This window comes from Sabethes cyaneus, chromosome 3 (genome assembly GCF_943734655.1).
Source record: "Sabethes cyaneus chromosome 3, idSabCyanKW18_F2, whole genome shotgun sequence".
In the NCBI taxonomy this organism is placed as follows: domain Eukaryota; kingdom Metazoa; phylum Arthropoda; class Insecta; order Diptera; family Culicidae; genus Sabethes; species Sabethes cyaneus.
In genome coordinates this window covers 51,453,015-51,512,882 of record NC_071355.1, presented here as the reverse complement: position 1 = coordinate 51,512,882, position 59,868 = coordinate 51,453,015, and the positions used below count along the sequence as shown (strand labels likewise).

The 59,868-nt window shown below is 38.9% G+C and overlaps 2 protein-coding genes across 3 annotated transcripts; one reads left to right on the top strand and one right to left on the bottom strand.

Annotated features, from left to right (window-relative positions):
- Nucleotides 1-2,540: 2,540 nt before the first annotated feature.
- LOC128741216 (b(0,+)-type amino acid transporter 1) lies at nucleotides 2,541-43,911 on the top strand. Of its 2 annotated transcripts, XM_053836857.1 has the most exons (11): nucleotides 4,144-4,240; nucleotides 16,909-17,037; nucleotides 27,921-28,040; nucleotides 28,182-28,283; nucleotides 36,344-36,586; nucleotides 37,395-37,665; nucleotides 37,730-37,957; nucleotides 38,068-38,164; nucleotides 38,233-38,382; nucleotides 38,458-38,626; nucleotides 41,958-43,911. In XM_053836857.1, exons 1-11 carry the CDS (start codon nucleotides 4,144-4,146, stop codon nucleotides 42,026-42,028), a joined length of 1,677 nt encoding a protein of 558 aa, XP_053692832.1. In that variant the 3' UTR covers nucleotides 42,029-43,911. The 2 variants fall into 2 exon arrangements, with proteins under 2 accessions (XP_053692833.1, XP_053692832.1); XM_053836858.1 differs by lacking the exons at nucleotides 4,144-4,240; nucleotides 16,909-17,037 and adding an exon at nucleotides 2,541-2,807.
- Nucleotides 43,912-51,241: 7,330 nt separating this feature from the next.
- LOC128741822 (nucleolar complex protein 4 homolog A) lies at nucleotides 51,242-54,495 on the bottom strand. The gene is made up of 5 exons (XM_053837895.1): nucleotides 54,275-54,495; nucleotides 53,994-54,111; nucleotides 52,970-53,935; nucleotides 52,700-52,893; nucleotides 51,242-52,640 (listed from the first exon to the last, which is right to left on the bottom strand). The coding sequence occupies exons 1-5, from the start codon at nucleotides 54,413-54,415 to the stop codon at nucleotides 52,521-52,523; spliced, it is 1,539 nt and encodes a 512-aa protein (XP_053693870.1). The 5' UTR covers nucleotides 54,416-54,495; the 3' UTR covers nucleotides 51,242-52,520.
- Between the last annotated feature and the right edge of the window lie 5,373 nt (nucleotides 54,496-59,868).

The window sequence follows — 59,868 nt, the reverse complement described above, 5'->3', positions numbered from 1 at the left end:
CTGCTCAATCTACAAAAAGGGCGACAAGTTGGACTGTGAGAACTATCGAGCGATCACCGTTCTCAATGCCGCTTATAAAGTGCTGTCCCAAATCATTTTCCGCCGTCTATCACCAATTGCGAATAGATTTGTGGGAACTTATCAAGCCGGTTTCGTCGAAGGTCGGTCTACAACGGATCAAATATTTACTCTGCGGCAAATCCTCCAAAAGGGCCGAGAATACAGAGTTCCCACGCATCATTTATTCGTTGACTTCAAAGCCGCGTATGATACCATCGACCGGAAAGAGCTATGGAAAATCATGGACGAGAACAGCTTCCCCAGGAAGCTCATCAAACTGATTAAATCTACGATGGATGGTACACAGTGCTGTGTTCGGATTTCGGGTGGATTGTCAAGTTCATTCGAATCACACAGAGGGCTTCGTCAAGGTGATGGTCTTTCATGCCTGTTGTTCAATATAGCGCTACAAGGTGTTATGAACCGAGCGGATATCAACACGCGGGGCACGATATTCAACAAATCTAGTCAATTCATCTGCTTTGCCGATGACATGGATATTATCGGCAGAACATCTGTGGCGGTGGCTGAACAGTACACCAGACTAAAGCGCGAAGCAGAAAAGATTGGGTTAAAGGTAAATACGTCTAAAACAAAGTACATGCTGGCCAGCGGAACCGATGCCGAACGACACCGCTTGGGCAGTAGTATACTGATCGACGGCGATGAGTTTGAGGTAGTCGATGAATTTGTCTACCTTGGCTCACTGGTAACGGCGGACAATGATACCAGTCGTGAGATTCGGAGGCGTATTATCAGCGGAAGTCGTGCTTACTATAGGCTCCACAAGCAATTGCGGTCGAGCAGACTAAGTCCCCGTACAAAGTGCACCCTGTACAAGACGCTTATTAGACCGGTTGTTCTCTACGGGCATGAAACATGGACAATGCTCGAGGAGGACCTGCGAGTGCTCGGAGTTTTCGAGCGACGAGTGCTAAGAACGATCTTCGGCGGCGTACAGGAGAACGGAGTATGGAGGCGGAGGATGAACCATGAACTCGCACAGCTCTATGGCGAACCCAGTATCCAGAAGGTAGCTAAAGCTGGACGGATGCGATGGGCAGGGCATGTTGCAAGAATGCCGGACAACTACCCTGCAAAGATGGTGTTCGCCTCAAATCCGGTAGGAACAAGACGACCAGGTGCGCAGCGAGCAAGATGGTTAGACCAGGTGGAGCGAGATCTGGCGGAGAGTACTCGGTGTCCGAGGAATTGGAGAGCGGCAGCCCTCAACCGAGTTACATGGAGAAATTTTGTTCAACAGGCTTTGTCTTAGGACGGCAAGCCACCTAAGTAAGTAAGTAAGTAAGTAATAAACTTATGCCCATAAAATGTGAACAAATTGTCTTTCTTACTTTGACTACTAACCAGTGATACATCAAAAGCACATGTATTGAAGTGTTATAATGCATTTATCTGTTGTGACTTTTATGATCGATTATAATCGTACGTCAGTAATTTCTGCGTCAAATGCGATTATATAAAACCTGAGTTTACCACTGTAAACAAAAACAGTTTTTGATTGATATCCCAATGGCGCTCATTGTCTTCTGTAACTCTACTTAGCACTAATTCAAAATATTTTCAGGATATTTTTGAACGTTTGTCGGTGCATTTTTGCCACTTTCCTGTGGCGTCTCGAACATTCAACGTCAACGTCGCATTTTCGCAACACCTTGTTGAGCTAGCTCAGAAAATCTCCGACCAGTTGTTATTATTTCTTGACAGAGCAAATTCTTTGTGTCACTCTTCAAATCAATTGTTCGTTTGAGTGATATTTTTTCAACAAAAATATTTGGTTGCAGCTACACACAAATTTTAGATTTTTTTTTAAAAGAGAAAATGTAAAAACATGAACTGTAACAAATAATTGTAATGAAATTAGAAATTAGCTATACTTTCCTTGTGATTATACCAAGGCATGCGTTATCTTTAGTTCAAATTTGGGTCACCACTTAGTATAAAAATGCGTAAGCAAAAAGATATCGCGGTTTTCAAAATGGTTTCAAAACAATTTCAAAGAGTTTTTACGCGAGTCGGCGAATCAACATGTTTTCACTTAACTTTGCCACAACCATTACCGAGCCGGCGCAAAACCGACAGACATTTATTACAATGTGCAATTATTATGCATGAAAATTATTTGCTGACGAGACACATTATCGTTGCGTCAACCGGTCACGATTTTCGCACACCTTCGCAGGCATCAGGCAGAGCGAACCGGCGGCGCCCGATCATCTCACATGTCTTTTTCGAACGCTCGGACGACGAACAGGTTTACTTTACATCCGAAGGAGGGCTAACTAGCACGCGCAGACTCCGTCCGGTTTTTCGCACCCGATCGTCTTCTCATTCTATATAAGCTGATCTGGTGTGAAAATATTCTTTTCAGTACGCCCGTTAATCTTCACCGGTCAGTATCGTGAAATTCATCCGGTCGCCGGTGTGTCCTTGCTCCGTCGCGCTCGTCACATTTCGGCATTTCGGTTGGTGCGTTTAGTTAAGTGGTAGTGGTAGTAGTGATCGAGTCAAATAGTGCACTTGGCTTGGTTAATCGTCCGAACTAGGGGACCGTTTCGTTGCGCAGGAGAACTTCAACATTGCAGCTGAGCGGGTGCCGATCTCCGAAAGAGTCGATCGCAACTCGCATGCCATGCGCGATACACTTTCGCAGTTTCTCTCCTCAGCAGATACGGCATGCCATGACTGTCGGAAAAACAGTTCAGATTCCGATAACAGCTTCCCAGGTGATTATCCCGACGATTACCGGGGCCGATTTCGGTCGAACAAATAGAGAGGGGAGAGACAAAGAGAGAATGTGTGTGAGGTGGAATATGATGCTCTGATATTTAAGTAAAATACAGCAGCGAACGGGCGAACAAATTTGTGTTGGTTAATGATAGGAGGAAAGTAGAGCATCGAATGGAGACGCTTGGTTGTTGATAACAGTTTCACCTAAAATGCGTCTCCATTACATCTGGAAGGTCGCACGACGCATAGCAGCCGCGATCAACGATTCATTCTGCATTCCTCCTTAGAAAGTTGGAAACTTGAATGGTCTTCCACCACAAGTCGTTAAAAATGGAACTAATTTAGTTGGATAATGTAACCGAAGCAATATTTCAACAATTGTCAGGCTCGCTTATAAATTTATTCCGAATCTCTACAAATGATCTAAATACTGTAAATTTTTACATGTAAACTTGATCCGGAAAAAACGAAATATACTGTTAATATTAAATTCAAATATTAGATTAGTTTAAGATTACATTCAAAAACGAAAAATGTGAATTTTGTGACATAATCACACTTAAACAATATAAAAACTGTATTTATATTGCTGTCAGAATCGTTTTTAACTTGATTGCAACTTGATCATTAAGTACCTGTCAAAATAGCAAATATAATACCAAAAATGTTAAAACTGATAATTCGATTAATCTCTGAGCGAGGTTAGGGATCATGGAAAACTTTGTCACAAATTTTGTCAACAAAATTCAGCGTTGTAGTTGCCAGTTGAAAGAAAACTGGGGTTTGAGAAAACTAGCATAAACATCACTGATATATTACTTTCAATATTCATACACACATTGTTACATTATCACTGCTTTGGGTGGTCAAAATTTTTACTTATTACACACACCTTAGGACATGGGAAACACGTCCAAGTTACATGCTTTTTACATTAACACATACCTAAACGTGTACCTACTTTTCCGAACGCTTACGAATACTCACAAATTCTATCTGATTTACGGTGGCGATCGTCTTGCCATTTCAATATAAGACTGTTCGGCGCAAAGATATGCTTCTCAGTATATCCGTGGACTTCGTCAGCTAACATCGCAAAATCGCGATCAATTTACGAGAGTATTTCGAGGAAGTCCTTCGTGTTCAGTGCGGTTTCAAGTGGTATTAGTAGTGTTGAAAGATTCGACCATATCAACCATTCTTCGGAAAATTGTGCGCAACCGATACTGTTCAACCGTTACGCAGGAAAATTGCCGCGAAACTCGCTGGACTTTGTGTGGCTGAGCGGGTGCCGATCTCCGATTCCCGATTGCCGATCGCAACTCACATGCCATGCGCGATACAGTTTCGCATTACTTCTCTTCTTCAGCAGCTGCAGCGGGCCATGACTGTCGGAAAAGCAGTTCATCCTCCGATAACAGCTTCCCAGGTGAATACCACCGTGCAATGCAAACAGATGTCGAATTTGTTTATTCAATCCGGGTTGAAACTGGATGAATTTTATCTGTCAGGTAGGAGCAAATGAACACAAAAAGTTCATCCAGTTCTAATCCGGATTGAATAAACAAATTCGACAAGAGTGAGCGACCACATGGCACCCGGTGCAAGGGACATTCGTCACAAAATTATTATGGATTTTATTACTCATCTGGACAGTACAGGCCGAACCGATGAGTAACTGTGTATTAAATGGAGACGCATGGTTCGTGCAAAAATATCATGCATCCCATAAAGAACGTGTGATGCACTAAATGTTGCATAAAGTTACTTATTTAAATAAATTTAAAATTTAAAAAATTTGAAAGATTAAAAAAAAATTTAACTGATTTTCTGGATCAAATTTTACGATAATTCTACAAATGTAAATGTAAAAGTAAATGTAAATATGTAAATGTAAATGTTCATGTAAAAGTGTAGGAGATAGTAGTAGATCTGGTTTTTTCATGAAGATGATTGCCGGATGAAAGATCAACAGTTAAGGAAGGCATTCTTAAGTGAAAATTTGTATAGAGTGTACCACTACACAGTGTTTTGCATCGGGCAAAAAAAACAGACAGAAGTTCAGAAATTGTCAACAAGCTGATAGAAGTCAACTTGTGTGAAAAAAATCCGCGGAATCGCACGTTCCCAGTTACCTTCGGAAAGTTTAGCCTTCCAAGTCCGTCGCCGTATGTTCGATTCTGGTCTGGGAGCAACGGTTAGAGTCAATAGATTCATAGCCATTGTCTTGTACTTTAACAGCTCAAAGCGAAGTCTATCGATCAAAAACAGAAAATTTTTATTTGCACCTTTCTGTGAATCATTTCATTACGTGAGATAATTAAGCCAATGTCATTTTTTACGCCTTCTGGCACTCATGATTTCACGGTAGCCGCTACTTCTGACAGTTTTTGTTTCACTTGTGTGACTCTTGCAATACGGCGGAACTTACCTCACTTCTGTTTTACCGTGAAACGACTTCCGTAATCAGATCCAACTTTCATCAATCCACATTACCTAAACAATGATTAAATTAACCGCAAAAGCACAAGATAACAACGATCTGGCATAATCTGGACGTGTTTGAATTGAACCACCGCTGAAAATATTGACTGAAGTTTTTGGAGCGTCTTAGTAGAATACGATACATGGAAATTAAATAAAAAGAAAACATCCAGTTTAATTCTACTATGCATATTTTATTATTGACTGATATGTATTTCGCCTACGACTTGCAGGCTTCCGCAGTGTCTCAGTTTCAGTTCGAAAACAGACACGGAGAAAGCTTGCAAGTCGTAGGCGAAATACGTATCTGTCCAGAATAAAATATACACAGTAGAATTAAATTGCATAAGTTTTCTTTTTATTTAATTTCCAATTGAAAATAATGTTAAAAATGAGTTTCGCAAGAGAATTATCATTTTTTAGTTCTAATAACACTGCTAAGAACAAACTAACATTCTCAAAATAACTAAAACCCACAAAACAAAGCAAAACTTTTTGCCTCACATTTGAGTCACCTTTTACCATGCGGTAAACTGACGGCAGTGTTACAACGACAACAACGCTTGTTTATTTATTACTTTGACGGCAAGCACCATTATAGCGTTTCGTCACACCATAATCAAGCTCGGTTTCGGATTGATTCCATTTTTTTACTTTTTTTTCATTTTTATAACCAAACATACCTACAGCCTGCCAAAGCCGTTCACAACGCCTTCTTGGATGATTGCACATCATTGCTTTACCTTTGGGTGAAATTTAATGGTGCAGAAAAAAAGTGTTGTTTTTGTTTGTTTCAAACCATTGACTGTAAATTATTCAATTTTATTTTTATATTTTCACACGTGTGTTTTGATTTGGTTTTCAGATAGTTACGTTTCTCACTGAGCAGTAGATTTCTGTAAAGCTTAATTTACTTTGAAAAACTTATTTGTGAAAACAAAATCATTCATAGTTCATCAAGTAAAAATGTTCGAAATTTCTAATATACCATAAAACACAATCTAGTCTGTGACTGGTTTATATAGTCGCACACGTATTGTAGGCTTAACCCGAATCAGCCCTTAAATCAGTCCAATTTTCTTTTGCATCAATGTAAACAGGTCAAATACTTAACATAATATTTTTTGTTAAACTAAACTTTCTTCGAGAAAATTTTAAATAATGATGGAAATTCCAATTTGTTTTTATTTCAATGCGAGAGGTATAAAATGTGTCAAGAGATCCCATCTGGCATCATCGGGCTGATTCAAATTGACTCGTGAGCCAAGTAAGATACCCCGGGGCAAGTGGGAATACGGGGTAAGTGGGAACGGAGTTCATAACTCTCTTCAACCCCATTTTCTCCAACCGAACCTTCGTAGACATTTATAACAGGCATTCCAAACACCGAAATTAGACTTTAAATTTGAGCGTTATTTTCAATTTGCGTTGTAAGTTTGACGCACCTTTCTATAAATAATATTTTGGCCGCAGGCTTTACGTAAAAGTACATGTTTTTCTGATAGTAGGTAAACATAATGAGTGCATTAACAAATTACATTCGAAAACTAGTTGTTTAATTTGACAAACGGCATTAAAAAATGGGTCGAAATTAGGTCGGCACTTCAAAGCACCCGGGGCAAGTGGGACCTATTAAAAATAAAGTGTTTCAGCACAAAACTTAACCTGTCTTAATACATTTTTTAGATGTACTACCGAACATTTTCAGTTCAATACATAATATTTATATCAGTAAAGCTTTAGAATAAAACCGAAAAGGGCTAAACCAAAAGGCCCCAAAAAAGAAGTCCATTAGCGCAGCTTATGAGGGAACACATGAGGGAATTGAAAAAATAAAATGTTGTGATTATTATAGCGTAACTATCTCTAATGAGTAGCTCTACCGAATTGGGCATGGTAGAATAAACAGGTCATAATCGTATTTTCGAGCTATTAAACAATGGTTAATCGTAAATTACGTACCGCAAGAATTGGATACAACGACATATTCAACTACATTTCATTACTATAATTCTTTACTGCGTAATTGCTCACGATCTGTGTTTTATATAAATTATAAAGTCGCCCGTTGTGATCTGATTTTGTTACGCTATTTTTGAATGAGTCATTCGTACAAATATTGTTCTTGATAGCTTTTCGCAATGCTTGAACATTTCTGTATATTAAGTTACCCAATTTCTGTTACTTTCTGCTTTTCAATCAGATTTGAATATAGGTCCCACTTGCCCTGGTAAATGGGGCAAGTGCGACCTATCGCCATAATTTTGAAAATTCTCCAGATTCATGTAAATTGATAGGTCTTTTTTGTAATTAATCCTTCGAAGTGATACCACTGAAGAGTTTCCGTGCTGAAAGAATTTTGAAATAATCATAGGTATAGATAACACAATGGAATAAACCCAAACGATGCATTTTTTAGGTCCCACTTGCCCCGGGGTACCTTATAAGATTGTAGAAATAGTAGTTAAAGCAAAGGTGTTTCATAGTACCGCAAGGTTGGGATCAGATGTGAAGAGAAAAGAGCGGAAAACTAGATAAAATACTCATTGAAGTAACGCTTACTAGGTTCGTAGTTTGTTTAATTTTTTTATATTAAAGGTGGAGGAGCGCTTGGTGAGAAAGAACGGTAGACTGGATGATATTGCGAAACTTTCATATGGGGCCAAAAATAAATTGCGTAGTTCAATTACTGAGTGGGACTGTAACACACACTCTCTCGGTTTGCGCCCAAGTGTTTTGACAATTAAACTATCAGTACACGACAACCTATATTACATAATTTCACATCTAGTTTCGATCATTCCAGTCTAACCATTCATACGCACACGCCATACGCTCCACCCGTCGACGGTAATTATTTTTATATGATAGCCATTTCTGATTTTCTTGATTTATTCGGTGAAATATATTTATACAAAAGTGAACGGTGAATAACTGAAACAATAAATTGCCCTTTGTGCTTCTACCACTAAGAAGATATAAGATAAACTATTATCGACTGCATTGTAGTAGGCGCTTGGCAATCGGTGCCGATCGTCGAACAGCACGCTGGTCTCTTTTACCAGAAAAAAGTACGATTACGCCCTGATGAAATTCTTAATGAAACTACAAACTCTAAGAAACGGATAAAACTCAATGCTGTTATGTAGCTTTTGTGGGCATTGACCTATCGCACAATATTTCCCCAGATGTTACTCTGGCGTGATGTCCCTTTGAATTTCAGTTAGAAAACAATGTTCCGCAAGCATACTCGGTCTATCACTGTCCGTCTCTAATTTCTCGAGTGTCCCACACTTTCTAGATCTTGCTCTACTTGGTCCTACTTGGCTCTACTCGACGTCCACGTTTCGTGCCCGCAGATGACTACCGTTCTTATTAACGTTTTGTACATGATACATTTAGTACGGGTAAAAAGCTTATCAGACCTTAGGGTCTTGTAGAGTACGTAGTAAGTACGACTTTCGGCCAGAATATGTCTGTGTATTTCTCTATTCCTCCGGTTAACAGGTAATTAGTTTTAGACGTATTCACAACTAATCCAACCTTCTATGGTTAACCAACCTTCTATGGTTAACCAACCTTCTATGTTCTGCACACTATTCAGCAACCACCTGGAACCTCCTTTAGACAATGTCCCCGTCGTGAGTGAAACAGATAAATTGCCTGTATTTATTGAAGAAAGTGCCCCGCATGTTAAAACACGCACGTTTCATTACACCTTCTAGCGCAATGGTGAACAAGAGGCAAGAAATACCGTTACCTTATCAAAGTCCCTTGCGTGTTTCAAACGGGTTTGATACCGCCCCCGATATCCTCACACAGCACTATACACCGTCCGTAGTGGCCTTATTCAATCGTGTCAGCTTCCCGGGAAAGCTGTTTCCGTTCATTATTTTCGGCAGCTCTTCACGGTCAATCGTATCATACGCAGTAGGCCGTCCCTTATTTTTCAAAAATTGACCTAGCGATGAGCTCAACATCACAAAATGTTCGTTTTTTTATGCAGAATAAAATGACGTGTTATTAAGGTCCCTGCGATAACGTTAAGTGGTCCCGCAACGGACTTTTTGATAAAATTATGTGAATGACTGGATCCTCCACATAATGACAACTACGCCACTATAATGCGTACGCTTGGTCATCCGTTATTCATTTTAGTGATGAGTTCAACATCACAAAATTTTCGGTTGGCCGTGCAGAAGAAGATTATATGCTCTTAAGACCCCTATGATAACATTAGGTGGTCCCCCAACGCTCCGTAAGTAGTTTAATGAGCGACCTCCAACGTAATGACAAGCTCTTTACTGCAGTGAGCGTTCTAAAGGGTCTAGCAAGCAAAAAATCGAGGTAGTAATCGCATGTGTCATTTTCAAATCAATTCTCGATCCTACGATCCTACGATCCTACAAAGTTACGTAGGGATACCTTCTGTTTGTTTGGAAGTTTCTTCCGAAAATCCTCAATATTTAGCAGTAAGTTCTGAAAAGCCTTTTCTTTTTGGGTAACTTTTCTGTTCTAGTCTTGCATTAATTTTATTGGTTAATGTGATTTAGCAGATGATTTAGCTGGCAAGATTACTGGAGCAGAATCTGTGCTAACCTGTGCAGCGTCAAGAGCCTGTGTCAATTCAGGGGTCACAACATTCTGTGTTCCTCTGCGTTTTTCTTTGTGGAGATTCTGTCGATACACGATATTCGTCTCCATCGCTTGTATTCTCAGAGTCTTCATCTTCACTAGATGTGTAGAGAAGCACGGTATTGGCTGCAGTTTAAAAATGTTGTAATGTTGAATCTATTAAGATAGAGCGCTATTTTGGCAGTGGTCGATTTTCAGTTTATTTCCTTCGGCTTACCATGTGTTTCCAAAATGAATGCCGAAGAATATCTGCTGAAGAGAGCCAGTATCAAAATAGTCTGATACCCTAAATGTGCTTACGATGTTCTTCCAACAGCTTTTGTCTTTGTTTCTTACGCTCCTCTGCTTTCTGTTTCTCCTGGATTTTGCCAGCAAGAACTCCATCGACACCAGCAATAGTACATACACGACGACCTTCTTTCTGATCCTTCAGAAATTGTATATCCTCCAACAGAGCTTGCTTCACTATTGGATCCCTTTCCTTTTAAGCTTTTTGCTGCATATCCGTTATCGCCGTGCGTTTGGGTATATCGAAAAGATTGTCAAGCTTTTTGCAGAAGAGAGTCTCTCGATTATGTTGCGTTTTGCTCTCCTTTCGTGATATTTGCTTGCAGAGTGCTGATAATCGAGCATGGAGGGATACGATTCTCGCAATGCAATGTGCTTCCTGGATTATTGGTATTTTCGTTTTCTGCCAGTAGCACAACACTTACTTAACGGCGTTCTGCGCACTCACTTTAAGTGAAAGTTTTGCCGATCGGAGCTGGTAATAAAACGCAGCTAATACTTGTGTAGCGTTTAAGCTACATAGCTACACCGCTGTCACCATATGAAGCTATGTAGCTTAAACGCTACAGAGATGTAAAAAAAACACAAGATGAGTATGTAGAAATTTATTCCTAAAATCACTATCTACAATCCTAGCCCTACAACGTTTTCTAGCCCCACCGGGGGATCCACTCTCCACTTGAGGTTTTAAATTATCATTCTTTTCTCGTGGCGTTGCCGCCCGTATTTATAACAGCTTTTAATTGCTCGTAGCAAGAAGTACTAGAGCAGCTGCTGAGAAAAACAAAGAGAGAGTAGAGCGAAATTTAAGTTCTATGAGAGTTTCAGTTGGCGCGCGAAACCCCTCACACATGTACTAAGCTAACTCCCATCGCACGTTCGACGTACAATGTTTGATATTTTCCATGTGCAAACATTTGCGCTTGCCCCTGAGCCTGGCATAGAAATAAACCTTACAGCCGTACAGAAAGGTAAAACTTTCGCTGTCGCGCAGCTTCGGTCAATGGTAACCGTCGCGGCCACCGGTGGTCAATGTTACCCGTACTGGGCACTGACGCTGCACTTGGTGTATCGTGGGAAAACGCGCACCAGTTATAAATTCGCATTCTTACTAAGAAGTGACAGCATTGTGAAATTTGTTGGACCTCAATGATAACTAATTGATATAAATAAAACTAATTGATTTGAAAATGACACATGCGATAACTGCCTCGATTTTTTGCTTCTAGACCCTTTAGAACGCTCACTGCAGTAAAGAGCTTGTCATTACGTTGGAGGTCGCTCATTAAACTACTTACGGAGCGTTGGGGGACCACCTAATGTTATCATAGGGGTCTTAAGAGCATATAATCTTCTTCTGCACGGCCAACCGAAAATTTTGTGATGTTGAACTCATCACTAAAATGAATAACGGATGACCAAGCGTACGCATTATAGTGGCGTAGTTGTCATTATGTGGAGGATCCAGTCATTCACATAATTTTATCTAAAAGTCCGTTGCGGGACCACTTAACGTTATCGCAGGGACCTTAACAACACGTCATTTTATTCTGCATAAAAAAACGAACATTTTGTGATGTTGAGCTCATCGCTAGGTCAATTTTTGAAAAATAAGGGACGGCCTAATACGCAGCCTAGAAATCTACGAATAGATGGTGCATAGAGATGACGAATAGATGGTGCCTCCGCAGAACTTTTGGAGGATCTGTCGCAACATACAGATTTCGTCCGTTGTCGATCGCCTGTCCACAAAACTGGCTTGATAAATTCTACACAAATCTACCTGCTAGTGGTGGTTGACGGTGAAAGATAATCTTAGAAAGTATGTACTTAATAGGTGGGGTTGAGAATATTGAGTGATCGCTCGGTTCTCCTATTCCAGCTTGTCGCCTTTCTCGCATATTGTATATTGGGCATTTCACTCCTCTTCCAATCCTCCGGAAGCTGTTATGTTTCCCAGATCATGACCAGCAGCCGGTGCAGACAGGGGGTCAACTTAACTTCCAGCTGTTCCCCATTGGATTTATAACCGGACTGCGGGCTGACCACCATAATAGTTCAATTTTCCGGCTGTCGAACCTGTGGTTTGCACCTGAACTAGTATGATAAAAGAATGGTTTCCTTCTTTAAACACATATTGAAAATTTTATTTAAATCGCTTCTTTCAAATTTGTTATAGTGTAACAAATATAAAATTTGATAAATTTGCCACTAAATTCCTCTAATTCCAAATTGAATGTTGAATAAATCAAAATGAGCTATTTTTCAGGAATTAATCGACTAATAGGGCACAAAAAAACTGATAGGGACTAATAGGGCAATGATAAATATTTTTGAGCCACAAAATCTTTCTTTTTCCATTTGAAAATACTTAATACCTAGTTCTAAATCCATCCTAAAACCGGTGGGGGAAACGGAAAAGCAAGATTGAAAAATGATTTATGATTACTAAAAGGCAATAAAAATTCAATCGAATCCTGCAGCAATGGTCCGACTATTAACTACCATCATTATTACATGCCGAAACAGCTGTTCGAATCAAGAAGCTGACAGTTGAATGTTCGTTTGCAACTCGAATGTGCGCCGTGGCCATCTAAAATAAAATGTTGACATAAGAGGTGTTGATATACACGACGATTCGTGCATGGATGATTCGGTGGTACTGAGGAATGAGCAATTTCGATAGATTAGTATATCTTACTGGTCAATTTGTAAAATATCACAATTCATCACGGTCTGAAATAATATTCGACGTCTGCATTGGCGGATAAACCATTGAGTGTTTGTTTGAAGTGCAAATAGAGCGACCTGGTTAATGACAGTACAAAATCGCTCACGTCAGGTTTACAGATTGTTAATCGGTCGTGGCAGGGTATCAATTCGAAAGCGAAAGTTGATATTTTGCTGCCATGTATTTCGAGTAGCATGTTTGACTTATACTACTTAATTAGGTTGACAACTCAATAAAGGAACAACAATGTAAATAGGCTATGATATATCACATCAAACTAAAATTTTATTTCTATTTATTTATTCAAACAGCAAAAACAGAATATGATATTTTTCTGCGTTACTCTTCGGGTTGTTTTACTACTTGCTCGTAGACAGGATCAACGGTGGCGCCAGCAATGACGAATTGCTGTCAAAGATGATCGTTTGAAAAAAAAAAATACTTTAAGCTAGTGCAACACAAAGCTTCGGTAACGTGGCACACAGTCGGTTACTGTACTTGTGTAAATTCACTTGTACATGTCAGTGAAATTTAACCTCTCATCAAACACCCAGCAGGGAAAGATTTCGAGAAAAGCTGCGCTCGTTATGCGTGAGAATTAGAAATGTCTTACTTACGTGTAGCAGTGAGAGACCATTAGAACGGCATTTGTGTCGGTGGTCGGTCCGTCTGACTACTAACACTGGTTTGAATGACATAATTTTTCGCAACGTGGCTATTTCACACGCGACACATTTACGAATTCCGACCAGTTAGGTTTAACTACTTTTTACAGATTCTATGATGCAATATTTTACACAAAGAATCTTCCATTAATTTTAATGAAGAGGTTGCTTTATATCTTATTTGATAACTATATATTTATGATAGATGTCAAGCTTATGATGTTATCATAAAATATGCATTAATTTGCAGTTTCCGTTGTTAAACTGTCAGAATGTCAAACAACAGAAAAACTTATGCGAATGGAAAGTAGCAAGTGAGAAAAATCCCACCGACAGTTCATTGATTTATTGCCGAGCGCTTGGATGACGTCAGAGAGACGGCCACAGACAAGATGAAGCGCACACTGCATAGAAAGCTTACAACTGCATGTCGCGACATCGGTTTGATCGGAATTTAATTAGCACGAGACGGAGCGCAAAGGACGCACCGACTCGGGCAGTTCAAGCCATTTTCGTTGTTTGCAAATTTTGGTTGTCGCAGAATCGAGACGACTTACAATGATTCCATTGAAGCCGCTAAAGTTTCGTTTGTTTTCCGTTGCGTGTAACAAGATTTGCGCATGCTATAAAGGTAAGACCGCCGGTCTTGCAAATCGTCATACGTCCATAGTTCGACCGTGACGGATTTGTTGACAGTAGACTGCTTCTATACCAGACGGTAGTTTACATTCTTTCCTGTACAAAATTCACGCCTTGCATTGCTGACATTAGTTACGTTCCATTCGATTTGCTTTGAAAATAAACTTTACATCCAATAGTTTGAAAACTGTGCTCGTATTATGGAACGACACTACTCATTGTATGTATTGTATGTAAAGTAATAATAACAGCCTCCGGTAATTTGATGAATTACGGTACCAGAGTATATTCAATGAAATCTGAAACCAAATGCTGCTTGCAAATAGAACCCTACGGTAGTTTGCTACATCAGAAACTATTTATATCGTAAGCTCATCCGGCGCTGTCTGGGGTGTAGAGACGTATTTGAATAGCGCCAAGGGCTATTGTTATTCTAGGAACCTTCAGGTGTATTTTAGCGTGTATTCTCGCAAATTTTCAAGATTTTCGGCGGTTGTAAAACAAACCACTTAACAGATTGTTCATTCAGAAACTGAAATAGGTCGAAAAAAGTATAGTTTTTATGAGGCCAAAATTAATCACCACTTCCGAAACATACAGCGGTAAAATGGCAATATGTTGGCAAACTCTTCCCGACCCCCTTAATAGGCCGTAAATGGACCGCGTTACAAGCCGTATAATCTGTCCTCATTCATATCGAATTTCTGCAAAGAGAGCCAGAGTGTGTCACTTCGTCAGCGACAAATTGTACCTACCCATCTCACGACACACGTACGTACGCACCTCTTTCGTTTTTTTGCTCGACGGAACCGACGGGATCGCAAACGGGACCGATGATACCGAACAATGTGCGAGAAGAAAAAAATGACGCAAAACTGTGATTCGCATGGTGAACCCACAGCGACTCGTTGACATGGCAAATTGAACTGAAATTTTTTTTACTATCGATTTTCATTCCTCAATTTTCTTTAATTTTCCAAAGTACGCTTACGTAACCACGCAGCACACGCTGCTGGCGCTGTGTCGTGATTTTCCCAACAACGCATTAGTTTGCGTCTGCAAACGCACTCGGAAAGATTCCGGAACGGAAAGTGGACAGAAAAACAAAAAGTCACATGACCGCAGCTGCTGTTAGGGAGCTATTTGCACTGAGCAATGGAGTCACTTTGAAAATGTTGCTAAATTTTAAGATCCGTGTTTGGAATTTGACACGTTTCACAGAGAGAGGCGCCGAACAAACGAATCCAAATAACAAATCTAACAGCCGCCTCAGAAACACAATTTAATTTCACGCAGTTAAGTAATTGCATTATTGGATGACGCCAGACCAGACGTTGTACACGCGTGCATAAGCTTTGTTTGCCTTTATATATTTACAAACTTTGTGTGATTCTTCGCCAATCGTTCTTCCAGATTGAGCTTCGTTCAAGTATTCTAACCGTCGTTAGGGAAGATTTTCTTTCTTCACTTGATAAAGAATTTTTTTTTCATTGTTTGTGAAGCAAACACGAGAGTTTTTGTTTGCCATTAAAAAACGAACGGGTGTGCCTAGGCTGGGGTACTTTGAAGCACGTTCCTCACCTTCCGTTTAAGTTTTGATGTCGTATACACAGTCGTATTCACAGTTCAGTATGTTGATAGGATGATATAATATATGATTAATTATTTATAACGGTAGTCTTTTGAGTAGATGGAGGAAATGGTAGAGGAAAGTGATAAAACCAAAGGTGTTTTATAGTACTCCTAGAGTGGGGCAAGTCGTGAAAGGGAGCTACGCTGACTATAATAGACGGAAAGGAGACACTTTGTATTGGTGGCTTAAATAGCTCAGCTCCACTAGCAATGGTGGAGGCTGAAAGACGTCGCACACTTATATCAAGGTTATTATAGGTTATAGTGATTACCTTTTACCAGTCATCTATTGTTTAAAAGTTACCGGATACCGACGAATCACGCGAAATAAGGGAAAAATAGGGTTCGAATGAGCCTCGCTTATCAAATTTGCCGCTCTTTCCCTTTCACGTCTTGTCTCACCTTAGGGATCCTATAAATCACCTTTAGTTTCTGTATTTTCTTCTACCATTTCCTCCATCTATTGGAAAGATAATAAAAATTTAATAAAAATAATAATACCTGGCGTTAATAAAAATTTATAATACCTGGCTTTATTTATAAGTCCATACAAAAACATTAGGCTGAATCTACAATATGTACCTAAAAAAATGATTTTGAGTTCATAGCCTACGAGCTGGATACTACGTATATAACTGGGAATTTTTTGGGAATTATCGTACAGTTTGGGTCGAAGTTTCATGAAATTTATACACGGCCGTTGTTGATTCGATGTTTCAGTAATCGATATCAAAAATGGCATTCCCGTTTTATGAAATACAACATCTTGAGGGCTTTAAGGACGGCATACTTCAGTTGCATTAAAATACTCTGTCAATGCACTAAACTAATATTGCACTTAATAATTTTACTGCTGTCACCACCATCAACTGTTTAGGAATCATTGCAAGAATATCCTTCCCGAAGAACGAAATGATTTTCCAGCAATAGTTTTCAGCCAATTTATCTGTATACTTTGTTCTCTTTTTCTCCATTCTCTACTCTTCTTTGAAATGTCTGCCTTCTTCCTCAATATCCAAGCAGGACATAATGTGTCAATTAAAGACGTATCAAGTGGTGCAGACTGGAATTCCCAAATTGGGGACGGAGCCAAGGATCCCAACGGGAATAACGGGCGAGGGACGTCCGAAACGGCAGAGACCGACTCATCAGGTGAGTTCACGAATCGGGACGAACCTATTCCGGTTCCGGTTCTGGAAGGTTATCTGCTGGTAAAAAAATATTGGTAACTAGATGTTTGTAAAACAAAAAAAACAAAAGTAGTAACCCACTTTCTAAAATTTCTAAAATCTACTTTTTGTTACATTACCTGACTAATTCTAACGGACCCCAGAAATTATGTTTATGTGTGTGATTTGAGTTCTATTTCAACTTTTTCATACAAAACTTTTTACTTTTCATCTAAAAAGTTATTTTTCTCAAACATACTTCCTTCCCACATCTTTCGAATTGTTTCTTACCATTTTTTTACGATCTACCCGATCCTACGTCCGACTTCTTAAATTGATACATCTTCCTTCTTATCTAGGGTTCAATTACATTCCCTTTTCTTTATTACTCGAAACGTTTCCTTTTGCCACTTGTAAGCTGTCTAATCGAGTAAATTACCAAAAATCAATTTATTTGAGAAAAAAAACCGAGGCAAATCACTCCTCACGGTTGTGGCAAATGAATACCTGATTTATTGAGAACATATGTTTCTGACAGATGCAATAAGCGCACAATAACCATAATCCTTAGAAAACATTTATTACACTAATACTAACAAAACACATTGATTATATATATTAATTTCACCGTAAACATCATTATGTGTATACAAAAATAGATATGGTCATGCAACTTTACTTGTAATAATTTGGTTTTAAGCCAATCTAGATACTTATAAATAATAAGGACACGACATTAAACTCGCAACAACGTACCGGCCTAACTTGCTGTGCACGGCCGGAATATAAGAATGCACGTGGTTGATTCCCGTGAGCAGGGTTGTCTTGGCGCCAATGTAATTAAAAGATTGGCTGACTATTTCTGAACAAAAAATAGGGTATAATCTTGTCAGCTGTTTTTGAACTTACCTATTAGATACGGTTGATCCGATCGCGTTGATTTTTTGGTTTGTCAATTGAAGGTTAACGGTTAACGCCATTTTGATATTCCAGATTTGGGGCGAACCAACCACTGGTTGAAAGCCCCAATAAAAAAAAATAATAAATAAATTAATATTCCAGATGGCGGGTGGTTCCATACAGATCTCGACAATATAGACTGTTTTAGTTCGCGAATGGCTGTTAGAAGTCAAAAATAGCCATTTTGAAATTTAAAATTCGATTAAGTTATGGGGTCATTCAATAATGACGTCCATTGCTTATGGGGGGAGGGAGGTGTCAATTTTGTGACAGGTTGTGGCAAAGGGGGGGAGGGGGTCTAGGCAAATGTGACATCCGTCGAAAAAAATTGCATATTCATCAAAAGGCAGCAAAAATATGTTTCTCAGTCATTCATCACTCATTGATTTATTTCGATTTTCAAACTTATTGTTCCAGCTGACGGCGCTTGAAAGTCAGGCATAATTTGTCAATGTTAACCAGATAGACCACGCGTTACATTGAAGGATCAATTTACACATCAATTTCAGTTCATTTGCAATCAAAGTTTCTAGCTTTTTACTAAATATTGGATAGAAAAGTACAATGAACTCTAAAATTTATCATCACGATGTAGTAAAACCTGCTTCGCCGACGCAGATTGAAGCTTGTTTTGAAGCGGAGCCATGCTACTTCATACATTAACTCTTAAAAGGTTAAGCTAGTTTTATAAACCACTTTTCACTTTCAACATGCTTTTCATTTTTATTTTGAGTTTGTGTGACGTCCAAAGGGGGGGGGGGGGGGATGTTGAGTTTTGTGACACAATCGGACAGAGGGGGGAGGGAGGATCTAAAAAAGCAGAATTTCGGTGGACGCCATATTTGAATCGTCCCTATGATTGTGCTTTGAATTGTGACAGCGTTCTGAGAATTCTTCTTCTTCTTCAGCAGCATAGAGCCGGGGTGGCTCGTGCTGTTTCAAGCACTCGTCTCCATTCAACTCGGTCTTGGGCCACTCGTCGCCAATTTCCTAGTCGTCTCAGAAGTCGCAAATCGCTTTCGACCTGGTCGAGCCATCGTGCACGTTGGGCCCCCCTGTTCCTGGTGCCGGTGGGGTTGTTGAAGAGGACCGTTTTCGTCGCACTGTCGTCCGGCATCCTTACGACGTGTCCGGCCCACCGTAGCCTGCTAACTTTCGCTAGATGTACGATGGGAGTCTCCCCAAGCAGTGCCTGTAGCTCGTGATTCATACGCCTCCGCCACTCTCCGCTTTCAGTTTGTACTCCGCCAAATATCGTCCGCAGCACTTTCCGCTCAAACACGGCAAGGGCGCGTATGTCCTCCGTAAGCAGCGTCACGGCTTCAAGTCCATAAAGAACTACCGGTCTAATAATGGTTTTGTACATTGTTAGCTTCGTGCGGCGGCGTATGCTTCCTGATCGTAGCGTTTTACGAAGGGCAAAGTAGGCCCGATTTCCCGCTTGGATGCGCCGCTGGATCTCCTTACTAGTGTTGTTGTCCGCGGTCGCCGTGTGACCAGCGATCCCAAATACACGAACTCTTCTACCACTTCTAGTTCGTCGCCGTCAACGGTTACCGTCCGTGGGAGGCGCGCATTTGTTTCCTTTGAGCCTCTTCCTTTCATGTATTTGGTCTTCGACGCATTTATTTTTAGCCCAATTCTCCTAGACTCCGCTTTCAGTCTGGCGTAGATTGCCTCCGCCGTCGCAAAGTTCCTGGCTATGATATCGAAGTCATCTGCAAAGCCTAGAAGTTGGCTACTCTTGGTAAAAATCGTGCCTCTCGTTTCAATGCCCGCTCGTCGGATCACCCCCTCAAGAGCGATGTTGAACAGCATGCAGGATAGACCGTCACCTTGTCTCAACCCTCGTCGCGTCTCGAAGGGACTCGAGAGTGTCCCAGAGATGCGTACGAAACACATCACTCGATCCAATGTAGCTCTGATCAGTCGCGTCAGTTTGTCCGGAAAACCGTATTCGTGCATTATCTGCCATAGCTTGTCTCGATCGACTGTGTCGTATGCTGCTTTGAAATCGATAAAGATGTGATGCGTGGGCACGTTGTACTCCCGACATTTCTGCAAGATCTGTCGGATAGTAAATATTTGGTCCGTAGTTGCGCGAGCCCCCATGAAACCCGCCTGATAATTCCCTACGAAACCTTGTGCTATCGGTGACAGCCGGCGTAACAGGATCTGGGAGAGTACCTTGTAGGCGGCGTTTACCAACGTAATACCACGATAGTTGCAGCAGTCTAGCCGATCACCCTTTTTGTAGATGGGACAAACCACTCCTTCCATCCATTCCTCCGGTAGCTTTTCCTCCTCCCAAATCCTCGAAATAACCCAGTGTAGAGCCTTTGCTAGCGTTTCCCCGCCATGTTTATAAAGCTCTGCCGGTAGGCGGTCCTTCCCAGCGGCTTTATTGGTCTTCAGCAACCTGATTTCTCGTTTGACTTCTTGGAGATCAGGTGCTAGGACATCACTATCTTCCATGGGCGCTCCTAGGTTAATTTCCGTTCCGCCTCCTTCTGCGACTTCGCCATTGAGGTGTTCATCGAAGAACTGCTTCCACCTGTCGACCACCTCGCGCTCGTTTGTAATTAGATTCCCTCCCTCGTCCCTACACATGTCAGGTTTCGGTGTGTAGCCCTTCCGAGTTTGGTTCACCTTCTCATAAAACTTGCGCGTGTCATTAGCTCGGAATAGTTGTTCTAATTCTTCACGATCTCTGTCCTCCTTTTGGCGCTTTTTTCTCCTCAGGATCGTGGTCAACTGGTTCCTAGCTCGTCGGTACTTGGCCAGGTTCTCTCTAGTGGCAATACTTAGATAATTTTTCCAAGCGTTTTTTTTCTCCTCCACCGCTTGTTGGCATTCCCCATCAAACCAATCATTTTGTGTACTCCGAGGCTCAATACCTAGTGCCGCGGTAGCGGCCTCTCCGATGGCCGAGCGTATTCTGCCCCAACCGTCTTCGAGGTTTGAAGCACCTAACTCTTCGGAAGAAGGCAGTGCCTCATTCAGTACTCGCGCGTAGTTCTCGGCAGCTTGTGGGTTATCTAGCTGCCTGATGTTCAGCCGAGGAGGGCGGCTTTGACGTGTCCGGTATACGGTGGACAGCTTTGAGCGCACATGTACTGCTACTAGGTAATGGTCAGAATCAATATCCGCACCCCGACGGGAGCGTACGTTCGTGATGTTAGAGAAGAACCGGCCCTCTATGAGAACGTGGTCAATTTGGTTCATTGTACGTTGGTCAGGTGATCTCCAGGTGGCTTTGTGGATATCCTTGCGCGGGAAAAAGGTACTTCGGATCACCAGGCCTCGGGAAGCTGCGAAGTTTATACATCGTTGGCCGTTATCGTTTGTGTCGGTGTGCAGGCTATGGGGTCCTACCACCGGTCTATACATTTCTTCCCTACCGACCTGGGCGTTCATATCCCCGATGACGATCTTGATGTCCCGTGACGAGCAGCTGTCGTACGTAGCCTCCAGCCTCGCGTAGAACGCTTCTTTCTCATCGTCGGGTCTACCTTCGTGCGGGCAGTGCACGTTAATGATGCTATAATTGAAGAAACGGCCCTTTATCCTCAATACACACATTCTCTCGTTGATCGCCTTCCAATCTATCACGCGATCCTGCATTCCGCCCAGCACTACAAAGCCCGTTCCCAGTTCGTTGGTAGCGCCACCGCTCTGGTAAAACTGGGCCTTTCCGCCACGTATCTTCCATACCTTCTCTCCTTTGCGACAGATTTCCTGCAGAGCTACGATGCCGAGTTTGCGGGGTTCCAGCTGTTCAATCAGCACCCGCTCGCAACCTGCGAAATTTAGCGATCTGCAGTTCCAAGTCCCGAGTCTCCATTCGTCGTCCTTATTTCGTCGCCTAGGTCGATGCCGAATATTCCGCTCCGAATATGCTTGAATGTTGTTAGTTTGTGTTGTTTAGGTGTGTAGCCGTACTGGGGCAACACAACCGAGTCTCGTGATGGGGCTGCCATCTTATAGTGCCGAGACTCACTACCTCCTTCCCGGTTAGTATACGACCTTAGTTTCCACCGGGGTTGGTTACCCGATCTCCGCTAAGGTTGCTCGTATTCCGGCTGGTACCACGAGGAGGTCGGGATCGGAGTTGCTGGATAAGAGGCTAACGACCACTATGGGGTCTATATTCCGCATTATCTAGCCGTTTACCAACCGTTCTGAGAATTCACACATGACAAATACAAATTACATAACGAGCTTTTCAAAATCCTTTGTATGACGGGATTCAATGTAGGTTGGCAAGCTTTAATTGAAATGAATTGCAAAGAGCTGAAACAATAAAATCTCAGTTGGAAACACAAAACGAGCGCTGTGAAAATGTGCGATAAAAAGATTTTATTCCTAGTGGAAAAAAACTTTTAAAACAGCTCATTACTAAAGCCCTAGAGTGATGCAACAGTAAAAAGATAACAGAAAGTATTCAAAATGATTTTAAAACGTCATTAACAATCAGTTTTTGATGTGTCACAGACACCCTCTTTTTAGAAAAAGGTGAATGTTGTTTATTTTAGCTATGCTAAATTTCACGACAGAACGGCTTTTACAGCTAATTTTTAATGTATTGAAATGCTTCATTGCCACCACCAACGTAAATAACTCATTTTTATTAAGGTTCAGAGCAAAAGAGGCAATAACATCACAGAGAACAGACTACCAGGTAATTAACGAGAAGTGTGTAAAAAGTTGGTATGTAATCAACGAGTAATCCTACGATGGAGCACCCCTCGAGCTGTAAGTGGCAAACTATAAAACTTGATGTCGCTGTCATAGCTACCATGTAACTCCAGCACAAAGTAATACTGGTAAAGGTTTATGCACATTTTTTAAGCGTTTGACTATTTCTGAAGGGCGCCACCAGCGTATTTTACACACAAAATATCCATTAGTTTCTTGGAGCCTGTTAATCTGTTCTCTATGATAACGTGTCGCAATTATTTACTAGAAATTTAGTTCATCTTTTCGTCCCCAGTTTAAAATGAGTTGCCTTTTTGCATTCATTATTAACATTTCTAAGTCCTAACTGCTAAAGATATTCACTAAACGATTGATTAACCATTGATAGTGAAAGTTTTATTACCTGAAGAAAAGTAATCTATTTTTAAAGTTGACTATCCCGTTACACCACGCCATATTTTGACAAAAAGCACTCCGGGCGTGAAATATTTAAATTGAATATGATGTGTTCCGTAAGCTCATGTATCAAATTCTGTACTAAATTTCACAGCAGTGCACCGTTTAATTCTAATTTCTGGTGCATTGGACTGTTTTATTACCGCTGCCAACGCAAATAACTCATTTTCATTACGGTAAAGAGCATAAAAGGCAAAAACTTGTCGCAATGTCTGCTACAATTTCGCGCGTAAGCAATATTTCCGCTGCCGGCTTAATGAGCTTGGCTTAGCTAATTGAATTACTTCCAAGAGTGTTTTTGTGCAATTTTTCACTTGCCTTACGCCTAACGAGTTCGGTTTATATTTTCGCCTAAATCCGTTTCCATCTCGGAAGAGGAACGTCCCCCGCTCGGAAAGTTCAGCAGGCGAAAGAGGGGAAAAACATTTCTCATTAGTTAGGCGTGTTTAAAATTCGCCGCGACAAAAACCATATTCATAAATCTTTTCACTGATGCAACAGCAATAGGATGGATTCTATTTTCAAGCAAAGTTGACCAGCCACTTTCTTCCCGAACTGAAGTATGTTGGAAATTTTGAATTCCAAAATCAAACGATATTCTTGCATTTTTTACAAAAACTCAGCTTGTCACCGATAAATAGTATTTGATCACTTTTAAAATATATGGGCTATACCGCAGTAAACTTGTAAAATCCAAACCAATAAGGCTTTACTGAATTTATATGCTAAAGGGTGTCCCACATCAAAGGAAGAAACTCTGTAGAAAATTACCTAATTGACCGATCTATTTCAAACCTTCAGACAATAAAATATAACCTGTTAGTAAGCTTTTGGCATATTTATTTCGTTCAACTTCAATAACGTAGCCGTATGCTCGCATCTTACGCTTAACTTCACTAATAAAGTTCTACACAACATCTGGCTGCAGCTTCTTCTGTACGGAAACCCACTTTTCTTCATGTCTTCCTTAGATTTGGGATGCTTTCGTAGTGCCTGCTTCATAATAGGCCAGTATTTTCCATTGGGTCTTAGTTCCGGTGCGTTGGAGAGCTCATGTAATTTCTTGGCAAACCTTGAAAGTTTCTGCTACATTACTTGTGCTGGGGGTGAAGAACAGTAGCCCTGGCAGCTGCCGAAAGTCCGGCTTGACGTAAGAGCAATGAGGCTTCGTCAGCATCTGGGTATACTATTTCCGGGTCCGTGGATTTCCCACTGTATTTTACCGTTCGTTACGATTTGGAGCATTCTGCACTTTGTACGTGTGCAGCCCCTCCGGGTTCTTGGATCTCTGAACGAAAGACTTGGACAGATTCAAGTTTTTGGTTACATCCCTGACCGAAGCACTGGGATTCCGCTTAAACCCTTTCACAACCCGCTTGTGATCCTGATCACTAATAGAACATCCATTTTTCCTTCCGTTCGGTGCTCAGAGTTTCGTAGTAACGCTTAATAAGACGTCTCACCGTTGACTGCAACATTCCGAGTTCTTTTCTGATGTCCCGATGAGAGAGTGGAGGACTTTCCACGTGGTTACACAAAATTAATTCGCGACGTTGCTTTTCGGGTAACGCTATTTTTTCAATTTACCAAAAATTGACAGCGATAAAAATACAGAGTAAACAATACACTCTAAACTACTTCTACCCAAATTTTCAAGAGAAAATATTCAATTACAAAATACCAAAATCTACAGTGTTTTTTGGTGATGCAATTTGATGTGTCCCACATTTATTGTAGGACGACGTATTGTTCTTCCGAGAAGTTGGCCTTCACCCAAGGAAGCACTTGGTCCTTCAAAATACCGATATACACTTCAGTATCGATCCGGAACATCCTTAAGTTTCTTCGGTGAAATGAACCGGTATGTGCAGCTGTTGAACACATCATCGATGCTGAACAGCTTTTTGTCAGAGAACAGGATTATCATTCTACCTTCTTCAACAAACAAAGAAAATTGCTCTTTTCGAACGAGTTACTCGTAGTTCCTTTACCCGCCCCGTATTCAAGTGGCGTTTCACTCTAGCATCGGAAGATGCGTGCAAGTCTTCTTTGATGATTCTTCGTATAGATTTTTTTAGACATTTTGGTTTCCTTGGCAAGTTTCTCTATGATAGTTGGAACGTACCGGGTTGTGAGCATTCTTTTTACCAACGTGATCAAATTACGTTTAGCATACATGCAAACCGCGGTCATCCACTTATCGGCTTTCGTTGCTTTTAGGACAAATGGCATCCTATCACCTTGGTAATCTCCCTCGGCGTCTTCTGGGCGAGCAGCTAACTCGTAATCATTTCTTTGGCGTATTTTCCCAAATTTACAACAAAATAATTCTGATGTTCTGACGTAGCACTTAGAAGTAAATCTGAACAAATACACTGTTATCAGAAATAAGTCATTAGTGACACAAATTAATCCAATATTAAAGTTTGAACATTTTCGCCTTTATTTCTGCCGCACCCTGTAACACTAATTGAAAATTGCATGTCTTTTTTCGGGAAATAAACCGCCATATTCTGATCCATAAGCAAAGTTGTATGATCCACCCCATCTACATCTGCAAGAAAGACATTAAGAATATATTTACACCTAAGGCGATCGACAACCGATATAATTTTTTATGTATCGGTGCTCTCAGTCTAATGAAAGCATAGTAGTAGTCTGTAAAGCCACTTCAACACCCTAAAGTCTGAAACAGCGCAAGCATCAAACAGCGTTGGTGCGATCGAGAACGATAGCATTTTGAAAATTTTAAATATTTCTTAAATAACGCCACAACATAGTTTTTCGAATACATCATTGTGTGTAAAACCCGTACCTGATATGATATGTCACTACAGTTGAGTATTCAAAATCATCTAATAAAAGCGCACTCTCATTTAAAATTTTGCTTCGTCTTTTTGCTCTCTCAGTACGCTAGCTTGGCCTTAAACAGCCTTAAAGTTGAGTTTGATTTTGATGGCTATTAAGAAGTAAATTGTTTGGTCGAAACAAATCGCTATTAAGCTGGTTTATTACTTTTTAAGAGAGAGCTTATGTGAAGAACTAAAAGCTACTTAAACATCTCTTGTCCAAAGAGCATTTCAGTACTTTCTTTATGCAGCTTTGATCACTTCAAAGCAACCATTAAACAGCAATTCCACTCACAATTCACCTCTCGTTGTTACTTGGGTTATTTTTATCGTTTTTTATCTGTCAGCATGTGAGTTATACAATATTTCTCACGCGTTTTTTTCACGCAAAATATCTTAGCATGCTAGAAAATATTGGCTGTAATAATTTACTTCTCTAGTTGCATTTTACCAGCAGAAATGTACGTTTTATTACGTTCTTTTAGTGGGTTTCATGATCAATTCCATAAAATAATTAATAAAATAATAATAATAAACCTATAATAAATTTTCAGCAGTTTCCGTAGTTGTGCAGTATATGCGCATTGATTTTTTCCGTTCGTATTGGAATGATAGAAAGCTAAAATCAACCCGCCGTCCAAAATGTGCAATTTTTAAGAACTTTTTATTTACACAAAATAAATTGTTCGATTAGTAAATCTCAATTTCTAGCAGAACCATTCTAATTGCATTTTGTGACATCAAAACCGATTGATAATATTTTGTTTTGGTGCTGGCTTAAAAATACTAGAATATTTCAATATGGCCCACCATAAAAAATGTTTTCGGTTTTGAACTGTTGTATTCTTCATAATAGCAACAATAAATCTGTTTAGTCAGAGTGTTACCATCTTAATAGCATTATACCACTAACAAACTTATTACGTTTCGACAAGTAGCCACAATGTGATCAATTTTGTATTGGTACGTCATTGTATTGCTACGCCTCCTCATAGACACTTATAGCATGATTATAATAGCTGTGGCACATCCAACTAGTTTTATCGTGTTATTATAAGCGATCATAATAAATTTATTTTATTAACAGTTTTATCACAGCTTAATAGCTAACTGTAAGTATTTTTTGACTGGTGGCATCTTAGTATTGCGTAATACCATTATGAGACCAGGGGTAATTATTTACACCGCCATAAAATCCTTATAAAATTCAAATAAAACCAAGCGGCTTTAGAATTGTTACTTGGGCTTGGGCAAATCAATTTTAGTCTCCAAATATATAAATTGATTAATAATGCTATCAAATTGTTCTCACTCATTATCACTATCGTGTTTAATACCAACGTGAAAAATCACTTCGAATTCATTAAATATTTCCATGCTTATTAAATATTTTTACTTGCGTGCTAATTTAGGACTCCGAAATATAATAAATCTGCATGAACAGTTATGACAATATGTGGACCTTATTTTCTATCTTGAAGCTGTCAAATCCTTACACTCTTAAATGTGTTTATCTGTAAATATGTTGGATTTAGATAAGACTTATTTTAATCTACTCTAAACATTGATTCCTATATTTATCTATATTTAGTAAAAACTATTACACTCATTATCTTTTTTTTAGAGAGGTTTTAACCCAAAGGGTCATTCACCACTCATTATCTTGTTAAGTATGCTATCGTGATAGATTTCATACCAATTGGTATAAGTTGACATTTGCATGTTAAAAAATCTCTTATTTTCGGCATCTTTTTCCACGCTCAGTTTTAAATTTGTTTATCTACCTAACTGTTTAAAATCGAATCGTCATCACAAAACCGTTAGCAATTCGCTACATCGAAATAAGTATTCCCCGCAAATTAAAACGCCTAATTCGAATACCCTTCTCTTTCGACTTTTTCAGGGACCGGGGGGATGCGGGACTCGCTGGAGGGGACGGGCTCAGCGCAGAACGACCTTATTCACCTCAAGAGACGGGTGGGACTCTTCAGTGGGGTGGCTTTAATTGTCGGAACGATGATCGGTAAGTACTTTCGGCTTCGGCGGAAGATTATTATTTGTTTGAAAATATTGTCCCCAACCTATCGCTCTCCGTTCTCCTATTCTGATATTTAAACAATACCTCAGTAGTTTCATTTGTTCGATCGATAACTTTCATTCGCAGGGTCTGGAATATTTGTATCGCCATCTGGTTTACTGGTGCGAACCGGTTCCATTGGTGTGAGCTTTATTATATGGATGGCCTGTGGGTTGCTCTCATTGTTAGGTAAGTTCTACCAGGCATTATTTAAGTATTTATTTTTATTGCTTCTCTTATAACCGGTAACCGACGTACTGTGGACTTGCTTTTATTATCATTTACAAAACAAACGAAAGAAATTAGAAAGATAACTCATTCACACACTCATTAGACTCGTTGTATTCAAAGTGAATGAAAATATACAACCGATCTGCTCGGAAATTACCTTCAACTTTCGGTATGAATGATCTTCAACGGTTTATCTCAATCCGTTGTTGACACCATGCCTGAATTTACGACATGTTGGTATAAATACTCAGCTGCCAAAAAATCTCAACAAGAGGTGTGTCTTAGTCGTGTGCTTTTAATAACAGCGTAATAATTCTAGTTCCCCATCCGTCTTTTCATTTTCTATCCTGTACTTTTTTTGTACTTGTGTCTCTCTCATCAAAGGATTAACAAACAAATTTATTTGTAGAAAAAATGATGGTAATGATCTTCATGTTTCCTGTAACTAATATGGTGTCCGTGTCTCTTGTTTCAATCAATCTTCTTGTAATTGAACTATGAGCGCATTTGCTAAAATGTTGTTTTTGGTATTCTGCTATTTCTTACACTTTTTGAACTTGCACTTAATTTTCACGATCTCTCCTATATACGCCAAAACTTATTGGAACTTAAAATAAAAATTTAAAACGGAGTTTAAAATTTAAACAATTTAGTAAAATTCGCAAGAGAAAGCTTACTGCAGCACTGATGGTTGGATCGCTACATTTTTCCCTTCATATTCATCACGAGAAAGCTTCCTTCTCAAACTAAGGGAATTTAAGCACGATTAAGCGCACGATTTTGCTCAGTGACGATGATTATTCCACGATGCTTCCTTCCTAACAGCGAAATCATTTTGCGTTTTTAACACTTGCATTTGGTCTACCCTGGCGAGGTAATAATAATAAAAAACACACTCAGTTTTCCCCTGACGTACATAGCTAACCGCTAAATATATCCAATTGTTGACTGAACATCGTACCTAATGGTTCTGTTTTGGCTCCCTCAAGAATCAAACTGAGCGAAAAGTATTGTGCGGGTAATGTCGCTAGGTGCGATGAATAACTTGGTAATGTACAACATGTTCTACAGAATGCAGATAAATATTTGACTTACAAAGTATTTGGGAAGCGACCAAATTCATTTTTTGTTTAATAATTAATAAATCAATCAATGTTCTACAAGATTCAGGTAGTTTTTAACTTATAAGATATTTGGGAAGCAACCAGATTCTTTTTGTGCTGAACGATTGATAAATCAATCATGTTGAATATACAAAAATAATAGATCTAGCTTGCATGTCGACTTTTAGAAATGAACAGTACACAAACATTGTCAATCAGTAAATAGTCATTTCCTTGCAGTTGAAAAACTACACCTCACGTCTCCATTTCTTTAAAACATTGTATTACAAAAACAAAAAATTATCGACTTTTTTGAATTTTTCATATGTTATATAGCAATATGTTGTTATATAGCTTTCCAAAAACAAAACCAAAAAAGGAAGGCCTTGTTGGTTTTAACACTTTGAAAACATAATAAAGCGATCCAATCCAATATTTTCCTGAAGACGTTATTAAAATACCTTTAACACCAAAAAAACCGTTTAGCAAATACTTAAATATCTTAGCCGGCAGTAATCTTTTAACTAAAGATAACCCAAGTGGTCAAAGCTCAACATGTGCTCGTTACGAAACTTCGAACTAGTCCATGTGCTAGGATTTTTTTCCCAAGAAATTCTAATTATGGTACGCCTCGGTCCGGTGTCAAGTTACTGGTTCACACGTCATGCATCATGTGCGATATTTTTGATATTGTCGGCAACGAATATTCCGTGAAAGAGCCACCCGAAAATAGCAGATTATCGGAATTCCGGTGAAAGTTGTTGTACGCTTCTGCTTTCGAGCTGCAGATTGTGCTGATGCCGAGAACTGTAATATGATAAATAGCAATCTGATCGACCTAATTAAATCTTATTTATTCATCCACCAACATAAACCGATGAAATCAAACTATTTATCTAGCCGAAATAAATTAAGAGTATCTAGAGTCTTTCAGAGATTTGTTTGAACAACCGTGCGCATCCTTTCAATGTGCAAATGATGGAGGCGGTTTGTTTATTACCGCAACCGTCATCCTGTTGCTCCGATTGATTGAAGCACCATTTTCAGTGCAGTTGCAACGAATAAATAAGCGACCGTTTAAGTCTATACACGGGTAGAAATCTAATCTCCAAATTGAGCAAAATGACTCATGATTTCAGGTTTCTAGCTTATGCTTTATGAAAATACACCATGACTACACAACAACACAACGCAAGATCATGAATTATTATTCATGACTTTGATCTCCCTCATACCAAGTTCAGTCATGATTTGACAGCAATTGAAACTTCATGATTTCATTCATGATTTATTTCCGTGTAAGCTACGAACCGGTTGGACGAGTTTAACAATTATTATCGAGCTTATTCGTTATTAACTTACACACCCACGTAGTCACCTCGCGGTAGCACTACGATATCTCCGAAAGTTGTTATAAGCAAAAGAACAGTTTCCAATAATCCGTTAAAAAGTAAGTCTCATTATAAAATGCTAATGGAAATGGAAAGTTGCTTTGTTATTTTGTTATGATCTGACAAGCAAATTTCACAATCAAAGCCTTACATAGTCCGGCTACACATAATACATTTTTGCTTCTATTTTCCGGTTCGTTAAGAAAATAAAGCGGGCGTGATTCCGAATATAGTGTACCGAAGCCGGTTACCGAGTCGGGTTTGGCATGATGCCAAACAACGCTTTTTTAATGGTCCACCTGTGGAAAAATTATTTACATGCGAAACAACGATACACCCAGACCCAGGCCGCCGCCGCTGGGCGAAATATTGTTTGATGTAAGGACTGTGTAAAGAGTGCATTATTTTTCTTTATTTTAAGAGAGTCCGGATCATCTAGATAAAATAACCGATTGTTTTCGGTATTTCAACTGATCATAAAACGAGTTTATTTTAAATTCTAAATTTAAAAAAGAGTGGGCGAATGGCGTCAAAAAGTTTGGCTCTCATGTTTACATTCAAAACTGTTACCATAATTTCACTTTTAATTTGTCGAGCATTAAAGCCAATCCCAGGTGAATCACGAACATGATTCATTTCATCGGTATTTTTTATTTTAACAAACCAATAACAATAACAAAGTTTATATGAAGTCACCATTTGATGAGAATTTTTTGGCAGTTTTCACAAATTCAATTAATTATTAGTAGTTATTATCATATGGGTTCGAACCAAGGTTTTTTATGAAATTTTATATACCTTCGGCGAGAATTTATATATCTAATAACTAAAAAACAGAATCGCAAGTTTGTTGATGTTGAAGTTTTTAGTGTTAGTAATGCCTACCATTTCCGCGCAGTTAGCTCCGAGGTAATATGCTGACCTAACAAGCTTCTGGAGTCAGTACGAACGTTGCACTAGCCCCGAGATTGTCCTGTACTCTAATAACCGACTGCGAAGTCTGTACCGATAAAAAAGGGTGACCTCTAAAAGACGTAATGCGGCCAAAACTAAAGCACCAAATTGAAATTCTATCATCTTAAGGTCCTTTTGACGTTTTTGCAGCACGTGGAGATTCCATAAATTTCAAAATGTTTGCTTGCGATTTTGCACAAATTGCTACTTCGACAATCGCCATTGCGCAATTCGGTTCTAACTTGGCTCTGGTGTTGGTTGGAACTTACTCATAGTAAACGCGGGTGTTGCTTCAATTGGAGTTAATGTTGTTGCCATCTGTAGATACTTTGACTTGTGCTCGATGATAATTCGTTTGAGGTGAAACTTCGAAACTTCACGGATTTCATCCCTGTCTCCCAAATAACGCCAAAATGCGGACTGTGGAGTGGAATTAAGGTTCTCTCAATTGCTCTTTGTGTACAACATTCGTCTATGTGTTGTTGAAGTTGCTCGTTTTGAAACAGCTCGGCCAGTGTATGCATTTCGTTATTTGTCCCATCAACGTTTGTGGCATAGTCCGAATACAGTGTCGTTACAAACCCACGACAGCTTACAAATCGCCGAAAAGCGTCAAGAAAAGCATCTGTAGTTAGATCTGATACAGCTTCTAAGTACAGGGCCCAAAAACACATACGTACCCTCTTGTTTCTTGCGCCTTTCTTGTAGAAGCTCTGGAATTAAATTTAAAGGGCCCAGAGAAATCAAGTCCGATGTGCGCAAATACCGGTGATTTCTATATGCGGTAATATGGAAGTTCTCGCATAAATTGAGAAAACATTGTCGATTTTTGTCGGAAACATATAACACAACTACGAATCGTCTTCCGAATGACATCCTTTGCCTTAACAAGTCCGTGTTGTGGTCTAGCTATGGCTAATAAGGCTCACTGTCCAAAGTGCATAGAAGAACAGTAAAGATGACTGATTAAAGTGTGTCTGGTCATAAGACTTGGTAAATACTTACTCTCTTTGGAATATTGGCTTGTTTGAGGTGATAGCCAAGTCTAGGAATTTAATTTTCACCATCAACTAAACGATTCAGGTTACATTGAGGATGTTCGAATTCCTTCTCACTCCTCAACAGCTCGAGCAAATGACGCGTATTGACGGTTGAATGCTACGTCGTAAAAATTGTACGTCATGCGGGTTAAAATCCCCGGAGAAATCCTAAAGGTTTTCGGAGTTTTATTAAATCGAAACGAAAACATTCCACCATACCTTCTAATGTATATCTAGTTTACCAACTGCTCAGGTGTTCCTCAAGGCAGCAACATGGGATCTCTTCTGTTTGTGTTGTCAATATTCAGGGACTAGACGGATGAATATCCTGCAACACAGCTTTCGATGTGTCGTGAGTAGAAAAAAAATCGTTTTTGCAAATCTGAGTTAGACCCCGTAAATACACGAACATGTTAGCCTATGCTAATTTTATAGTTTTACGTCAAGCGCGTTCGTTTCCAGTTACTTTGTAACTTTCAAACTACAACTATTAGCGAAAAAAAATTGAAATACAAAATTAGCATCGGCCAACAAGTTCGTCTGTCTATCGGGCCTTTAAACTCAAATACTATACAAAAAACTAATTTTTCAATTTCTGGCAAGGGCAACTTCGGCAAACCAGATAACTTTTATAGGAAAGTACTACGGTCAGTGCACAATCATGGAAACCACACAATTGTGGGTTATTTTAGTTTTATCTGCGATTAATGCGTGAATATTATACTAATTAATTGATATAAGTGTTATTCAAAAGTAGCACTAATAATTTGCTTAATCGCCGAAACCGCATTGAACTTGGTGTTAGCAAAATGGAAAGACTTAGAGCGTAAAAACACAATAGTTACTATTTTCTTGGATCTGGAACGCGCTTTTGTGACAATTTCTAGGCCTTAATTGTTGAGTACAAAAAGTTTAAAGGCTATTTGCTTAACAGAACTCAAAGAACTGCTTTCAATGATTCTGTATCTAGTCCAGCGTGCAATAATCTGCGTGTGCCCCAGGGAGGTATATTAGGGCCCCTTTTATTTATTATGTATATAAATGACACGCGACAGATTATACGTTTTTGTGATTCCGTTCTAATTCAAACTTAAACACTCTCAAACTTCGAACACTTCGAACACTTAAAATGAACATTTCACCGTGTTCGTTAACATGTCCTCTATCAGGTGGTATACAATAAGCATAATATTTTATCATATTAGCGATACCAATGACCATTTTATTCTAAGTGTGCAAAGTTTGGGACAGTTCTAAATTTGAATCAGAACGGTATTAAACTTTTTGCAGATGATACCGTGTAGTTTATTGCAGCTAAACATTTGCGCGAAGCCGTTTAACATTTGCAAGAAGATTTTCGTTCTCTAGGTAGATGGTTGAAGTCTAAGGAATTGAAATGAGAATTTTTCAGTTTAAATTGATGATAAGGCAATTGAACGCGTTTGGTGACAAACTAAAGCTCAATGTTCACATTGTCATCAAGAAAATTGCCTAGAAATATGGAATTTCATGACGATTGTAAAACGATTTGAATATTTGGAACAAAATACAGGTATACAAATCAATTATTTCTCCTCACCTAGACCTTGGCCCTTCCATTTTATTTTTGGTCACTGAAACACAAATAGTGAGACTACAGTGCTTGCAGAACAAAATTATGCGTTCAATTTTAAGATGTGACAGATTTACTTCCTCGGTTTTTAAATGCTAGACGGTTTGCAATGGTTGTCAGTGGAGCAGCGAATTGTTTATTTGATTGTGGTGTTCATTTATAAAGTGGTCAACAGTTTGCTGTCACAATATTTGTGTAATAGAATCGAAAGAGGTAGAGACTATCATAGATATAATACTAGAAACGCGGATGATATAAGAACACCGAATTTCTTGTCTGGTGCTTCATAAAGTTTGTTAGTTTATTTTTGTTAGGAATAAATGTTTTCAATTCGATGCCAAGACACATTAAACGTGCGTCAACGCTAGTAGAATTTAATAGGATATGTATTTCACACGAAAAAGCATTTAAAAAAAATGTGTTTTGACTTATAATAAAACAGACGAAGTTTAAAGCAGAACGAATGGATTTGTGTGGATTATTTCATTTTTAGTTTATTTATTTATTTGAATGAATAGAAGGTTGTAATTGACGAAGCTTTTTTTTAACGAATGTATCCCATTGTATTGAACATTGAAATTGAAACTACAGATTCAAGAGCTGCTGCTGCGCATAAACCTAAGCGGCTTGAGCTTTGCAGGATTATACTACAAAAGTACAAAAGTGGACGCGAACCATCAATGTATGGAAAACATGATTGTTACTGTTGTTGTTTTTACCAGTGTCCGTCGCACGCGGTGATCTAGTGTGCCATGCACTATGTATGAATTCGTGCAGTTTTCAGATACTAATTTAACACTCAACACATACGGATTTTACTACGTTGCGGATATTTGATAGAAAACCCATGGAAAAACTGTCACATTGCCGCAACGTAGTAAAATCCGTAGGCATTGTGTCTGGGCCTTAATTTAACACTCAACACGTTACGTTTGAACTTAAATTGTTACGAAACTAAAAGAGATAAGAGTTTTATGCCGAAGCGAATTGTAAAACAGTACCAGAAAGCTTTTTGCTGCTGAAAAGTTACTAAATTTCATGAAGCAGAAGGTTTAATGGCAGTTTTCAGTGCAAAATTTTCTCAGCTTTCGATTGAAAGCAATAGAATTGAGCTGCATTAGTAGCTTGCAGACTATTTGTTCTAGAGCTAATTTAATGGAAAAAGACTGAAAACTAAAAATGTTTTATACCTCTGTAACGATTAAGATTTGACCATATGCCTAGAAGGATTTTATTTGTCAAATGTGGTCCTTCATCACCTCCTGAGATATTTGCACTAAGCTACCTAACACCCTGTATTTTTTTAACTTGAGCGTTTCTTTACCTCTGGATTACTGCCCAGTACAAATTGTGCTTTCAAACTACTCAAACGAGCTTTCTTATTTATTTTTTGAGATAGATTTTCTTCCAAATTGACATTTCGAGAATGCAATGAATTTGTTTGCAATAAAACTAATACCTCTAGCAACGGAAAGGACATTTATGGTTTGTTCTTGCCACAAATATCGGTTTTATTGGCTGGTAAAAACAAAACACCATGCGTCTCCTTTGCTTTTTGTCTTGTCTTGTAAAAAATAACCAAGCGTACCCATCGTAGTGCACATTATATGGGGAAATCCGGTAATGCATAGCGTCTTTGATAATGATAATTTGATAACTGGTTTTTCATTGCAATTTCCAATGTTATCGCCAAAGCTTTACCCTGACCCTGACCCTTGTGTCAGGTGAACGGTGGACTAAACTGCGGACCAAACCACAATTTTGTTCTCTTCAATATTTATGAAAATTTAAAAAAATATCATCAAATCAGTGTTACTTAGCACGTCGGTTACGCGTGTTATCAAATGAATAATTTTTCCTATGTATTCGACTGAAATCAGACTAACAACAAACCTCCCTGTCCCACTTTCACCCGCAGGTGCATTAGCGTACGCTGAGTTAGGCACGATGAACACATCTTCCGGAGCAGAATGGGCATACTTTATGGACGCGTTCGGCGCTTGGCCGGCATTCCTGTTCTCCTGGGTTTCGACACTGGTACTGAAACCGTCCCAGATGGCAATCATATGTCTCTCGTTTGCCCAGTATGCCGTCGAAGCCTTCGTAGCCGAATGCGACCCACCGCAGACCGTTGTAAAAATGGTTGCAATACTGGCGATCGGTAAGTATCGGGCGAGCCGACCTGCCCCAAACACTGATAGCTCAAATTAGGTTTTTATCTATGGTATACATATGACGTTTGTTTTCTCACGCCGCCATGTTGAGCTGTTGATTTGTTTAACCTTTTCTGTTTTTCGTTTGAAATCGTCAGCGAAATATTTTCAATCTTCTGTTCCAGAATCACGGTTTACCGAAAATATATAGAAAGTAGGCGTGATTCGGCCATCGAAACGGATGATCTCAGTTCCCGAACAGGCCACGGAGTTGGACAATGGAGCCGCAATGCTGCACAGCATCACGCAGGGAATCTCCAAATGTCCTTTTACTCTGAAGTTCAGCTTTCTCCTAAGCGCTATAAAAAGATCTTTTCTTATAGACCCGTTCGCGAGATCTCATCTGTGAACAGTGTGTGTCCTCTGTCTAGCTCTGTATCTCAGGTCGCCCGCGATCGAGTGTGTGTGCCTGTAGTGATCCAGATCACGATCCAGGCAGACCAAGATCTCTTAGGCAAGATCAATCTATAACCAAAGGATTCGTTTCTCATAACTACGGTGCCATCCAATGCTCATCGACCGCCACCAAGTACAAACATCCAGATTCATCATCCAGATCATCTTCATTTGTTGTTCGATACAGTTACTGAAACGAATCCGTCTGTCCAGATCACAATTAAGTCTGTTCTTTCTTTTTCTTCTCTTCCTCATCATGATTCCCGCCACAATCATCAACCAATAAACGTCGTTGCCGTCGTCTGCCTGTATACTACTGTATCTACTACTACTACTACTACTACTACTATCCGTATATAGTGTGCATTTTATTTGTAAATTGTTATAGTGTTAATCTAGGGATGGCTGTTCAAAATGTTTTTACCTCTGCAAAGCTGATCGCGGTGCTGATTGTAATCTGTGGTGGAGCCTATAAGCTGTTCCAGGGAAACACCCAGCACCTGCAGAATGCATTTAGCGGACCTATGCCCTCGATGGGTGCAATCGCCACGGCGTTCTACACCGGTCTTTGGGCCTACGACGGATGGAACAATCTTAACTATGTAACCGAAGAAATTCAAAATCCAAGCAAGTAAGTGCGACACAAGTTGGAATTATTATTTTACTTTGCTGACTTTCACCCTTTCTCTGGCTAGAAACTTGCCTCGTTCGATTATAATTGGAATACCGCTGGTAACGTTGTGCTATGCGCTAATCAATGTATCCTATTTGGCCGCAATGTCACCGACGGAGATGATCGAATCGGAAGCCGTTGCTGTCACATTTGGCAATCGCATCCTGGGTGTAATGGCTTGGCTCATGCCGCTGAGCGTCACCATCAGTACGTTTGGCAGCGCTAATGGCACGCTGTTCGCCGCCGGAAGGTACGTTGACTTTTTCCCTACCCAAAGTAACTCGTAATTGCATTAATAATGCAAGTGTTGTCTTTTATGTAACAATAAATCAACTACATATGTCTATCAATTTTTTATAGGTTGTGCTTTGCCGCCAGTCGCGAAGGCCATCTGTTGGACATTCTTTCCTATGTACACGTGCGACGCCTGACACCGGCTCCGGGGCTGATTTTTCATGTAATATAGCCAATCCACCCAGCGTTGTGTACGGGCTAATGATCCACTTTTCTCTCATCATTCACTAGTCACTGATTGCAAGCGCGATGGTCCTGTACGGTACGATCGATTCCCTAATTGATTTCTTCAGTTTCACGGCGTGGATTTTCTACGGTGGAGCGATGCTGGCACTGATCGTGATGCGTTACACCAAACCCAACTATCCGAGACCCTATAAGGTGGGTTTGACGGCGGTGTATTGCGTAGAAGATAAATCTCTATAAACATACGTTTTTTTTTGTTTTGATCTGCAGGTTCCACTTATCATTCCAATATTGGTTATGGTCATTTCCGGCTATCTGGTGGTGGCGCCCATCATTGAAAAACCGCAAATCGAGTACCTGTATGCAGTGATGTTTATCTTTGCTGGGCTCTTCTTCTACGTGCCGTTCGTACACCTTGGATACCATCCAAAGTTTATGGGTAAGTAAAATGTGTGACTTTGCGAAACGATGTTTTTATTTCCCTAAAAACGGTATAAGTTCAGTTTGAAAACCAAAGCTGTAGAAGAACCGAAAATTTTTCAAAATAATCGTACAAATTGGACGGAAAGGTCTCATGATTTTAGAAAAAAAAATTACATAGGCATAGTTCATGGACTTTTAAATAAAAATAATATTGAAAAATTCGAGATCTTTCCCTCCATTTTCTCAGAAAAATCAAATTTCTCAACAATGAAAGAAAAATATGTTAGCTTACGGCACATCGCCACGCACAGTTGTAAATGTAATATTTTTGACCGGGATGTTGCTTGAAATCCATTTTCACGTAGGTTTCGTCGTCCATTAAAATACATCCATTGAAATTCGTCAAAACTCGCTCGTACAAACGCCTAGCACGCTTCTTGGCTACGAAATTTTGCTTCAAGTGCCGATTCGGATGTTTACTGGCACTGTAAAACCTGTAGCTTTCACGAGAAAGGATATTCCGCGTAGTTTGACAGTTGATTTCGTACCTTCTAGCCGTACCCTGGACGAAGATGCAAGAATTGGGCTTAACGCACCTCAATATCTCTCGGTCCATAGTTCCGATTTTCTTGAAAATTCTTTGCCGCCTTTCCAGACCAAGGATTTCCTTATAACACTTCAGAACATTACACACTGTTGATTTTGGCATTTTTAGCACTTTAACCAACTTTGCTGCAGACTACTCTAGATTCTCCAAGTGTTTGTTCAAGATTTGTTGCATCATTCGAGTTCTATTCGGCACTGCTCCGCAACGTAGTGAAATAGTTTGACGAAACTTGTACCAGTTGTTCTTCATAAACATGTAAACAAAGTTATGTCAAATGGTTCCAATTCCTACGACAAGAGGTGTGTCGGTGACGCACGAGGGGTGTCCAAATTTGCTTTTAGTCAGACTTTATTCTAAAGTTTTTGTAGGAATACTCGATTTTCCTAAATATTTACTTTAAATATTCTTATCTCATTGACCTGGATCGTCGAATGAAGTTGTTGAGTTGATTTAGGAATGCTCTCTTTAGGGGAGATCCAACGCTAGACACTTTAGTGCAGAATCAAGCCCAACTTTGTGCGATAATTGGTGATCGTTACTGACTATACAACATTGATAATGTTGGGAACGTTTAAACACTGGAAGACCATGTTTTGGACGTAATCTTCATTGGCTAACGAATTTAGGCCAATGAGATACTAACAGAAAATGAACCGAAAGATAATGTGATGTCTACAGTTCCACACTCATCTGCAGTCAGTAAAAATCAACCTGTCTTCGTTCGTAATACTCGCACGTTTTGGTAATAAAACCATATAGGATTTTTCACAACACCTCCGTTATTCTACGCTGACGCTGAAATATACAGTGGACAGCTGCATCAGAGAACGGTACGATTATAAGCTCGACGACAACGGATGTTATCGCAGAAGCTATTACTACGGCCGGAAAGAACTTTAGGAAGGCAATAAACATTCATCACTGGAACCGACAGGTTTGGGACGAAAGGTCTCTTTCACGAAATTTTGCCTACAAGCATAGTTTATGGATTGATAAATAAAAACAATATTTGAAAAATTTTGAGATCTCCTATTTTCCCAGAAAATTCCAGGAATAATTTTACGATTAAGGCTTGTTCGCGACAAAATCTGGACACCTCATTTTTGCAATAAAACAAATTTGCTAGAAGTTTAATCCATGAAACATTTTATATCATTTATGTGTTTATCGTTAATAATTATTAAACAAATTAACATTACTTATTTGGTCTGCATGAAAAATTGGTGAACTTTAAAGTTTACCCTTGCCATGAGGTTCAGTGCAGACTTGTTGACAACCAATTTAGCTGCGTTTGTTCAAGATTTTCGAAATTTATCTATAGTTGTTGCTTGTTGTTTGTGCTTGGATAGCTCTCTCTTCACCAAAGCCCAATACCGCTCGATGGGGTGTGACTCTGGACAGTTCGGTGGATTCGCCTCCTTCGGTACAATATTGACTCCATCAGCATCATACCATTCCAAAACACCTTTGGCGTAGTGACAGGATGCCAAATCAGGCCAAAACAGCGAGGGTACATCATGGCTGTGTAGGAACGGAATCGTTTCTTCAGGCATTCTTCACGGTATATTTCCTTATTAACCGATCCCCTAGTGATGCAACTTTTGCTTGCTCGACCACAGCTGCATATGACCTGCCATACTAAATATTTTTTGGGGAACTTGGTTCTCTTCTTTGTCCTAAAATGCTCTGCAACGCCATTCCGTTTCATGGCAGTGTAAAAAGACATACCAGGAAGCTGTTTAAAGTCTTCTAGGACATACGTTTCATCGTCCATTATAACGCATGGAATATTACGTTAAATATTCGCGATAAAGCTTACGAGCGCGTGTTTTGGCCGTCGTATTTTGCTTGTCATTACGGTTTGGCACAGTCCTCATCTTGAAAGACTTTATGCCTTGTCGTTGCTTAGAAGTGTGCACGAATGTTGGCGACATTTTTATTTTACGAGCAATGGTACATACAGAAAGATCTGGTCTCCTCCGTAATATTTGTTTTGCCTTCGCATCCTTGTGGTGGTTCCTCAGATCCGTTTTTGTTCCACTTCCCTTCTTTCTAGCTGTTGTCAAGCGAGTATCGAATAATTTTAAAACACTGCGAACAGTGCTTGGAGGAAATACAAGCTTTTTGGCAATTTTTCTTATTTTCATTGCGACCGCACACAATTGCTTTTCGCACCTGCTCTTCTTTCGACGCCATTTTACGCTGAGTGCTTGTGATATAAACAAGTGTTATATTTTCAAAAAGAACAGACATACGTCTACCACTCTGCAAAATATTTCACTCATTGTTAAGGTATTTCCGAAGCTGTGTGTGTCTAGCGGTGTCCAAATTTTGTCGCGAACAAGCCTTATTACGATTATCGATTATTTTAAAAGTTCATAACCGAGCGAATGGAAATGCAAGAAAATTTACTCAACAATCTAGGAAAAAATGTTATCTGGAAAAAGTTTTTCGCAAAATTCTCCATGAGTTTTTAAAATGTGCTTGTTTCACGACGTTTCATGATTCACTTCATCACCTGTGATTTACCCCGTCGTGAAACAGTGCTTATGTGGAATTCCCATAAATTGTCTTTAACAGTTTTATCAGTTACCGACAAAGTTTCAGTTTGATTACTTCATGTGTAGCGCTTCTAAATTGTCAAAACGATTGGCTCTTTGCTAAAAAAATATTATAGTAATATTGCAGGCATTTGTGTGAGATACCATAACAGAACCCGTTTTTTATTTTATTCTTCTAGGAAATGTCACCCTATTCTTCCAAATGCTTTTCGAGGTTGTGCCCACTACAACAATGAACATGTTCGACTGATCGAGTTACCAGCACTACTATCAAAAAGACATATAAAATCAGCCAATTGAAAATATATCCGACCGCAAAGATTTGTTCGTAGCCAACAAAAGATTGGATGTTTGAATATAATATACATATACTTGCTTCATAAACTCAAGTTAAACGAACAACTCAAATCAAATAGCAATAACAAGTAGATTTGGAATGTCATAATAAGACAGACAGTAGACTAAAGCAAAAGCACTATCCAAGCTGGAAAAAGTATGTAGCATAAACCGAGCTTTACTCTGAAGGTAAGAACGTGCCAATCAAAAGTTGAAAAGTAATGAATAACACAAACGCAGCAACATCGAGCAGGCAAACCCATACATATTTCCGTTCCTGATATCGAAACAAGGAAGAATAAATCAGCAAAGACACAACAAAACCGAAAACACTGCTCAAATCAGAACAAAACCTAAAAAATCGTTTTTCAATAATTTTGGAAAAGTATACATGCAATAATTGTTTCAATCAATAGGAAAAGAAGAAAGTCGCTACCAGCGCGTATAACTCTAAGTAAAAGAAGCTAGTTCTATGAAGGGAAAAGACTATATTTTATAAACCAGTTTGAAACAAAAAAAATATTTAGAACCAAGACCAAGCAAAACATCACCAATAGTTTAAATGATGTTGAAAATCATTACAGAGTAGTAGTTGTATCTAAAACAGCTAGAAAAAGGCACCATTAGAACTGTTTGGTTTTATTTTTCATACGTTTTTTGTCATCCCGAATGGAGAAGAGAAATAATTTTCAAACCACAATCCATTGTGGTGTGGAGTGCTGTTTAAGTTCAGTTTATAAATTTCACATACTCATCCAGCTCCCCCAAACCAAACCAGTGGTTCATGTTTGAAACTAGGAGTGTGATATTCAAAGCAGGAAATCATTTGGAATTGTTTGTTTCGCACGTTAACAAAAATTTACTTACCCTCTTCTATTTTACACAAAAGCAAAGCTGCACGGATCATTCCCGGATGGTCGCTCCCCGAATGTTTATATGACCTCTAGAAGGAACCAGCATTCTGTTGTTGATAGATATTTATTCTAAATATTTTTAACCTTGAAAAAGGAAAACTATTTTGGGGAACGACCATTGCCTCGCCAGTTTGGTGCAGGGACTGGTGATACTAAATTTTTTGAACGAATCGAAAGTCACACTGAAAGAAAACCAAAGAAAACAAAACCATCTGCGCCGTAAATCCGATGGATGGCATGTGCTTAAAGCAAATTTTGACTGAGAAGTAATGTAGTAAAAACATGAACACCAGAGCTGAATGAAGGTATACCACGAGTACTGTATTATAATTCGTTGTAATGCACTCATTTTATAGTATCCAACTGCAATACGGTATTATACCGATATTATTGCACAGTTTTGATTGTACATAGCGTGTTCGCTGGCGGTTCGATCGGTACACCATGGAGCTATCATTCCGTGCCGACGAATCGTGACGTTTATCATTAGTTTTAGTAAGTTTGGTTAGCTTTTACTATTATTTATTTTTCTTGATGCTTTTGTCCCTTTATGATACATTAACGTTAGTAGTAACGTATTAGACGTACAGACTTATGGCAAAACAAATGGCTGAAACTTCATCATCGTGACAAGCAAAAACAAAAAAAAAAAAATGCAATCGCCTATTTCGAAACAAATTGTTGTGACACAATGTCAAAGTCTGAAGCAACATTGGCAAATTAACCAAAAAATAGTCGTGATAAAGTACTGATCTGTTAATCTATTATTACACTGGTTGAACAGAAAAAGGATATATAACTGTACTTATTGAATTGAGCAAAAAAAATGCGGATGGAGTAAACGTAACACTAATTGTAACTATTGGATTCAGCAGCTGTAAGGAATTGGAAATAAAGAGTAAATTATTTTAACAATTGTATCGCCGTATCAATGCAGAGAAAATTTCATTTATGAACGTTTGACTTGCATCATACTTTTAGGAAACCTATTTTCTTGAAATCGTTCATATGATCGCATATTTTGCCTGTTGAAATTCTGGTTCGGTGAATGGTCAATTCCTGGAATCACCATCACAAATGATTCGCCTATTCTCTTAATCATGGATTCCAATGCTACACCGCAGTGATCGTAGTATGCCATCATTTGTGCTGTAAGTGTGTCATGATTTTCACATGGTATCGGTATCTAAAAAAATCTAAAAGCCACCCTTCCCGGTTAAACATTCGGCACTTCGACAACCCACGAATTGCCGAAAACTATGCGCACGTACTGGCCTTCCTCTGTGAAACTAAAATGCGGCGACCCTCGAAAACGGATGGAGTATGATACGCTCGGCCGTCAACGAGGCCGTAATCGCGATGCTAACAAGCGATAGAGAGGAAAAAAGAGCTTGGAAAAACTATCTAAGTATATCCACGAGAGAGAATTTGGCCAAGTATCGACGAGCGCGGAATGAGTGGACCACGATCCTGAGGAGGAAAAAGCGCAGGAAGGAGGACAGAGATCTAGAGTAGCTGGAATAACTATTCCGGGCTAATGACACGCGCAAGTTTTACGTGAAGGTGAACCAAACTGGTAAGGGCTTCACACCTAAACTTGGCAACTTGGGACGAGGGAGGAGATAATCACAAACGAGCGCGAGGTGGTCGACAGATGGAGGCGGTATTTCGATGAGTTCATCAACGGCGATATATCAGCAGGAGACACAATGGAAGTTAACCTCGGAGTGCCTACAAACGACAACACCGTAGCGGTTCCCGATGTCGAAGAGATCCGGCGAGAAACTCGTCAGCTGAAGAATAACAGAGCTGCCGGAAAGGACCGACTCTCGGCAGAGCTCTACCGCCATTTGAACAAAGTTAATTCAACTGTTTGACAAATTGAACAACCAATAAGGTAAGTGTACCCTCTATATTTAAAGTGCTTAGAATGGACAAACGATTTAAGAAAAAAAAAGTCAGAAATCTCACATTACGGTGTCGTTAATAATGATAGCGTTACCAACAATCAACGTAAAAAGTTTCCGCTAACTGCCTTACTGACCACTCCAACTTCAGCTTCAATTTAGCGGCTTTTAAGATATAACGGGTGACAACTAAAATTTTGGAATTTTTTTGAGGCCCCTATACTCCACAACAAACGAGCTCAGAGAGAAATGAAAGTATGTATGTGTTAGCTCTCTCTCTCTCTCTCTCTCTCTCTCTCTCCTCTTTTTGCCAATATTTTTTGTTTTGTTTATGCTTACCTTGTTTTGCTTAAAATGACGTCGAAACAATAAGCATTTCGAGAGCGCATTGTACACTTCTACGAACTGCCACAGAAATCTCGGCAAAAATACACGGTACAACATTTAAAAACCGAATATGTTGCGGCTTCGACTGTTTACCATATGCTAAGATTAATATTTTTTTGAAACGATGGTTCTACAATTGATGAAGGGACGGTAGGGGAAAGAAATGAAAATTTTTTTGGTGAAGGAGGGGAAGAGCGAAAAGGAAGGGGGGGTTTGGTAGCTATGCTTGACAAGTAGTCATTTTGACTCCTACCTTTTGTCCAATGCTGGTAGGTGCATGAGTCGAACCAAGCTGTAATCTGAGATTACAACCGGATTCGAACCCACAACACCCGCCAGGGCATGTGGTTCGCTGGTACTTGTACCTTTGAACCATAGAGGCGCTGGACAACCTTGAAACCTTGCCAGTGTTGGGCACAATTCTGGTTAGCGAGTTAGCGTTTTGGCTCAATTTGGAGTACGTTAGCGAAACCGTTAGCTTCGCTAAAAATAAACCCTTGAAATCGCTAACCACTAAATCGCTAAAGCTGCATGAAAATTGTGAAATCATTCAAACTTTACCTCGCCGTTTTTATATTGCATTGGTCAGAAATAATGTCACAAATTAACAAGTTTGTATGCGGTTGGATCACCAAAATAATAGTATTACTGTCCGGTGAATGACAGAGTGAGTATTACGATATACGATATACGAGAGTTCCACTCATCTTTTCCAGACAAGTCGAATTCAAACGAGTTCTAATTGATTCGAAATTTGATTTCTGACAATAATAAGATAAGAAACAGACACTGATAAAGCATGCTATATGGAACTGAAACACGAATATTTCTGGATAATAAATACTAAGTTTTTTTCTTTAAGGATAGCAATACAAGTTGTGGTGATAACGTATGCATTACAAAAATAAACAAAATACGAATGGCGATGAAAAGAACTACAAAAGGTTTCCTTTAAATGCTATTTCTATAAAGCCTTTTACAACAAATGCTTCGACGCCCTGCCGGTTGGCCTTACGGTAGTTAGCCATGGCCGATGAAACGATAAAAATGTTCTATTGTTTGCAGCTGGGGGATACTGAAAGTGTTGGCGTTATTCAGTACAATCTTTTGGCATATTGGGCCGATGCCAGGGTGGCCAAAGGACCACGTCCTCCAGGCCGGTGTCCCTTTTCAGCTTCTACTCCACTTAACCATTTTCTAGGAGGGAGAGGATGTTGTATGTGCCTGATCGGCTGTATCCGGCAGACACAACGACACAACGTGCCTCACGATGTCCAACTTTTTCCCCCCGAGCTGTATCTGGCAGTACGAACAAAGCATCGAGTGTAGTTGCTTGGCTGTTTTCGTTACAACTGCTAAAAATCAATTGATAACGCTGTCAAATTACGACTCTCGGTTCTAGGTGGGTTTATCACCAGTTGGTTGGATAATCGCATGAAAAATGGCTAAAATCAGTTAATTTTTTATGCATATATTATGACCAAAAAATATGAATTGTCGACGGTTATTTGCGCTATATATAGTATTATGTTTAAACAAAAATGTAGTAATTTTTGGGTAATTTAGATTTAGCGCTTAGAGAAATTTTCGCTAATCTGATTTTATCGATTAGCGTTTAGCGATTAGCGAGCTAACTTTTTCGATTAGCGGATTAGTGGTTAGCGACGCTAAATTTTCGGTTAGCGGTGCCTACCACTGCCAACAACTATTCGCGAGCAAGGCAGTGGAAGACCAGCCAAATTATGGACGCAGAAGGACATCGTTCTCTTTCTCGTTTCTTCGACAACAAGCCCTCTGGTTTGGCTACCAATTAAGATGCAACAGACGAATGTTTGAAGAAAATTTTGATCCCGTTTCTACAAAAACATCATGCAGATGGACAATAGGGTAAAATGGTGCAGAACGCACCGCTTAAGCAAAACATCATTTTGCAGAGCAACGATATATTTGTTCCACGTTTTGCAACCTCTAGAAGACTTTGGGATCTTTTTTACACTTACTCCTGGTGAAATTTCCTAACAAAACCGGTATTTTTTGTTTTTTTTTGACGATTTTATCAAGAATCAAAATCATTATGTGGGACAAAACGCCAAACCCCGAGGGAAAAATGCACCAAGTTTGCCCAGCCAGGCGTTAGATGCCACCAGCAAATTTACATATAATCACGTGTTGTATAAACTCCTAAAACTAGGCTTTCAAAATGTCGGAAGCGTTTGTTATAGCGTTTGTCCATCCGTTTGTTTGCTGGGATATAATGGGTTCATATCTCAACATAATTGGCAATAAAATTTATTCATATTTATTTATTTTCTCCAACTGATGTGTGATGAAATATTGTAAGTTAAACAAAGTACAATTAGGTTGAAGGCAAAGTCCTATACAATACATAATATTGTAACATTTTTAATAAATAATCTGCAACAAAAGATGTACTGCAAATTAAAATATTTTATAACTTTTCGATCCCACTGTGGTGCATTCTACCCCTGTTTTGTATTTTGAAGTTTTTTGCAATTTATGTGAAAAACATGCCTAGTTAATGCCGTTTTTGTGATGAATTATCGAGTATGACAGTATATCAATTAGATAGAGTGTATTTATTATAAAATTTGCATACCGACTAGAGGTAAAAGCTTAAGAGAAAATCATGATTTCTTACATGTGCAATAATATCGCGGATAATCGCTTTAATTTATTGGATGTGGCTATGTTTGATGCTTTTACATGAATTTTTATGTATTAGCTTGTTTTACACCAAAATAAAATGCGCATCATAATTTTACAAAATAGTTTCCGCGTTTTTAAACAATTAATAGCATGGGCCATTCGTTCTGGACAGTCTTCCCTACGTGTTTTGGCCGGATAGAGCATCATCGCATTACGACAAAAAAAAAACAAACGCTCCTGAATACCCGTTCGATCCCATTTGTACCCAAAAACCACGACCGAAAAATCTGTCTCAGTACGCCCAATCGAAGATTTCTTCAGGATTTTGAGTTCCTTGGTGTACTGGAGAGCCACGAATTGCAAGCGGTTGATTGCTAGAATCAAGAGATGCATTTGCAAAGTTGACATGACGGCCGTACTACACTCCTTTTTCGACGTCAAACTGAACAGCTTCGCCGAACAGCCGATTACGGACCGTTTTCAAATGTACACTAATTTTTTTTCAACAAGAGATAATGTATCTTAATTTCGGTAAATCTTCAGTAAGATCTTCATGTATCTTCATCTTTTTTTGACAGCTGGAGAAAAAAATTATAAGATTCTAGTTGCTACCGCAGTGATTGTATAACATTTCGCCGAATACTATTTCGCGAAAAACCTTACGCGGAATGTACCATTTCGCAGGGGTAATCCTCTCCTTACTCGCTAACGCTCGTTCGGACCCAACTAAAGGAAAGTAATAGAGGCCTAGGAAAACAAATAAACAACCCACTACCACAGGGGTGAGGGGTTTCATTTGTATGGGAGCTCCCCTCTTAAAGGGAGAGGGGTCATAATTCACCATAGAAAAAATTCTTGCCTCCGAAAACCTCCTGATGCCAAATTTGGTTCCAACTTCTTGATTAGTTCTAATTTAAGCTCAATTTCTAGTTTGATTTCCTGTAGCAAATCTAATTTCGAATTCGATTTTAAGTCCAACTTTGGCTCCAAAGTAAAGCCGGAAAACTATGTTTTGTCACATACACTTTTTTCGAAGTATTATTTTCGTATTTGTCAATATGCAATCTTTTAATGATAAAACGTTCATGAGTTAGGTATAGCTGAAAAACTCGGTTGACCTAATTCAAAAATTCATATCTTATGAACCAAAAACGAAGCAAAAAATGACCGAAAAACGAAAAAAGTTGAAAGGAAACAGGAAAAGAGAAGAGGTCCTGAAAAGTGGGGAAAAAGGAAGAAGAGAGTGGAAAAACGGAACGAAGGGGATCCAGGACTCAAGAAAGGAAGAAGCCCGAGACAGGAAAAAAATCAAAAGGAACGGAGTTCCAGTTTGTGGAGGTTCCCATAATAATATTGTCCATAATAAACATTTTTTTCGGTCAGCTGAGGCAACCATAAGGCATTATAGAGTAGAATCAATATATATAGAATGCCAGTGTCGCTGTTTTTCTATAGGACTCATTGTGGTAAACATGATGCTAACAGTCTATATCAAGTCTGTGAATCGGGAACTTCATTGTCAAAGTTGCTCATTGTTATTTATCTGTTCTTTATCTGTGCGCTGGTTGGTGCTGTCATCCAGGGATACCAGACTTGCAGATTTGTCTGCAAATTCCAGATTTTTGGAACGGTCTTGCAGATCATTATAAATTTGCAGATATTTGAAGTTTTTATGACTTTTATTGTTTTGGTGCAGATTTTTGTTCGAAGCTCTTTAAACTTTCACAGACTTCCTAAAAAACTGTGCAGATTTTCGCAGATTATTTTCAAACCAGAAAATTCGAGTAGCCGGAAAACTGCTCGATTTTTTCGGTTTTCGAGCAGTTCCAGACTTTTGTTCAGAAAATATGGCATCTCTGCTGTCATCCAGTGCGTTCTCCGCTGTGCTTTTATGCCAGTGAAATGGTTTTAAACGTTCTTTTTTTTTCGTCCGGATAAATAGAATCCCACAACTGCGCCCTTTTGCACCGATTTTTTCAGAAATTTGCAGCAAGCGAAGTTTCCAATCACATTACTTGGCAGCAATATTTGAAATTTTAAACTGGTTGTCAAAGTTTGACAATGAGATTCCCCTTTTGATGAATCTCAGGCACACACACATTTGCATATATAATGTAAATACATTATCTGAACATGTGTGATGTTTACCACGCGCACTGCAGCGACACTGGCATTCTATATATAATGATTATACTCATTATAGCTTTGATAAAACAATATTCTTTTAATTTCCACCTGAATAGGATAAAAACTTAACAAAAAAAGAAATATGACAGTAATATATATTTGTTTTTAAATTTAGGACCACAATCTTTTTTTAATCGGCGAAGCTTTCACTGGCACAATTTTCTTCGGCGGTGTCAGGGAAAAAAGTATTTAATAGAGCAGCTTTTCTCTTCGTTTTGATTTCACGATATCCTTTATGCTGATGTTTTATTTCGATTGAAAAGTTTTCAAAACAATAAATAGTGCTGTTTTTTCAACAGCAGGACACACCTGAAGTTCGAAACTCGAACTTCATCAAGTTTGCTGTTATCTTTAACAACAAGGCTGCTCTTTTTGAATATTATTTTTCAAATATTTTTGAGGTATAGCCTTGGTTAGGATTTATAATTTGTGATTACGAAGTCAGCATCACTGGTTCGAAAAAGATCGACGACTTTATGTCCAACACCGCGACGGCTTTCTTGCCTTCTTTAATCACGACCTTGAGATCTTGGTATATTATAGGAGCGTTTCTGTAGCGCATACTTTGGCGTAGAAACTATCTTTCACTATGTACTGGCAAAAATTTGAAAAAATATGGGACAGACATGCTTTTATTTAGCAACTTGCGCTTGTAAATAAAAGCATAAACTGTCCCATCTTCGAAATTTTGAAAAAATATTGCATTGGTCTTTAATTTTACAACAAAATTTATGTGGATAGTTCAATTACTAGTGTAACGTGATGTTTTTGTCGAATAAAGTAAAATAATTGTTGTATAATGACGCACAACATATAAATCAGTCAGCCACTTTCAATCTCATTTTCCCACGCTTCACGTTTTTCCATATGGGACAGTTATGCTTTTATAGGCAGTTCATGAGCTCATATATTTAGGATCACTGGTCACTGCCAGAAATAATGCGGAAATCTACGACGCATTCAAGCTGGAAGTCAGGCATACTTTTACTTACTCCTGTTTGAGTTGCTAGACACGATGGATGTTTCGGATATCTAACGCATAAAGACCACTACCGGTTTGTTGATTAGTTACGCGTATTTTATTCAAGTATCATACCATCGCTCCCCGCCGACTTTCTCATATCCTAAACGATACCGAATACGAATGGGCATAACCGGTTTGTAATAAAAAAAATCTTCTCGACGCCTAAATTCGCCAATTTATTTCGAATATTCAAAATGCTTTCCTACATTATCAACAAATCTAATTTGAATCACAATTTCTGCCAGCTCTGCTCGACTGAAATGATCGCAAATCTTCCTAGCCAATTCCTTTCGTTCTGTTCTAAGCGATGTCCTTCATCCTAACCATTTAATGTTACTATTGTGTGGACTATAAATCCTTCATAACTATGCGAAAAACATAGGATAAGCAGCTATATTTGCTGCGTACATGCATTGTTCAAGAATGTGGGTCTGTGTTTTCAACATCAATTGATTTCCACGCCTGGGCATTGGTTGACCTGTTTCTATGATAGCTTATGGCTCACAATTAAAAATAAATAACATTCAATAGAACCATCAATACGAACATATGCGTTTGTTTTAGTGCGGACAGTGAACATTGTTTGTTTGATGCTTATGATGTATGAACGTGTACGGATTACTATGTATTTTTATCAGTAGATAATAATAGTGCATTTGATTGGTAAGAAACAAAGCACGGTCGTGCTTAACTTGGACTGCTAGTAATTGTTTTCCTAATGACTGTTTTATAGGAACATTTTCATAACAATTTTGTAGATGTTATATGCTATTTTAGTAGTTCTACTACGTAAATGAAAATTCATAATTCACAGGGTAGCAACACTGACCGTACGCGCATACCAGTTCCATTTTGGTATGCACGTAGTGACAGAATAAATAGTTTAGACCCCTACTCAGCCTTGAATAGCTCTAAATAGCTTAGTGTTTTAGAAATCTAAAATATTTATGTTATACCCTGATACCTAAAAAGGTATAAATCCGAATTAATTGTTTTTCTACACTATCGTGTTCCATTAGCTTGTTCTATTGATAATTCATTGTGTTTAACCTATGTTATATGTTTAATAGCTTTCGTTACACATCTTGTAGCATGACTGTAGCTTGTAAACCCGTTGCCCTTGTAGGGTAAATGTATCAAAGATGTTTCAGGTTAAAATAAGATAAAATAATTAAACTGAAGATTTCCACCATTATTTCAAAACCAAGTATGATACTGTAGGTCATAGTTATGTGAGAAATCTTAATATTTCAAGTGCAGTTTTTAAATTTGTATATCTCAATGTCTATTAGTCAGTTAGGGAAAGCTCATTCTGTTGCTCTAAAACAGTTTCCAATACTGCGAGGACTTGTGACCTCCGCAGTATTTAAACATCGAGGTTGGTCGCTCAATATTTAAGGCATATTCTTTGGATTTTTTGGCAATCTCTTTGTCAAAAATCTGTGAATTAAATCAATTGAATAATTATATATTATCACATGACAAAAATTATAACTTACATCATTCTCGTTAATCTCCAACACCGACGCCAAGTCCCACTCAGCGCTAGGCAATGGGTTAGAGATAAATTTGGCAGCCGTGGCAACTGACGGCAGTACGTGAGACTGGAGAGCGGCAACCTCCCACAGTGAACTATCCAGTGCATTCGATTTCACCGGATCGCGCTCATCCATAATGAATGGATCCTGAGACACTGTGAAACATTGTAATGAAAAAACAACATCAATTGTCAAACGAATGTTCAACCAAGCAAACAAGTATAGTCTCACCTTCTCCTCCGCTGGGGTGGAAAATCAACCGCTTCAACGCCGGATGTCGCAGTATCAAGTTTCCAATGAACCGCATTATGATGACAATATCCTGCGGAGGGGCAATCAGTGCCAACCGCGCTAGCCGCTTCACGAATGCCGCAACCAATCCTTCCGGCAAGTGACTAGAGCTCAGAAATATATCCGCCAGGTAGAACAATCGTGCTTTATACTTAGTGTGAAAGATTTCCGGCTCGAACATTGAGTACAACTTTTCGTAGATGTTTGGATAGGTAAGATTGTGTTGCTGAATCAAGATAAAGATGCCTTGCAGTGCTAGCAAACTAATAGCACCGCCAACGTCCAACGAATCCATTAGGAAGTCAGTCAATAGAACCGGCTTATCCAAATGGGCTAGAACTTTTTCCAGCAACAGAATCAAAACCTGACGATGGCAAACATCATCATGTTTCCAGTTCATTACACAAGACCAGCTTTTATTTATGTGTTTCCGAATGTATGGATAGTCTAATTCTTGCATTTGAACGCATAGAAAGCTAGGCGATTCTTCAAGAGATTCTTTTCCGAAACAGACTGCTCCAAGTAAACTAAGATAATTTTGAATAAACAATGAATTAGGACTGAATTCCTTCGGCGCTAATGACGGTAAGATTTTCCAGCAAAAGTAAATTATGTCTGCATGAGAGGCGTACTCCATGAAGCGATTAACCAGATGGGCATTTTGGCGTTCCGAAGAGAGCACCGCCTGGAGAATGTTCTTAAGTTTACCGAGTGGGAAACTGTTGGCATCAATGGCACCTTCATCTAACGGATTTTTGGTTTCCGCCACAATCAATTTCATCGCTGTGGCCAGCGATTGAACACTCTCCGCCTGTTTATCATGGTTAAACCCTTCCAAAATGGCACTGAATGCTTCTTTGTACTGTCCTTGCAGAGACTGTTTGTAGATTAGTTCGGAAGATGTCTCTGAAAATTTCACTAACACCATTAATATATGCAAAAACTTTGAGTGCAGTTTACTCACCGACTGGCTTTAATGGTTGCACCACAATTCGCATCTCATTTCGTCTCAGCAGTTCGACGAAAATAGTTTCCAAAGCTAGCAAACATGGAACCACAGCCGCTTGTTTCGAATTACATTCCTAAATGATAAAAATCGATAAAATCAAATTCTTCCTAATGAATGATAAAACAAAGAATGATTTCGATTTATGAAGTATTTTTCACTACCACCGAGAGAAATCTGCCAGGCATTCATTGAAACCATTGAAAGAGTTCAGTTTTTCAACTTTGCATTGTACCCACCTTCAGACAGCCAATGATTTCTCCTAGATGTTCGGAATTTTGCGGCGATGCCAGAAATTCATTACACTTTACTTTCAGCTGCTTAGCCATAGACTTGGAAGAAAACTGTGACTGAAAATTTACAGCTGTTGCAGCAGACATTTTTGCACTTCAACTCCGTCGCGAACAAATTTAAATAACCACACCAACAAGCTGCTGATGTGCTGCGCTGCTACTTCCACCTTCCACGGCACGCACAGAGAAAGAAGTTCCTAGTTTTTGACAGCTTTGACAGATATTCGGCGATCGACGCGAGTCGATCAGATTTTGGCCGTTTTTACCGTTTTAAGAACGATGTAAGTCACCGTCAACGGAATGGAACGTAAAAAATGCGTGACTGACGTGCACTCTTAAATGAATACACTCAAGTCGCATTTTACGCGAAGGCCACGTTCCGCGTAAATCAAAATCGCGTAAAAAACCGCGTAAATTCCGGACTCCGCGTAAAAAACCGCGTAAATTCCGAAATGCGCGTAAAAAAAAACCTCGTAAATTCCAAAATTCGCGTAAAAAAACTCTGTGGATTTCAACGTTTCGTGAAAAAATAGATTAAAATAAACGGCTTAAATTCCTAAATTCGCGTAAAAAAACCGCGTAATTTCCGAAATTCGCGTAAAAACCAGCGTAAATTCCGAAATTAGCGTCAAAATAGTCGCGAAAAAAACAAACCGCGTAAAAAGCGACTTCAGTGTATATCTAATTTGGTTGGATTTATGTAAAACTTCTTTTTAGCTTCTCAAAATGCCTGTAATAAGTACATCCCAAGCAAACTCACCAAAACATCCCAAGCAACAATATGAGTTTTATTGTACTCTTGTGGTGGTCTTCAAGACCATTTTTGGTCTTAAATACCATCGTAAGAGTGTAATAAAACCCAAATTGTTACTTGGGTATGCAGTAAGAACTTATCTATTTTCCTATAAAAGTGAAAGAAGAACTAACATGACACATAAGAGAAAATCCTTTCAATTTTGCTTCCATACTATTAGCACAGACAAACAGACATAACACTCGTTTTCCATTATGCGCACCGATTAAACCGTCATTTCAAATTTGGGCTTTGTTGGGAATGTCTCCGTTTTAGTTATTGTGGCACTTTTTAACGAAAGAAGGGGATGTCCCCTATAAAAAATACTTGCTAGTTCGAGTGATCCGCCTGTTGTTCTTTGATATTTGTGAATGTCGTTCATAGATGGCACTAGTATTCAGCCAAAATGTGTGGTACGATAAATTTTTGTTGATTTTTCTTCCAACTGTTATGCCTGTTTGTCTGTGTTATTACCCTCTGTTATGTATGTTACGAAATAACTTATATTGCAAATTGCATTGAAAACGCGAAATGCAAAAATGTTGTGAACAGTTTACAAGTAAAATGCCAGCAGCTACTGTGTTACCTGACTCACTGCGAATATGCGTTGTATTCGCGGGATCGTGTTGGTTCGAAAGGTTTCGAAAAATATCGCCCTTGTATCGAAAATATCGTTAATTTTGATCACTAACAATAACGTACTTAAACGGTATATTTCTTGTGCCAGTAGTACGCAATAATTGTATTGTGAAACTGAATATGCGACTTTTTACAAATTAAGGGAACATAGTACTTTTTACACCATATTTTTTGCCTTATTTCAAATATTTTTTTCTCGATAACGCGAAAAGCGAATCGATTCCGGTTTTTTGCATTCTAAACATTGCACGTTATACTAATATTTACAATTTTGTTTGCATATGTGAACCTCTTCCCTTCTCCCCTACGGCTCCTTGAACATGATCATTCGAAAAAAACATGATTTACGGTACCATGGATTGGCGTTGGGGGGCTTATCCGAATTGAAAAATTCCAAAACGACTTGAAATTATATTAAATTATTTCGTGTTTGACCCATCCTTTTTTAAAAATTCGAACGTATAACAAAATGGCGAACATTCAAACATAATAGTAGGGTTTTTAGTCGAAAAAATTGACGCTAAACACTTCTAAAAAATACAAAAACTGTAATATCGAAAAAAGGATGGGTCAAACACTAGATAATTTTGTTGGCTTTGAAACAAAAAAAGAATCATGAGAATTGCTTGAGCCGTTCTTGAGATATTTATGGTACCGACTTTCAAAACCTGGTTTCGAGAAAAACGACGTTGAAGTTTTTATTCACTGTGTAGAGTAACCAACCTATTTTGGACCCCATCAGCAGCTGTACATAATTTGGACACTTCCATTTGATTTTGCTGTAAGTGTCCAAATTATGTACAGCTGCTAAAGGGGTCCAAAATACGTTGGTTACCCTAATTGCTCCAGACATGCGCGATACAAATAGCTGTAACTTTGTCAATTTTTGGAATTCATCGAAATGATTTGAAACACATATGGTCAAAATGTTAATCTTTCGAAATAATCAATGAAAAAAATTTCGATTTTTTTAAATTGGAAAAGTACTATGCCCCCTTAAATGCAATAACAAAAGCACAACTTATAAAAAATCGTTTGTTATCGATATTAGCTGCATAGAGCTTGCTAAGCCCAGCGCAAAAGGCTACAAAAACTTATCATTTATCACTCAAACGTATGTTTTTTACTGGGGTATAACTGAGGGAAAACAAAAACAAACGTGTAAAATCTAACAACAGCAACAACAAAACGCGCGTCGATGTGTGCGTACGATAAACGTCAGCAAGCTCAATATGCGTTATAAACGAATAAAACGTATGGTTACGTTTTATTTCAAGAATACGCATATTCGCAGTGAGTCAGGTAATACAGTAGCTGTCAAATATTTATGTTAACTTATTGCGAGTGTCAATTCCAATAAATTGGCATGAATAATTCTCGGGAAATTTTTCAAAGGGACTTAAGTCGCAAAATGTCAACAAACGATTTTTTTATGCTATGTTACTATATAACATGTTCTGAAAGCACTTATTAGATTAGATTAACGAAAATCGACTCTTGAATAAGTTTAAACAATTTTGACAATATGACCGAACATCAGTATAATCAATATATATAGAATGCCAGTGTCGCTGCAGTGCGCGTGGTAAACATCACACATGTTCAGATAATGTATTTACATTATATATGCAAATGTGTGTGTGCCTGAGATTCATCAAAAAAGGAATCTCATTGTCAAACTTTGACAACCAGTTTAAAATTTCAATTATGGCTGCCAAGTAATGTGATTGGAAACTTCGCTTGCTTCAAATTTCTGAAAAAGTCGGTGTAAAAAGGCGCAGTTGTGGGATTCTATTCATCCGGACGAAAAGAAAAAGAACGTTTAAAACCATTTCACTGGCATAAAAACACAGCGGAGAACGCACTGATGACAGCACCAACCAGCGCACACCCAGATAACACAAAATCGTAATAGAAAGTTCACATTAAATCGTTTTCATGTCAATTTCACATTGGAATTGTATAATGATTAGAGTATGTCAAATCGAAGTGAACAATAAGTTGTTTTGCAGTCGTGCGTGTCTTCATATACAATTCATGACTGTGGATTATAAAGCAGTATAGATGATTGCAATATTTGATTATATCTTAATCATATATTCAGGAGTATTTAGTTCACATCCCTGGCACAAACGTCATTCCCATACATTTTTCTTGAAGCCGTTTGAGCCAGGCGCGCTGGCTCGATTTGACGTCAATAACTGTCAGCTGCTGTAAACATTGCGCAATTAAGCACTGTTCATACCGTTGCGTTCATGCGTTTTGTACGTGAGAAAATCTCTCGCGGGTGGCATAGTGAAGAGCATTGTTTGTTGTTATCGGTGTCGGAAGAATAGAATTAATTAATATAACCAGTATTAGCGATTTAATCTGCATCAGAATGAAATGCATTATCACTGAATGCGATAGCGACATAGCTAAATCGGTGTTTCACGGAGGATCTTCCAGCCATAGGTAATTATTGTCGATTAAAATAGGCCACCGGAAAGTCCGGAAGTGATAATTTTATTGTGTTGTATACCGTGTACCCCCGTTGGTATGACCTTCTTTAATCTGAACATTTTTAATCTGTACCCCGGTGGTATGAATGCGTTCACATTAAAAACCGATCAAGCGTTACACACAATTGACGTTAAAGTTGACCGGTAAATTAAAAAAAAGCACAAAATCTTAATGCGTTTCCTCTTGCTCCGGAGCTTTGGCAATGTAGCTCATATGCAACTTACCTCTCTCCAGCACTCAAAATAGACCATTTTAGTCGAAACTACCGAGCCAATTTCGTCTTCTACAAATCGAACCTTTAGAATTCGCGCATGTTTGAAATGTTTTCAAAACGTTTGTTTTCGTCAAATCAAAACAACAAGTTCATAGGGTGCGCGTCTTGCGCGTATGTGAAAATGAATAGAGTTACCAAATATTCAGATTAAAAATGAACTCGCCCAATCTGAACGAGCTGTTTTTCATATTAGCGGGGATTGAGTGTACTCTGATTCTTAACATTTTAACTTCTAATGAACTTACATTTTTTGACAGATTTCCGTACTCCAAAGAGGATCAGCATCAATGATTAACTGCAATCAAAATTTTTACAGGCCAACAAATAGAATCTGTGACAAACCAGAGAATTTGTGGAAAGCATTTCAGGTCTGATGAATTGCAAATGATTGCAACAAAAGTTTGCTTAAAGAAAGGATCCATACCATCAGTGTTTGCAAAAACACAACCACACGAAACGTAATTTTTTGTTAAATTAGTTTAGATATTAAAATAAGTATAGTAATTTACAGCGAGAATCTAGAATTTCTGCTTGATAGCGAATCAAGTCACTATGTACCAGTCCGTAAAAAGTAAGTTTATTGTTGTAGTTTTCAAATGATACCTTATCAATGCAAAGTTGCGATAATATTACACAAACGACTGAATTTTTCCCATGTTGAGAAGATGTGGATTTATCATGTCTCATTTCTTTTCCAAAGGTTAAAAACCGTTAATGTTAATGAGATAGATAAACCAAGCGTAGTGACTGAGCAAATAAACTCAGATATTCAGGAAGTGACCAGAGTTAAACAAAAATACAAGCATAAAGTTCGTATGCTGCAACAGAAATGCCGGAGACTTCAACATAAGTTAACGAGCATGGAGGAACTTTTTACGCAGATTTGCGATAAAAACATGCTGTCACAGTCAGCTGTTGATCATCTCTCGGCAGTAAGTACTCATTCATATTTCTTGGATTTTTATATAAATTTTATTAAGATTAAATTTTATTAATCTACAGGCATACAGTGAGAGTGACACTTTGATCCATGCGCTGCAGACGTACCGGCAGGGACAACCCTTCACTGAACAGTTGAGAACCTTCGCCACTACGTTGCACTTCTATTCCCCTCGAGCGTATCAATTCGTACGTCAGGCCTTCCACAACCGCTTACCACATCCAAGGACGATCATTCGCTGGTATAGATCGATCGATGGAGAACCAGGATTGACATCGGAGACCATGGCAGCCTTAGAAGTTAAGGCTAATGAGCTCATCGCTTCGGGCAAACGTTTACTGGTTGGATTGCAGATGGATGAAGTGGCAATACGGCGGCACACTGAATGGAAC

Bases quoted from the DNA above. Each gene is read 5' to 3' on its own strand.
- LOC128741216 (XM_053836857.1), top strand. From the start codon at position 4,144: ATGCGCGATACAGTTTCGCATTACTTCTCTTCTTCAGCAGCTGCAGCG. The intron at 37,958-38,067 runs GTACGTTGACTT...AATTTTTTATAG, and splicing joins ACGCTGTTCGCCGCCGGAAG to GTTGTGCTTTGCCGCCAGTC. The intron at 38,383-38,457 runs GTGGGTTTGACG...TTTGATCTGCAG, and splicing joins ACTATCCGAGACCCTATAAG to GTTCCACTTATCATTCCAAT.
- LOC128741822 (XM_053837895.1), bottom strand. From the start codon at position 54,415: ATGTCTGCTGCAACAGCTGTAAATTTTCAGTCACAGTTTTCTTCCAAG. The intron at 54,112-54,274 runs GTGGGTACAATG...TTTATCATTTAG, and splicing joins AAATCATTGGCTGTCTGAAG to GAATGTAATTCGAAACAAGC. The intron at 52,894-52,969 runs GTGAGACTATAC...AATGTTTCACAG, and splicing joins CCACCCCAGCGGAGGAGAAG to TGTCTCAGGATCCATTCATT.